Source organism: Ahaetulla prasina, chromosome 12 (assembly GCF_028640845.1).
Source record: "Ahaetulla prasina isolate Xishuangbanna chromosome 12, ASM2864084v1, whole genome shotgun sequence".
Taxonomy (NCBI): domain Eukaryota; kingdom Metazoa; phylum Chordata; class Lepidosauria; order Squamata; family Colubridae; genus Ahaetulla; species Ahaetulla prasina.
This window is the reverse complement of record NC_080550.1, coordinates 13973385-14034332: the sequence shown is the minus strand read 5'-3', so window position 1 is coordinate 14034332 and position 60948 is coordinate 13973385. Positions and strand designations below refer to the sequence as shown.

General features: G+C 43.2%; 2 protein-coding genes across 5 annotated transcripts; both read left to right on the top strand.

Annotated features, from left to right (window-relative positions):
- Nucleotides 1–8137: 8137 nt before the first annotated feature.
- On the top strand, nucleotides 8138–22995 carry CA7 (carbonic anhydrase 7). Its single transcript, XM_058155419.1, has 7 exons — nucleotides 8138–8240; nucleotides 8550–8747; nucleotides 13135–13253; nucleotides 15320–15415; nucleotides 18005–18067; nucleotides 20385–20540; nucleotides 22717–22995. Exons 1-7 carry the CDS (start codon nucleotides 8138–8140, stop codon nucleotides 22837–22839), a joined length of 858 nt encoding a protein of 285 aa, XP_058011402.1. The 3' UTR covers nucleotides 22840–22995.
- Nucleotides 22996–28804: 5809 nt separating this feature from the next.
- On the top strand, nucleotides 28805–50808 carry PDP2 (pyruvate dehydrogenase phosphatase catalytic subunit 2). 4 transcript variants are annotated; one of them, XM_058155217.1, is made up of 3 exons: nucleotides 28805–28878; nucleotides 31708–31773; nucleotides 44785–50808. In XM_058155217.1, the coding sequence occupies exons 2-3, from the start codon at nucleotides 31762–31764 to the stop codon at nucleotides 46438–46440; spliced, it is 1668 nt and encodes a 555-aa protein (XP_058011200.1). In that variant the 5' UTR covers nucleotides 28805–28878; nucleotides 31708–31761; the 3' UTR covers nucleotides 46441–50808. The 4 variants fall into 4 exon arrangements, with proteins under 4 accessions (XP_058011200.1, XP_058011201.1, XP_058011198.1 ...); XM_058155218.1 differs by lacking the exon at nucleotides 28805–28878 and adding an exon at nucleotides 29282–29356; XM_058155215.1 differs by lacking the exon at nucleotides 28805–28878 and adding an exon at nucleotides 29289–29462.
- Nucleotides 50809–60948: the final 10140 nt, after the last annotated feature.

Below are 60948 nucleotides of genomic sequence, written 5' to 3'. Positions count from 1 at the left end.
TAATACCGATGCTGGACAATCCCATGATTATCTAGAAATTGTGTGTGTGTGCATGTATGTGTGTGTATGTATATAACTGTAATAGCAAATGAACTTCAATAATAAGTATTTTCACGAGTGGGCAAAATAGAAGTGGGAGCAGCAGTGACTTCCAATTTCCTGCTGGCGCCTCCATTGACTTTACAAATGGGAAGATGGCAGGGAGCATTGGAAATCATAATGATGTGACTATGGGTATACTGCAACGGCCACAATTTTGCAAATAAAACTGGTCTGAATATTGTGAACATTTCAATTCTGCAGAGTAATGGCTCCTGGATTTTTTAATGCCATATTTAAGATAGTGGTGCAGGAAGCCAACTAGGCCACGCCCACCATGGCCATGCACATCCAGCAACCAGGCAGAGACCCTCTTGCTAAAATTTTTGAAGTCCACCCCTGGGCATGCCCTATGAAGTTCACTGGATTTATTCCTAGATAAATAGACATCGAGAGCCAATTTGTTGCAGTAGTGAAGGCATCAGGCAAGAAATCAGAAACCAGGAGTTCTAGTTCTGCCTTAAGCACAAAACAAGCTGGGTGACCTTGGACTGGTCACACTCTCTTAGGAAAGAGGCAACGGGGCAAAACCACTTCTGAAAAAGCTGCCAAGAAAACTGCAGGGATTTGTCCTGGCAGTCTTGAAGAATTGGACAGGATTGAGCAGAAGAACAAAAACGTATCAGATGATTGGCATAATATTTTATAATCGAGGAAAAAATTGATATTGAGGAATCACTTCTGCTTTCACAGCTCTCTTATCTGATGCCCCCTTTCTCTGCCTTCATGCCTTCTGTTTGCTATGTTCATTCTTCCTCTTTGTGCAGATTTAAATATTTGGCACTCTGCTGAATGAAATCAAAAGGAATACGTCCACGGTAATTTCCCCTGGCCAAATTAATCACAAGTTTATGATTCATGTCCAACTGAATTTGATGCCGGCTCCAGAAGGTAGTCCGAACATCTGCAGAACATCTAGTCAGGGAAGGTAGTTTTGAGTGTTTAGCCATTCTTGTTTTATTTATTTATTTATTTATTTATTTATTTATTTATTTTATAATTTAATTTCTATACCGCCCTTCTCCCGAAGGACTCAGGGCAGTTTACAGCCACATTAAAACATAATAATACAAAATATAAATGACAGATTTAAAATTTAAAACGAAATATTTAATAGGCCAATTCACTAAAATGGTCCTAGACAGATAAAACCCTTTAAAATTTAAAATTATAATAAATAAATTAATTAAAATGCACTAAGGCTAGTCCCGCACGATTGAATAATAAAGTCTTCAATTCCTGCTTGAAGGTTCGGAGGTCGGGGAGTTGGCCTAACCCCGGAGGTAACTCGTTCCAAAGGGCCGGTGCTGCCACAGAGAAGGCTCTCCCCCTGGGGGCCACCAACCGACACACAGGTCGTTGGGAGGCTATCGGTGGCAGAAGGCGGTCTCGTAGATAACCCGGTCCTAAGCCATGGAGCGCTTTGAAGGTGGTCACTAGCACCTTGAATTGCACCCGGAAGGCTACCGGCAGCCAGTGCAGGCCACGCAGGATAGGTGTTATATGGGAGCAACGTGGTGCTCCCTCTATTACCCGCGCAGCCGCATTCTGGACTAGCTGGAGCCTCGTGGTGCTCTTCAAGGGGAGCCCCATGTAGAGAGCATTGCAATAGTCCAGGCGAGAAGTGACGAGGGCGTGAGTGACCGTGCGTAAGGAGTCCCGGTCAAGGAAGGGGCTCAACTGGCAAATCAGGCGAACCTGATAAAATGTTCCCCTGGCGACGGCCATCAAATGTTCTTCTAGGGACAGCCGATCGTCCAGGAGAATTTATTTACAAAACATACATGGCCGCTGATCTCATAATAAGGATTCTAAAAGGCTCATAACAACCAATGAAAAAGAGAAAAGCAACTCCTTTCCACCAGACGCTATACCTTTAGGCAGCCTCCCTGCTCAATCCCCATCCTAGCCCAAAGCTTGATGGAAAATCCAGAACTTTATGACTTTATGATTAACAGACGGCTAAAAAGGTGGGACGTGATTCCAAGGGACTGAGATGATTCCTGAGAAGGAACCAAACTGCCATCTTGCTAAAGCAAAACTACTGTGGCATAGGTAGAGGCAATATGTATCCAGTCTTGGATTCTGATGGAATCAGAATTCAAAACTTTGTTGACAAAGAAAGAAAGCTGGGTCCAAATGCATTTAACGAGGAAAAAAAGAATAACAAGAGTTGGAAGGGACCTTGGAGGTCTTCTAGTCCAACCCCCTGCTTAGGCAGCAAACCCTACACTACTTCAGACCAATGATTGTCCAATTTCTTCTTAAAAACTTCCAGTGTTGGAGCATTTACAACTTCTGCAGGCAAGTTGCTCCACTGATTAATTGTTCTCACTGTCAGGAAATTTCTCCTTAGTTCTTGGTTGCTTCTCGCCTTGATTAGAACCCATTGCTTCTTGTCCTGCCCTCAGGTGCTTTGGAGAATAGCTTGACTCCCTCTTCTTTGTGGCAGCCCCTGAGATATTGGAAGACTGCTATCATGTCTCCCCTAGTCCTTCTTTTCATTAAACTAGACATACCCAGTTCCAGCAACCATTGTTTATATGTTTTAGCCTTCAGTCCCCTAATGATCTTTCTCTTTCTAGAGTTTCACCATCTTTTTTACATTGTGGCGACCAAACCTAGATGCAGTAATCTAAGTGTGGCCTTACTAAGGCATTATAAAGGAAGGGGAAAGTCTGATGCTTCCCAAAGCAAATCAGTTTGGTCAATGTTGTTATACCCCAAATTTTCCTGTCCAAATAGACTTTTGATCAGGCAAATTAATGGACATCAAGACACATATAGGATATGGTAAAGTATAAACAAAAACTCATGACTCTTAACATGTCACCTGAAAAAAAAGCCAGATTAATAAAATACAGATAGCATTATAACAAATTGATTTGTTTCCTGCATCACACAAAGGCCTACTGTGCATTTTGGTTGATTTTGGCTTAGTATGTTGGATGAACCAAACCATATCATGGTTGAAACAAACCATAGCTTATTGGCAAACCCAGCCTTAAGTGTATGCTGCGAATGCTATTTTGAGATTCCAGAATTACTGTGGAATTAAATGAAATAGTTTATAGTTGTAGCTTATAATTATATTTGTAATTGTGGTGTAATTATATCAAATTTTTATAATTATAAATGTTAAAATATTATGCTCCACTTCAAAATATCATTCTTGATAGGGGAAGCAGTATAAACATCAATTAAATAGAACATTTATTGGGGGGGGGTGACATTTGTCTATAATTTCAGATATATAATAAAAAAGCAGCTCATATAACTTTAGAAAGCAACATGAACGAATTTTGCTACAGTAGCTCAGACAGTATCATGAATTTCAGAGTAACCTAAAGAAAGAGACAGAAAACAATTTCAAACATATTCATAGAAAAAAATTCTCAAGCTGAGCATATTTATCACAGCATGGTCAAATTCTTCTATTGACTGTACTCGTGTTGAAAGCAAGGACCTGGGTAACTCTTCATCTGCATGTTAAACCAAACTATGTTTAACATGGTTTATTAAATCAACCACAGCAGCAGGGATTGGACAATTTCATGGGTTCACGTACTATCATCTGCACTTAAAAAAAATAGGATAGCTGCGTATTAATAATTGCTATTAATATTAAAGTTAATAAAACGCTTTTTCATCGTGTATTTTATGTCCCATTAGAAACTGCATTAATAGCTCACTGGCAGCCATGCCAAAGCAGACTCAGATTGGGCATCTCTGAACTAAACCAATCAATTGCTTCACAAACCAGACCACTGTTCCCACACGTATACTTCAGAATTGGCTGTTGAAATCGTGTTTCTCATTAACCAATCCAGTGATAAATTGTTTTATGATACCTTACTCTTCACTAAAAGATAATAACATAGAAGGAACTAAATTCACATTATTGCTTGGTCAAGGACAGTATTATGTGTGTGCTGTGGAAGCTAATTTGTCCTTGAATGGAGTAGTGATGAGGCTTTAGTTCAGTGGTGAAATCCAAACTTTTTAACTATCGGTTCTGTGGGCGTGGCTTGGTGGGCATGGTGTGGCTTAGTGGGCGTGGCAGGGGAAGGATACTTCCAAATTTCCATTCCCACCCCACTCCAAGGGAAGGATACTGCAAAATCTCCATTTCCACACCACTCCAGGGGAAGGATACTGCAAAATCCCCATTCCCTCCCCATTCCTGGGGGAAGGATATTGCAAAATCCCCATTCCCTCCCCACTCCTAGGGGAAGGATATTGCAAAATCCCCATTCCCACCCCACTCCAGGGGATGGATACTGCAAAATTCCCATTCCCACCCCACTCCAGGGGAAGGATATTGCAGAATCTCCATTCCCACTCCACTCTGGGGCCAGCCAGAGATGGTATTTGCCAGTTCTCTGAACTGCTCAAAATTTCCTCTACCGGTTCTCCAGAACCTGTCAGAATCAGCTGGATTTCACCACTGCTTTAGTTCATAAAACGTGTGCATGTGTATACACACACTCACAACACACACAAACATGCTTATACACAAACCTTTGCAGGGTGACCAGCATCTTTGTTTTTAGGAGTTGCTATAAATCAGAAAAGATGCCCTGCAAGATGTAACATCCATTCAGAAGGTCTAAAAGACAATATATAATCTACCTTTGCATTTTGCATTTGATCCGTACTTTGATTACAATTGACTTGATGTACACATAATGCTGACCCATCAAGTCTATTTATTGCACAAGGGAAACTTTAATATTAATGGCTGGCTTACACATTAAAGCAAAACCAAAACCATCCCATTGTAGATTTATACTGGTCTGTTATCCGGCAGTCTTTTGACACTTAAAACAGTTGGTTGTTGTTTTTTTAATTATGCCATCATTCCAGGTGAAATTGTAAAATGGACCGTAGTTCAGAAAGTTTCAGTCTATAATAAATGTATTTATTTGGTGTATGGCAGTCTGTCCTATAATAATAAAATCTATAATAAATGTACAAATGGTACAAAACTTTTCAAATGGTACAAAATATTGGCTTAGGTTTAACAAATTCAAAAAAATGGTTTTCTCAGGCTAATTCATATCCACCAACCTTTCATTCCATAAGCCCAAAGGAATCAGAGATCCCCATTCTGACTCATGTATTTTGCACAATTGTGTGTTGGAATCCCAACAGTGTTTTGAACAATGAAAAAAACCCCTTGCTTCTGCTCTTCAACTGGCTTTAAATGCAGCAGAACTATTAATCACCTTAGGGTGATTATGCCCATCTTCAGAGCAAAAAATATCCCAACCACATACCGAAGTCTCCCCCTGTCCCATGCTCTCCTTGTTGATGGGCCGCTTAACCTGAAGAATGACAATCCGTAATCAAGGAAAAATGCTGTAATTTATTGCTCTCCCCCACCCCCACCCCCGCCTCCACGCGACACATATAAATTCTAAGTTGTGCAAAGTGGATTTAAGAGAAGAATTTGCAGCTGTCTCTTTAAGAGCCGAACACTGTCCTGTAAGTGAGCTGTTATAAGGGCAGGTAAGCTGATGCGCTTGGATTAAATGATCTGGCAGCCAGGCAGAAGGAAGCAACCCACATAATGACAGGCCATAACTGCTGGGGATACAGCCAGAAAGATGGTAGGTGATTTGCACAACCCTTCCCCTTCTCTCTCTCTCTCTCTCTTTTCTGCATCCCATCTTTTCTGCCACTCAATATAGTTATATTGTACTACTGTGGCAAAATGCCACAGGGAACGAAAGGGTTAACTTTTAAGCAGCTTTTTTACATTATCGTTGGGTCAAAATATTATCCGATTTATAATTTTTTTTGTAACGTCTGGGGGACGTTTGGAGTTTTTGTTCAGGTTTTTTTTTTATTATTATTATTATTAGGAAATCAATACTCCGAAGCTGTAGTCCCTTTACTGAACTGGGGTCCTTTTTCTATCGGCTTTTCCAAATACCGAAACCCATTCAAAAGATGCTAGCAAGCAATGCTGATCAAACATTATTCTTGTATGCAAAAGCAAACCGGAGGAAAAAAAGCCGATAGAACAACGGGTACTCCAACGCTGATGAAGGAATAGGTTACATTTTTAAAATAAGGCATCAGCCCCGCAAGCGGTTTGGCCCGGAAGAGGAGTGACCTTAGTCCCTTACCATTAGAAGCGACTACGTATACCATTAGTCTTAAGAATGCAACTACTTCAGGTAGGGGATGGTAGGAGATGGCAAGAGAGTGTTGGAAGAGTAACTATATCTGATGGCTTCGGGGCAGGGGTAAAATGCTACCGGATCGGACCGGATCGCGCGATCCGGTAGCGATCACGGCCGGTAGTTCGGCGATCCGGTAGCGATGGTGGAGTGAAGCTCCACCCACCCGCCCCGGGTGTCATTACTTCCTGGTTTTAACCAGGAAGTAATGTGTTTTTTACCTTCTGTGCATGCGCAGAAGGTTTTGCGCATGAGCAGGTCTGCGTGCGCATTTGACCCACACGGTGTGTGTGCTCCCGAGCCGGTAAGGAAGATATGTAGATTTCACCCCTGCTTCAGGAGTAATTGAGGATACTGATCCAAGGGACTGGCCTGATTTTTAAATTCTAAATTTTAAATTTTAAATTTTTTCAATTGTAATTTTATTGGGTATTTTATATGGTCAATTGGACGGTTTTAATTTTGGCCTTTTATTGAATAAGTTTTTTAATTGTTATTTTAGTGTGTATATAAATTGTTTTAAATGTAGGCTGTATATCGCCCTGAGTCCTTCGGGAGAAGGGTGGTATAAAAGTTTAATTAAATAAATAAAATAAAATAAATAAGGTTGAAGAGAGGTTTCAGTCAGTAACTGAGTTCTGCACATGGATTTGTTCTTTGTGGCTTATCTCAGACCAGTTGAGTGATCAAGGGGGAAAGATCTAGCCTGATGATGTTACCTAGTTTGAGTAATGAAAGCTCTGCAAGAAAACAACCAAGCTCAGAGACCACCACCAAGGACCCCTCAGTCAGTTCATTAACCAACTAGGTAACATCATCAGTGCATAGGTCACCATACGCATTGATGAGTATGACCTAGTTGGTAACAATAGCTATAGCACTTAGACTTATATACCGCTTCACAGTGCTTTACAGCCCCCTTGTAAGCGGTTTATAGAGTCAGCCCATTGCCCCCAACAATCTGGGTCATACTCATGGTCTTACCCACCTCGGAAGGATGGAAGGCTGAGTCAACCTTGAGCCTGGTGAGATTTGAATTGCCCAAATTGCAGGCAGCCGGCAGGCAGCAGAAGTAGCATGCAGTACTGCACTCCAACCACTGCGCCACCATGGCTCAACAACACGTGTGCAAGCAAACAACCAAGCTCAGGAGACACCAAGGACCCCTCATTTCAACCCTGAGCTACAAATATTCTCCTTTATTGGGGGGAAAAGATTGTCAAACTCAGGGGTCCGCAACCTTAAACACTCAGAGAGCCATCTGGACCCATTTCCCACAGAAAACACCGGGAACCACAAAAACCTGAATGGGCGTGGCCAACTCAATGTCACTCCCTTTCACCAGTCACATGACCCCCTAGCCACACCTACCCAGCTGGTCATTAGGGCAGAGAACCGGCTGTTAAAAAACACCGGAAACCACAAAATCCTTTTGACATCTCCATTTTATGACTTTTCTTGCCACATTTAAGTGACACATTGCACTTGTTAAATTAGTAACAGGGTTGTTAAGTGAATCTGGCTTCCCCAGGGTCAGAAAGTCACAAAAGGTTATCAGAGAGCCCGGGGACATTGCAACCATCATAAATACGAATCTCTTATCAAGCATCTGAATATAAATCACGTGACTTTGGGGATGCTGCCCTGGTTGTAAGTGTGAAAAATGGTCGTAAGTCACTTTTTTCAGTGTTGTTGTAACTTTGAACGGTCACTAAATGAACTGTTGTAAGTTGAGGGCTGGCTGTACTGAAACTCATCCCAAACCAGGCAAAAGGAGATAATGATTCTCGTTAATTTAGTGGTTGTTTTAGCAGTGAGCATATTACGTTGATGAATTGCACGGTAGATCTATGTCTCTGCCAAAGATATCACTATCAGCTTTATCAGATGTAATCACAAATAGCTTTATGGTTTGCACTCTTGAACAAGCAGAAGTCCAACTCTGCCTTAAAAGTAGGTGCTGTTTATCACCATCTGACTGCGGCTGATCTCCATAAATCTCTCCCTCCTGACATCTCTTGCCCCAATTCCAAATTTTTTCACAGGAAATGCCAGGAGTTGCGGCTGTAACTTTCCTAAGCTAAGAATCCCCCTCCTGAACTTGCAAATGTTTTGCTAACGTGACCTCCTCAACGAAAGAATTCTCTGCTAATGGGTCAACTTTAAAATGACTAGGAGGACTCCAAACATGTAGGGGAAGAAGAGGAACAAGTTTTGTGATTTTGAAAGGCATTCTTAGCTGTTCTTTCTTTCTCCCCAAAGGACCTTCTCTATGGTATAAGTCTTATCCCATTGCCCAAGGCAGCCGTCAATCTCCAATCGATATCATCTCCACGCAAGCGATCTATGACCCCAGTTTGAAGCCTCTCCATATTTCCTATGAATCGGATTCATCTCTTGGTATCTCCAACAATGGACATTCCGTCATGGTGGATTTCAAGGATGTAGATGACAAAACAGGTGAGCCAGAGTTTATTGATTTTGAAAACTTTCACCCTCACACACACACACACACACAGAGGTGGGTTTCAGGTGGTTTTGACCAGTTCTGGAGAACCGGTAGTGGAAATTTTGAGTAGTTCGGAGAACCGGTAGTAAAAATTCTGACTGCCCCCGCCCCCATCTATTCTCTGCCTTCCAAGTCCCAGCTGATTGGGAGTGTCTTATCCCACTCCTCCGCTGACGGCAGGGTCAGGGAAATCCGAATCAGGCTTGCCTCTGCAGCTCTGCCCAAAGTCCTAGCAAAGTCCTCAGAGCAGGCAGGAGACCAGTAAGTGACTTCAGCAAGATAAGTTCGACTTTGCCTGACTCAGAGACTGCCAGAAAGCAGATCCTTTATATAGGCCATGGGGTGTGGCTCCATGACTCAGCACTCATTAAGGCCTGCCCCTCCCTTCCTTCTGTTGCCTCCGCCTATCCAGTCTTCTGATGCGAGGGTCACTCCAATCAGCAGCTGTTGGAAATAAACTTTCCTCAGGCTCACATGCTGTGGAGGAGGGGGAGGGGGAGGGGTCTAGCTGCTCCGTTTGCATGGAGCCAGGGCTGGGGCTGGGGGGTGCTCCCTCCTCTGCAGCCTGCTTGGGCATGGAGCCAGGGCTGGGGCCGGGAGGACATTCTTCAGCGTTCGGAAGCAGATAAGCAGACCCCGGCTGCGGTGAGAGCGGGCAAGACACAACAGGGAGGAAATGGGGATTTTGAAGTAACCTTCCCCTGGAGTGGGTGGGAATGGAGATTTTACAGTATCCTCCCCCTGTCACGCCCACCAAGCCACACCCACCAAGCCACGTCACGCCCACTAAGCCACACCCACAGAACCGATAGTAAAAAAATTTTGAAACCCACCACTGACAGACAGACACACCCCCTGTAGCTTTTTACACAAGATATAATCTATGACTAGCATGAAATGAACCTAAGAAACAGTGATGGCTCCAAGATTAGTGGGAATTCCAGCGATCATTCAGAAATGTATTCCATCTTTAGGGCCACTCAGATGGAACCGATACGCAGAATTGGAAAGATGCTCAAGCATCTTGAGAATGAGCTAATACATCAAAAGCCTCTTTTGAAAGGGGAAAAACTGCAGATCTCAGCACAGCATTAAGACTTTGGTGCCCTTGAAAGGCACTAAAATAGATGACTTGGCACACATTTCAGCCAGCGCATTTCAGCCCCGGCAGTTAAAATAATTTTGGACTTTGGAATTGGGCACCTGGAAGGCAGGGCTTCTGTGGATGACCCTGGGTGTTATCCAGGGGTGAAATGCTCCCGGTTCGGACCGGAACGCCCGATCTGGTAGCGATGGCAGCGGGTGTTTCAGAGAACCGATAGCAAAAATCCCTGCCCCCACCCATGCACAGCTGAGCCATGCGATCAGCAGAGGTTTTTTTTTTTTAACTTTTAAAAGTATTTTTTTTCTTCGCCCAAAAAAATGCTTTTAAAGTAAAAAAAAAAGCCTCTGATGATCGCGCGGCTCAGCTGGGATCATCAGAGGCTTTTAAAAGCATTTTTTCAGCAGGTAATCCATCCTCACCTGGAGCTTTCCCTAACTTTATTTTTTGTATAACTCCATTAATCTCATCTTGTGTTATATCTTCTTCCATCAATTCTTTATATGTTTGATCAATTTTCACCACATATTTTTCTAAATAACTTTGCAATTTTCCCCGATTAACTGGTTTCTTTGAATATAAATTCTGAAAAAAATTTCTAACCACTTCACATTTCTCTAATTTTTTATAACATCTTATGCCTTTATCATCTATCAAAGCTCCAATTTCTCTCTTCTCTCTTTTATTTTTCGCCATCTTTGCCAATAACTTAGAGTTTCTGTTACTAAATTCAAAAAAATTCCTATTTAAATATCTCAAATTTCTTTTTACCAACTCTGTATCCTCTTCTATCATTTTATTTCTTAACATATTAAGCTCCTCAAGAATTTTTTTCTTTAGTAAGCAAAAATTGATTTTCTAATTCTTTAATCTGATTTTTATCCCTTTCCATTTTAATTTTAAAAGCATTTTTTCTACAACCTTTTCAGCTGAAGAGGTTGTAAAACGATCCCAGCTGAGTTGCCTGATTGTCAGAGGCTTTTTTTCTTTTAAAGGCAAAAAGAATGCTTTTAAAAGAAAAGAAAAGCCTCTGACGATCAGGCAACTCAGCTGGGATTCAGAGGAGTTTTTAAAAGCATTTTTACAACCTCTTGGCGAAGAGGTTGTAGAAAAATGCTTTTAAAGTAAAAAAAAAAGCCTCTGATGATCGCGCGGCTCAGCTGGGATCATCAGAGGCTTTTAAAAGCATTTTTTCAGCAGGTAATCCATCCTCACCTGGAGCTTTCCCTAACTTTATTTTTTGTATAACTCCATTAATCTCATCTTGTGTTATATCTTCTTCCATCAATTCTTTATATGTTTGATCAATTTTCACCACATATTTTTCTAAATAACTTTGCAATTTTCCCCGATTAACTGGTTTCTTTGAATATAAATTCTGAAAAAAATTTCTAACCACTTCACATTTCTCTAATTTTTTATAACATCTTATGCCTTTATCATCTATCAAAGCTCCAATTTCTCTCTTCTCTCTTTTATTTTTCGCCATCTTTGCCAATAACTTAGAGTTTCTGTTACTAAATTCAAAAAAAATCCTATTTAAATATCTCAAATTTCTTTTTACCAACTCTATATCCTCTTCTATCATTTTATTTCTTAACATATTAAGCTCCTCAAGAATTTTTTTTTCTTTAGTAAGCAAAAATTGATTTTCCAATTCTTTAATCTGATTTTTATCCCTTTCCATTTTAATTTTAAAAGCATTTTTTCTACAACCTTTTCAGCTGAAGAGGTTGTAAAACGATCCCAGCTGAGTTGCCTGATTGTCAGAGGCTTTTTTTTTCTTTTAAAGGCAAAAAAAAATGCTTTTAAAAGAAAAGAAAAGCCTCTGACGATCAGGCAACTCAGCTGGGATTTTCAGAGGAGCCTTTTAAAAGCATTTTTTACAACCTCTTCGGGCGAAGAGGTTGTAGAAAAAATGCTTTTAAAAGTAAAAAAAAAAAAAAGCTGGCCACGCCCACCCAGTCACATTACCCCACCACCACCAAGCCACGGCCACTGAACCGGTAGTAACAAATTTTACATTTCACCCCTGGTGTTATCCGCATTTGTTTCAAAGAAGGTAAGACATCATTACAACATTTATGGCTGTGGTGTGAAACCAGACAATTGTTACATACTCAGTAAACTCTGGTTAAGCGAAGTGGCTTAATTTGACATGTGAGCCAGTCAAGGTGTTTTTGGAGCGTAAGACAGAGAAATGCACTTGACTATATGGAACTCTCTGGGGTTTTTTGGGAGGCAAAACCTACCATTTTGAAAAGGGACCGTTTTTGTTTCTCCTTGTAAACTGCTGTGCGTTGTAAATAAAACTGTAAATCTAGAAAGTGTCCATCTGGTCTTCCTTACAGAAACTTTCTTATTGTAATCCCTTTAGTTTTTCACTTTCTGGTTGTTGTTTTTTCCCAAGTCCGTTTTTGACGCCTGGCGACTGCCTGGGCTAGTTCCTGCAATTTTCCTGGCAATTGATTTTGGAAGCGGTTTTCCATTGCCTATTTTGTAGGGCTGAATTAAAAGGACTGGAACTAAGGTCACCCAGCTGATTTTGTGCCTAAGGTGGGACTAGAACCAGGCCTGGGATTCAGCCGGTTTGTACCGGTTCGGGAGAACTGGATGTTAATTTTAATCTGCTTTGCTGAATCGGTTGTTCCAAGAACTGACTGACCCCGCCCATCCCTCCCCTCCCGTCCCAGGAGTCTCCACGCGGCCTGTTTTGGATGCCAGGTAAGTGTAGGGCACGCGCAGAGGCTCTGGGAGAGTGAAAAATGGGCCGACCGGAAGTCTGGAACGGCCCTCTTTCCAGCCACCGGAGGGCCTCCGATGCCCAGGGGAGACCATTTTTGCTCTCCTGGAGGCTCCAGGAAAGCCTCTGGAGCCTGGGGAGGGTGAAAAACAGGCCTACCGGAAGTACCGGAAGTCTGGAAACAGTTCACCCTCCTGGAGGCTCGAAGAAAGCCTCCAGAGCCTGGGGAGGGCGAAAATGCCCTGAGTAAACCACACTCCCATGACCACGCCCAGCCAGCAACTGGGGAGCAAACTGGTTGCTGAAATTTTTCAATCCCACCCCTGACTAGAACTCAGGGTCTCGCAGTTTCTAACCTGATGCCTTAATCACTACAGCCACCTGCCCTTTTGTCGTCTGCCTTTGGCCAGTGAAGATGGGAAGAAAGGAATACATGGTTGTTACTACTCCTAACAGAACATCTATCCATTCCTGCTTTCTTTTTGGGTTCCAGCTATCAGTGGAGGCCCCTTGGAAAACCCTTATAGGCTGAAACAATTCCATTTTCACTGGGGGACAAGCCAAAAGTCTGGATCCGAGCATACCATAAATGGGAAATCTTTCCCTTGCGAGGTGAGTTATTATCAACGTTGACAAGAGCAAAACTGTGCACAAAATAAAGCTTAAAGGAGATGGAGCATCTGTGGACTTTCAGATTAGCCAAAAAGTGCTGAATGGTCTCCAGATTTTTAAAAGCAAAGCTTTGTGCCTGGCATAGATACGCGATTATCTAAAAATAAAGTTATTTAAATAGTTCTGTATAAAAATGGGACCTGGAGGCTTGTCCTTTATCCTACATCATTTAGCAAGAATGTGGAAAACAGCAAATAGCCAATTTAAAAAAAGTTAATTTCACACAAGTAAAATTTCACAGGACACATTATGCTTTGTTTAACCACGGTTTATTGACCATTTGCTGGGTTCACACATGCATATTCATAAATTATGGTTTGGAAAGTATAGTAGTTAGATTCACTTAATATATTAAGCCACATGTAAGCAAACTGCATTTATGTTGTCAGACCTCTCCTTCCTGAATCTGTTTTGGATATTGTTTTTTTTTTAGGACTTAATTTCCCATTAAATGTTAATATCCTGCAAATCTTCTTGTTCCTTTATTTTTCCTCTATGTGAATCCAGTTGCTACAAAAAGATTTAGCGGCAGTCACTGATCTAAGCTCATAATTTTAATTCACATATATGCAGTGGTGGGATTCAGCCGGTTCGCACCTATTCGGGAAAACCGGTTGTTAACTTTCAAAGCAGTTCGGAAGAACGGTTGTTGGAAGAAATCTTATTTTGTTTTTTTCCACTTTACAGGGCTAATCCTGTAAGGAAGGCAGGAAGGAAACATTCTGGTGGTGTTTCTAGCCTAATCTTTATTGCCCTGCTTACAGAAAGCAGAAACTGCCTCTCTGGTTAATCCTTATTACATTGTAACAGCTAAGGCGAAACGCCCATCAATGTAACATTGAGTTGGCCATGCCACATGGTCACATGACCATTGAGCCACGCCTACCCAGCTGGTCATTAGGGGAGAGAACCAGTTGCTAAATCATTTGAATCCCACCACTGCATATATGGATATCTAGAGCAGTGTTTCTCAGCGATGGCGACTTTAAGATGTGTGAACAACTCCCAGAATTCCCCAAGGAGTAGCTGGCTGGGGAAATGGCTGCTCTAGAACACTTTTCTAAAGCTGAAGTTTCCTTAGCATTTTCCCCTGGCTTTCTGGTAAAAATACAACTATCTGCCAATGTTATTGGACCTTCCAAAAATTCGACTTTTTTTTTGGTACAAAGCAATACATTCAGCTCAGTGGTGGGTTTCAAATTTTTTTACTACCGGTTCTGAGGGTGTGGCTTGGTGGGCGTGGCAGGGGAAGGAAACTGTAAAATCTCCATTCCCACCCCACTCCTGGGGGAAGGTTACTGTAAAATCCTCATTCCCTCCCCAATCCAGGGGAAGGTTACTGCAAAATCCCCAATTCCTCCCGATCGGCTGGGACATACTGGCAGCCAGTATGACAATGGCATTAAATAATCTGATCTTGGTTCATGATGGATGTGGTCAGTGGTGGGTTTCAAATTTTTTTACTACCGGTTCTGAGGGTGTGGCTTGGTGGGCGTGGCAGGGGAAGGAAACCGTTAAATCTCCATTCCCACCCCACTCCTGGGGGAAGGTTACTGTAAAATCCCCAATTCCTCCTGATCGGCTGGGACATACTGGCAGCCAGTATGACAATGGCATTAAATAATCTGATCTTGGTTCATTATGGATGTGGTCAGTGGTGGGTTTCAAATTTTTTTACTACCGGTTCTGAGGGTGTGGCTTGGTGGCCGTGGCAGGGAAAGGATACTCCATTCTCATCCCATTCCAGGGGAAGGTTACTGCAAAATCCCCATTTCCTCTGGGACTCGGAAGGCAAAGAATAGATGGGGGCGGGGCCAGTCAGAGGTGATATTTACCAGTTCTCCGAACTACTCAAAATTTCCGCTACTGGTTCTTCAGAACTGGTCAGAACCTGCTGAAACCCACCTCTGATTCAACTCACCTGCTTCATGTGGTCCAGGATAGGAAGAATAAGACCTTGCTCGTTTATGTTTCGGATAACGGCATTGTCTGGTTCTCCTCCCAAGCTCCATTTAGTTCACTGGAATGCCAAGAAATACACGACGTTTGGAGAAGCTGTAGCTGCCCCAGATGGCCTTGCAGTGATTGGGGTTTTCTTAGAGGTGAGAGCCTCTGCATCTTGTATGTGTCATATGCTTATCACCCATCAACACATGCTGTACCGCAAGGGTGTCCAAGACTTGTGGACTTCAACTCCCAGAATTCTGAAACTGAAGTCCATGGAACGTAAAGTTGCCACGATTGGACACCCCAGATATACAGCATTTGAGGTCACATCTTTATTTATTTATTTATTTATTTAAACTTTATTTATTTAAACTTAAATTTATTTAATCTTTCCTTTGCCATCACATGATTGGTTGGTTGGTTGTTATTTTTTCTCAATATGCTAAGTAAGGTCAGTTCTTCTGGTTTGAAAATCCTGGCTTATGGCTTGCATTAAGTAAAAAAAAAAAAGCATAGTGCGCTCTCTTCAGCAAACCATCATAAAGCACATAGTAAAGGTAAAGGTTTCCCTCGCACATACGTGCTAGTCGTTGCCGATTGTAGGGGGCGGTGCTCATCTCCGTTTCAAAGCCGAAGAGCCAGCGCTGTCCAAAGACGTCTCCGTGGTCATGTGGCCGGCATGACTCAACGCCAAAGGCGCACGGAACGCTGTGACCTTCCCACCAAAGGTGGTCCCTATTTTTTCTACTTGCATTTTTACATGCTTTCGAAACTGCTAGGTTGGCAGAAGCTGGGACAAGTATTGGGAGCTCACTCCATTACACAGCAGCACTAGGGATTCGAACCACTGAGCTGCTTACCTTTCGATCGACAAGCTCAACATCCTAGCCCCTGAGCCACCGCGTCCCTATGAAGCACATAGCTTAACACAAAAGGTGAACAGTATCAAGGTGAAAGGATAGACAACCGCAAGGCTGCAAATCCAGAAGAATGCAGATCAGTGGTGGATTTCAAAAAATTTTACTACTGTGGCTTGGTGGGCATGGTGTGGCTTGGTGGGCGTGGCTTGGTGGGGATCGCAGGAGAAGGATACTGTAAAATTTCCATTCCCTCCTGAATCCAAGAGAAAGTTACTGTAAAATCCCCATTTTCTCCCAATCAGCTGGGACTTGGGAGGCAGAGAATAGATGGGGGAGGGGCCAGTCAGAATTTTTATTACCGGTTCTCCGAACTACTCAAAATTTCCGCTACCGGTTCTCCAGAACTGGTCAGAACCTGCTGAAACCCACCTCTGATCCAGATAATAAAATATTTCCAACCTACACATTTTTATTAAAAGGTGCAGTGCAGCTCACAACTGTTCATAAAATCCGTTAGTTGGAAAAGGGGGATGCCAGGCTCCTGCTGAAATTTGTGGTCCTATCAGTTTACATGAGTCTTCTACAGCAGTGGTCACCAACAGGTGGTCCACGAGAAAATTTTGGTGGTCCGCAGAAAAATTATTTGCATTTTTTAATATTGCACTAAATCAGGGGTCCTCAAACTATGACCCCTGGGCCGGATATATGCAATGAACATTTGTGTTGCTGCAGAGAGTCTCCCCCTTTGTGGTCTTTTTGTGTGGGTTGGAGGGGGCCAGAAATTCCCACTTGGGATCTGCTTTGGCTTCCTGGTGTGGGGCTTTGGGCGAAGGCTGGAGGGAAGCGCCGCTGGTGGCGAAGAGCCAGAGGGCCTTGTTCCAGTGAGACTGCATCATGGTCTGGAACTGGCTGACCATCTCAGCCCGCTGAGCCTCCAGGCGCCAGTACCTGGCCTTGCACTCCCACAGGTCTTCCCTCTGTTTGGAAAGCCTATGCTCGTAGTCCTCAGTGAGGTGCTTCTGCTGAGCCTCCTTCTCAGCCAGATCCAATTTGAACTGAGCCAGCTGTTTTGCCAACTCTTAGCTCCCAACAAATGCTTCCTGTTGGGGCACTAAGGAGCCCGAGCGGGGAGACGAGAAGTGGCTGGGAGGGGAGGAGCAAGTAGAGCCTGATGAGGCACCCCTCGACGTGAGTGACATTGAGTTGGCCACGCCCACCCAGCACATGACCACCTAGCCACGCCCATCCAGCCAGTCATTAAGCAGATCATATTAGTGATCTGCGGGATTTAAAATTATGAATTTAGTGGGTCCCTGAAGCCCGAAAGATTGGGGAGCCCTCTTCTACAGTGTCTGCAATGCTATGAGTTTCTCTGTGTGAAGACATGAACAGGCTTTCCATCTTGAAAATGTACACCAGGAGGCAATCAAGTCTGAAAGGATATTTTATTTACTTATTTTATCAAATAATAGGTGTGTTTTGATTGATATTCCACCATTTCGGTAGGGTACAACTCAAAGTGGGGTACCTAATGGTCTCTCCTCCTACTTTTTCCCAGGTAAACAAAACCGGGAAGTGAACTGGGTTAGGAGAGAGTAGTGACAAAACTATGGGTTTGCACAAGAGGAATATGAGTGAATGAGTTAGTGTCATTTTAGGCACACCGCCCTCAGAAAATCATTCCAGGCTCAGGGAAAAGAAAAAGGAAGATGTGATCATATACTCATCCCCTTCTCTTTTATTATAACCTCTTTTTAGTGTTTCTAAAAAAACTGAATGGTTTCAGTAATGGGTAGAGCAGAAGTCTACAAGCCACAGACTGAAGAAATTATGAACTTACTCTGTATTGTAATTGCCTCATATTGTACCTTCTCTGGCCTTTAGGTTGGAGAAGAACATACTACTATGAACCGATTGACTGACGCCTTCTATATGGTCAAATTTAAAGTAAGTTTTCAAAATAGATGGCTCTTGAATGATATGGACATGAACGTTGACAGTATTTCTTATTGGGTTTTTGTCTCTTATGTTCACCCTTCTTTTATGGACATTTTGAGTCAGTGGTTAGATATGCCTGGGCCTGCAACATCACTGGAAGCGATCCAGATAACCTGTTTCTCCCTGTAGACAAACTCCACCCACTTTCTCAATAGCGGTTGGAATCAAATCAGAACTTCTCTAGAACTTCTAGGCTTCAGAAGGAAGAAGACATCTTCAGAAGGATATCTACTGTCTCCTACAAAACATCATGGTTTCATGTAACGGTCAAATTCAAACAGCATGCTGAGCTGAATGGATGGGTTTCCATCAGGAGTGAAATGTTCCCGGTTCGGACCGGATCGCCTGATCTGGTAGCGATGGCAGCGGGTGGTTCGGAGAACTGGTAGCAAAAATCCCTGCCCCCCACCATGCCCAGCTGAGCTGCGTGATCATCAGAGGTTGTTTTGTTTTTTCACTTTTAAAAGCATTTTTTTCTTTGGCTGAAAAAATGCTTTTAAAAGTAAAAAAAAGGCTCTGATGATCGTGCGGCTCAGCTGGGATCGTCAGAGGCTTTTAAAACCTCTTCCGCCGAAGGGGTTGTAGAAAAAATGCTTTTAAAAGGAAAAAAAAAGTTGGCCATGCCCACCCAGTCACATTACCCCACCACCACCAAGCCACGCCCACAGAACCGGTAGTAACGAATTTTACATTTCACCACTAGTTTCCATTATATTTTGAACTACAAACTATCAACCCTATTTTGGCCTAGTTCAAACTCTCCTGAAGCTTAATATCTAACTTTACAACAGAATTTCAGTGAACCTGATATATGATAGGGAAGAAAGGGAGAGACAAATCACATGAACATATAATGACATTCTGAAGTAGTTATTGGAGTTTTCCTTCTACTGTCTTTCCTCCATATTACTTCTAAGGAAGAAGTAGACAGATGCTACGTTTGTGGCCCTGCCTTCTCCAAGTATGTTTACGGAATCAAATCCAACACACTGCACATCTCTTGCGTATCCCAGAAAGATTCAATTTTGTGATAACAAGAGGAAGGGATATTATACTTGGATTCTGCTGGATATTTTAGACTGAATCCAGAATTAATGCCCTTGGAAGTAACCTATGGAAATCAATTGCGCTTAAGTGAATTATGGAAGTTAAATCCAATTAAACTGTGCAAGCTGTAATATTTATAGAAGTGTGCCATTCTATCTATTTATCTTGATGCTCAAGATTTTATGCACCTGCTTCAAATATTCTTTCATATTTGAAGATCAGTTTTGCATGACATCATAATGCAAAACTGACATCTATAGCATTGGTGGGTGTTGGTTTTTTGGGGGGGCGGGATGTGAATTATATTACATTATTCATGCAAAAAAAACCCCAAGTTTTCTAACTTTTATAAAATTCTTTTAAGCTTGCAGTACAAAAAAAAAATTACAGTGGGCTTCTGGTAAGGAATCTGGTTTGTTTTTTTCTTAGTTCGTTCCATATCACAGATCCATTTTGTGTCTCTTTCGTTTTATTCACCAGTTCAGCATGGAAGTAACTTTTTAGTTCTGTTAGTGCTTTGGGGTTTTTGCTTGTCTCGTTTTTGTTTATTTGTAGTTTCCGAGAGTTTTTTTAAAAAATAATTTTTGTTTGCATCTTTAGTCGTCTCTTGATGATGATGATGATGATGATGTTATCCATTCAGTCCAGGGGTGAAATGCTACCGGTTTGCTCCGGTTCAGGCAAACCAGTAGTTAAAAAATGCTTTAAAAAGTAAAAAAAAAAATGGTTCCGATGATCACAGCTGTGCCACGCGATCGTCGGAACCTTTTTTTTTTTTTTACTTTTTTAAAGCATTTTTTTACTACCGGTTCGGGCAAATAGGTAATAAAAAATGCTTTAAAAAGTTAAAAAAAAAAAGTTGGCCACACCCACCCAGTCACATGACACACCCCACCAAGCCACACCCACAGAACCGGTAGCAAAAAAAATTTGCATTTCACCACTGATTCAATCATGTCTGACTCTTGGTGTTTCTGTCAGCCAGATCTCTCCAAGTCCTCCGATCTTGCACTACTCCTTTGAATTCCTCTATGATCTGACTGGTGTCAGCTTTGAGGGTGTACAGCCATTGTGTCCTTTGGCGGCCTGGTTTCCTTTTACAGCTAACTCTTCCGAACCTACAGTAATTGCTTTCTCCCAGTGAAGCTGTCTCTTAATTTTATTTTATTTTTAAATCCCAAATGTCAAATGTTCTCCTTCCTGTTGAAACTTCTCCTAGGGAACAAAAGCTGAATTCAGCTCTTTCAACCCAAGCACTCTGCTTCCTGCTGGCAAAAAGTACTGGACTTATGCCGGATCTTTGACAACGCCACCTCTTCATGAGAGTGTAACCTGGATAGTACTGAAGGAAGCCATCCAAATATCAGAGAAACAGGTAAATCTTGTGGGTGAGTGATGAGAATCCAGTTGTCCGAGGTTTACGGAAAATATTCTTCCTGGTAGTTATGAGGAGAAAATTATATATATGTGTGTGTGTGTGTGTGTGTGTGTGTGTGTGTGTTGGAAGTGTCTTGGCGACGTTTCACGAAGTCTCATTCGTCATCTTCAGGCTTCAACCGTGCTTCTGGGAGCACAAAGAAGCACGAAGCTGAAGCCTGAAGATGACGAATGAGACTTCATCGAAACGTCGCCAAGACACTTCCAATTTTACACGGGAGAAAACCCGAACAACCAAAGACCTACATACAAACACCCATGAAAACCTCAGAAAATATATATATATATATATATTCGTGCTCCCAGAAGCACGAAGCTGAAGCCTGAAGATGACGAATGAGACTTCGTCGAAATGTCGCCAAGACTTCCAATTTTACGCGGGAGAAAACCCGAATAACCAAAGACCTACATATATATGTACAAAAGTTATTCTCCTGGAAATGCACTTTCAGCAACCAAGCTGCAAAAGGTTTAGGTATCCTATCCAGATAAATGGATTTTTTTTTTCCTCCACGATTTTAAAAATTATCATCATTTTGGAGAGGGATTTATAGGTATGTTTATTTACACGTGGAGACAGGTTCCACTGAAAATCAGCAGAGAATTAACATGGTTAATACAGGTACCATCTTCGACTTACGACCACTGTTGTGACCGAGACCCAAACACAATTCAGGCCTGAACAAACTTATTTTATTAAAACAGCTGAGAATTAATCCATTCTCAGCTTAGTACAGAACAAATTCTTCATAAACAGTCCTTCGGCCTTATCACCAACCTTTGCTGTCTTTGGCAACCTGCCAAAGGCTTTTCATGGCAAAACCCCCACAAAGTTCAAGAGATGCTGACAAAAAGCAATGGAATCAACATTGCTTTTCCACAAAGAACCCAACTGCTCGTTGCTGCTCTTTTAAGCCTTATGGGAGTGGCCAATCATCTTCTGGCCTTATTCCCAAGTCATCCTTTTTGCTTCAGTTGCTCTTGCCTTCTGGCAGCTCTTCTCATGCGTGAACTAGGATCAGGCTCCTCCTGTTCCTCTGCCTCTCTGCTGTCCACCTCTGTGGGCTCCAGAGTCCACGCATCGCTCCCAGATGGCCCTGGCCCCATCTCTTCTCCGATGCAGAGCCCTCATCCAAGCCTTCCTCTGACTCCAGGACTGGCCCATTGTCCTCTCCTCACTGTCTGACTCTGCTGCTGGCGGACCACAACAGACACAAGAAGTCGCGATCACATGACTTCAGGACATTGCAACGATCATAAATATGAGTCAGTTGCCAAGCATCTGAATTTCAATCATGTGACCAAGGGGATAAATCACTGTTTTAGTGCTGTTGTAACTTCCAACAGTCACTAACTGAACTGTTATAAGTTGAGGACTACCTGTATTTGATTTTTCTGGCAAATCGTAGTAGTGTGGTCTTAAAGAGCACTGTGAGATTAAGAAAAGGAGTTGCCCAGTTTTGCATATTTAAAATGTTCTTTATAAAGACCGAAAACCAAAACATTGCAAAGGAGACAGCAGGATATTAAGGTTGCCCACCTACCATTAGCATCCGTAGAATGAACCATTAACATCTGTAGAATGAACTGTACGGAGATGAGCTTCACTCGGCCACAGAACTGTGGCTGAGATGGATTCTATATCTGTTAAATTATTCTCATTATTTCTAAATGTAATCTTTCAGGGAAAAAAGTCCTTTAAACATCAGGTAAGGACTTAAGTTTCGATTGCCATTAAGCTGGGTTACATTGTGTTTCCATTGTAATTGTTTTCCCCTTTACTACAGTACTTAGGCGTTATATACATTTCTTTTTGTGTGTGTTGCTGTATTTCAGATTTAAAAGCATTGTGTGTACATTGTACCAACATGTAGACTTTTTTTTGTATTTCTTTGGTTGCTAGGATGCTTTAATTGTTTAAAATCAAATTTTGCAAATCTGTTGCAAACCCCACTCCCCTCAAATAACACTGGATGGAATAGCCTAGCTATGAAGATGACTGGATGAACAGAACGAAATAAAAAAATGAGGAAAGTGCTCAGTTTTCTTTAGTATGATTTGCTTGTTAGCATAGTTACAGATTGTGTTTCTATCCGTCTTGTGTGCGTTTACAGATGGAGAAATTCAGAAGTCTTCTTTTTACGACAGAGGAAGATGAAAAAATCCCAATGGTGAATAATTTTCGTCCCCCCCAGCCTCTTAAGGGAAGGGTCGTTCGTGCATCCTTCAGGGTATAAAAAGGAGAAGGAAGAACATGAAGAGCGTTTCTAAAATCAGCGGACTTAAAGACTGATTTTCATCCAAGGCTGCAAAATGCAAGATGGTTACAGGACATCTATTGACTTTGACATGATTTCAAGATATCTTGAAAAGCATCCATACCACTCCAGACCTCCACAGAAGAGGCTTAAAAGTACCTGAACCTGCCTGCCTGCCTGCCTGCCTGCCTCCCTCCCTCCCTTCCTTCCTCCCTTCCCTCCTTACCTTCCTTCCTATCTCCCTTCCTTCCTACCTTCCTTCCTTCCTCCCTCCCTTCCTTACCTTCCTTCCTTCCTTCCTTCCTTCCTTCCTTCCTTCCTTCCTTCCTTCCTTCCTTCCTACCTCCCTCCCTCCCTTCTTACCTTCCTTCCTACCTTCCTTCCTACCTTCCTTCTTACCTTCCTTCCTTCCTTCCTTCCTACCTTCCTTCTTCATCTTCCTTACTTTCCTTCCTTCCTTACCTTCCTTCCTACCTTCCTTTCTACCTTCCTTCCTTCCTACCTACCTTACCTTCCTTCTTTACCTTCCTTCCTACCTTCCTTACCCTTCCTTCCTTCCTTCCCTTCCTACCTACCTACCTACCTTCCCTTCCTTCCTACCTTCCTATCTACCTACCTTCCCTTCCTTCCCTCCTTCCTTCCTACCTACCTACCTTCCTTCCTACCTTCCTTCCTCCCCACCCCCGAACTATTGAAAAGTGCAAGTGGTCACCAAGCCTCCCAGCTTGTCTGTGAGGTTCCTTGGATTATGGAAGGACCAGCCTTTTGGAGAACTGAAATCATTTTCTGTTCACATTACCTGTCATCCACTGTAAAAAAAAAATAGTTGGATAATTTAGGAAATCAGAATGAAAAGTCCTTCAATGTTTCTACCTGAAAATTAATGGGTGTTAAAGGGCAATATATTTTTCACAGCCATCACTATTAGCTGCCCTCTGATATGCTTTTATAGCTGCAAAGCCTAAAATAAGCAGTAGAAATTTGTGCTTGACTAAAGCCGTCAATACTTCAATGCTTTGCTCGAACTTCATTGCCCTTCATGCTCTATTTTTCTGCTTCAGACAATCCTTTTTGAAGATGTTCGCCAAGGATAGAGAACCATAGTCCTTCAAAAATGCTGCTTATCTAAAACTCTCAACTTGGTCCTAACCAGCAGGGATAATAGAGAGGGATGCTGTCCGTTTGAAAACCACCCATTCATTCATTCCAGGCCTTTGCAGACCTAGATAGCAATAGCTAACAAAGCTGGAAGGCACCTTGGAGGTCTTCTAGTCCAGGGGTCTCCAACCTTGGTCCCTTTAAGACTTGCGGACTTCAACTCCCAGAGTCCCTCAGCCTTGCTGGCTGAGGGACTCTGGGAGTTGAAGTCCGCAAGTCTTAAAGGGACCAAGGTTGGAGACCCCGACCTATACTATTTCCGATAGATGGCTGTCAAGTCTTTTCTTAAAAGCCTCCAGTATTGGGGCATCCACAAGTTTCAAAGATAATTTGTTCCAGTGGTTAATTGTTCTCACTGTTAGATATGTTCTCCTTACCGTGTTTCCCCAAAAATAAGCCCTCCCCAGAAAATAAGCCCTCCCCAGAAAATAAGCCCTCCCCAAAAATATTTAAACGCATGCGCAGCCAGTCCCCGCCATTTCTTCTGGTTAGGATTAGAGAGACAGAGCTGGAAATCAGGTAAGACGGCAAGAGGAGCCCCGTCTTGCTCCATTTGCCCCAAAATAATAAGACCTCCTCGAAAATAAAGCCAAGCGCTTATTTCGGGGTTCAGAAAAATATAAGACAGGGTCTTATTTTCGGGGAAACACGGTAGTTCTGAGTTGGTTCTCCCTTGGCTAGTTTCCATCCATTGTTTCTTGTCCTACCTAGAGTGCTTGGGTAAGTAAGTTGCCCCCCCCCTTCCTTGTGGCAGCCATGTTTTCTTGAATAAACTTCAAAAATGCCAAGTTTACACATTTCACTGATCAAACCACTAATGATGGTTCTTCAAAATTGACACAGAAACCCATTTTCTTTCTTTCATGTAATGCTCGTGATTTAGTCTAAGCCTTTCCAAACAGTACATGTCATTTATCATTAAATAGCTGAGTTTCTAGAGACCACAAGAGTCGGTTTAGACTCAAACAGTATCTTGAGTTTCCCATTTGCTTAGGTATTGGGGTATTCTCTGTTTATTTTTACAAGACTGGAGAATATCCCAAATTTTCACACCTTTGTTGTAAAGTCACCCTCTGTTGTGACCCAGGCCCAAACAGACTTTATTAGAACAGCGAGAATTAACTCATTCTCAGTGTCGTCCAAACTAAATCAAAGCAAACTCTTCCTAACACAACTCTTCAGTCTTATCACCAGCCTTGCTCTAATTAGGCAAACTGCCAAAGGCCTTTCTTGGCAAAAGTTCAAAAGTAGAAGATGCAGCAAGACAAGGAGCAATTCTATCAACGTTGTTTTCCGGCAAAGAGCCCAAACGCCGTTGCTGGTCTTTTAAGCCTTATGGGAGGAGCCAATCATCTCTTGGCCCTACTCCCAAGTCATCCTCTTTGCTTTAGCAACTCTTGCCTTCTGGCAGCTCTTCTCATGCGTGCATTAGGAACAGGCTCCTCCTGTTCCTCTGCCTCTGGAGGCTCTAGAGTCCACACATCACTCCCAGATGGCCCTGGCCCCATCTCTGCCTCCGACGCAGAGCCCTCATCCGGGCCTTTCCCAGCCTCCAGGACTGGCCCATGTTCTTCTTCAACCTCATCGTTGTCCGACTCCGTTGCCAGCTCTGCAGGCTGCTAGCGGACCACAACATCCTCCCCCAAATCATTTGATAATGCAAATTTTAAATTATAATGCTCGTCACACAGTCAGGGAGAGGTTTGGACTGGATTTGGCACATATGTCCACCTACCAAGTGCTACTCAAGGACCTGTGATAAAGGTTCTTATTTAATAATATTAAAGGTATCATGGTGAGATGTAAGCTGTTCCAAGTAAAGCTGCCTTTTGCGGTTGACTGACGATGATTGTGTCAATACTGACAGCATTCAAGTGCAGCTCCAGATTGTTTTGGCTGCAAAGCACCTATTGGTGCTATTTTTGCTTTCTTTTGCCATAGTCATTCTATTTCAATTGACAGTTTCCTGGTAAAATACATACAAAAATCTTATGGGGGGGGGCAATCCACTTAGGATTAAGGTAAGGTCTCCATGAATTTGGACAGCAAAATGGACATTGCCGATGGATTCCTAGCACATCAGTAGGCTTAGGAGGGTGCAGAGGTTTTGATGCCACCCTATTTATGTTTCCAGGGGAAATACATGGGAAAATCCCATTGGATGGCCAAATCCACTTAGGGTTAGGGTTATGTCTCCATGAATTTGGACAGCAAAATGGACTTCGCCAATGGATTCCTAGCACATTGGTATGCTTAGGAGGGTCCCGAATATACAAGTCCACCCAATCTACATTTCCTAGTAAAATACATGGGAAAATCCCATTGGGGGGCAAATCCACTTAGGGTTAGGGCTTTATGAATTCAGAGAGCAAAATGGACATTGCCAATGGATTTGGAGCCCATGGGTGTGGTTAGGAGAGTGCATGCTTTTAAAGCCTGCCTTATGTAGGTTTCCTGGAAAAATACATGGAAAAATCCCATTGGAGTAAAACCCACTTAGGGTTAGGGTAAGGGCTCCATAGAGGTGGCTCAGTGGTTAAGATACTGAGCTTGTCGATCAAAAGGTCAGAAGTGCAGTGGTTTGAATCCCTAGTGCCATGTAACGGGGTGAGCTCTCATTCCTTGTCCCAGCTTCTGCCAACCTAGCAGTTCGAAAGCACGTAAAAAATGCAAGTAGAAAAATAGGGACCACCTGTGGTGGGAAGGGAACAGCGTTCCGTTCACCTTTGACATTTAGTCATGCCGGCCACATGACCACGGAGACATCTTTGGACAGCGCTGGATCTTTAGCTTTGAAACGGAGATGAGCACAGCCCCCTAGAGTCAGGAACGACTAGCACATATGTGCGAGGGGAACCTTTACCTTTACCTTAAGGGCTCCATGAATTAGGAGAGCAAAATGGAACATTGCCAACGGTTTCTTAGCAAATCAATATGCTTAGGAGGAGTTTTGTATATTGTGATCGTTATCATTCACAGTAGTAGCTGGACTCTTGTAATGACTGAGATTAAATCAAACGTGTCTTGACCTCTTGGAGATCCTTTTCCAAGTATGGTCCAAAATCCACACTGTAGACCTACTCACTCTTTACTACAGACGTTACAACAGCAAGTAGGGCTTTTTAAACCAAATGGCTCTCTGGAGGTTTATAGTCCATCAGCTTTTTAACAGATTATAACCAGTGGTAGGTTTCAAATTTTTTTACTACCGGTTCTGTGGGTTTGGCTTGGTGGGTGTGGCATTGCTTGGTGGGTATAGCAGGGGAAGGATACTGCAAAATCCCCATTTTTTTTTAATTTTTATTTACATTTATATCCCGCCCTTCTCCGAAGACTCAGGGCGGCTTACAGTGTATAAGGCAATAGTCTCATTCTATTTGTATATTTACAAAGTCAACTTATTGCCCCCCCCAACAATCCGGGTCCATTTCCTCCCGATCAGCTGGACTTGGGAGGCAGAGAATAGATTGGGGTGGGGCCAATCAGAATTTTTACTACCCGTTCTCCAGAACTGGTCAGAACCTGCTGAAACTCACCTCTGATTATAACTGAAGGTATCCAGGGGGTGTCATTCAACATCTTTTTTAAAAAAGGGGGTTTGGTCCTCAAGTTTTTTTTTTTAATTTTTGATTCTTAAGATGCATTTTGTCATTTGGCATTTCCCCTAAATATAAATCGGGAACTACACAGAAAGGGTGGCCAAAATGACCAACTCACTGACATTTATAACAGTCCAGAGGAGTAGATCAAGTACCTGATTTCAGATGGAAAAAAACCCAAGCTCTTTTAATTTGGAAAGACTTGCAACAGAAAGCCTGACAAACGTCAACCTGGGTTTTTCCATCCCCACTATCAACCTCCTGATTTCTTCTGTCCACGTTGGTTTTTTTTTTAAACAAAAAACCCAAAACGATTTTCTGGTTTGGGGGCCTCTGTAAAATCCTAACCCAAAGCTCTTTAAAATGACCTTCAAAGGCGAGAGAGTTTATTCATGGATTAGTCTTAACGACCATATCCAAAATCCCTTTAAAGACGTAGAGCCTTGGCCAGGTCATTCGCAAGGAGCAAGGGCTGGAAAAAGCCGGCTTTTGCAGCGCTTTGCAAGGGCGGTGAAAACGTCTCTGCGCGACCCCGGTGGAAGTAAGTTTAGCTTGCGTGTTCTTCTTCTCTGTCTCTGTCTCTGATTCCGTGCAACGTCGGAATCTGCCTGCAGGTCAGCGGGCCACCAAGCTTCGCCCTTCCAACCCGCGGGCTCGCCTTCAACCGAGGGCTTATGATCGCAGGGGTGGCTAGCAGTCCGTGAGGCCATCCGAGGACAAGCGACGCTGGCAAAGGGCGGGTTCGTCTGATCCAAGCGTGGCACAAGCTGCTCTTTTGCCGGCTTTTCCCTTCTCCAACGCAAAAAAGACCAGCCGCGAGGGCCAAACGGGTCGACACGCAACTGGGGAGAACGTGGGTACTTGCGCGCACGTGGCGCTTTCCGTGTTTGCAGGTTCTGTGGGTCCTGGGGATTTTTTTTTTAAAATATTTTTTTACTGGGGTGGCTGGGTGGGTCTGATGGCTGGGCGTGGGGGTTAGGGTTGTGCCAGAGTGCAAACCGAGTTCATCCAGGCTTGTTAAGGAAACGCTGGCTACACCGGCGTGGGGGGAATCTCCCAGCTGGGAAGGCTCCCGGGTCGAGCACCTCCCCACGCGAAACGACGCGGGAAGGGTGGATTCTGTCTAGAAGAAGCGAGATTGGGGTTGGGCTGGCTGTCATTTCCCGTAGAGGAGGGGAGGAGCGCTTGGCCTCGCCTCTCGAGTAATTCACACGGCTCCCGGTTGCTTAGCAGGCAGGCAGGCTGGCTCACCAGACACGAGGTACGTCTCTTTTCTTCCCCTAAGGTGGTTCGGGCTTGGATGCTTCGCCCTGAGAACATAACGGCTTCACGCTTTCTTTCCCGGCGATGCCCGCGTGCAAAAGAACCCGAAAACGTCCTATAGTGCCCGTTCACACGTTCTAAGAAACCCGGTTCTGGGCGGAACCCGTCGCGTTCGGAATTCTCCGCGGCTTGCGAAACTCCGAACGGCCGCTAGGGGTCGCAGCAGCAGCAGCAGAACCCAGCTGGGAAAAGCCCCACGCGCGTTAGCCAGTGGCGCGGGAGGGGGCGTGGCTTTGCCATCCCCGCCCGCCATTCAGCTCCCTGAACACCCTCTCACGCCTCCCGCGGCAGCCAATGGCTGGGCGTTCCAGGGGCGGAGTCGAACTTCTATTGCAGCCTGGCTTTGCCTTGCCATACTGGGAGTCCAGCTGCTGCTGCTGTTTAAACGCCCCATACTGGAATGTGGAGAGAAGCAGGTTTTTTTTTATTTTATTTCTCTTTTCGCGGAGGAAAGTTTTGAGTCTGCAGGAAGTCAGCAAGTGAACCTCTTCATCGCCTTGGAGGGGGAAAAAAAATTACAGGGTTGGTTGGCTTGTTTTGGTTTTTAAGCGTGGGTTATTATTTCTTTTATCTATGGGATTTATCAAGGGAGTGTCGTGTAAACGGGATCAGCCGTTAATTGGTGCAGAATGCAGATCGGATCGGCGCTGGTTCAGAAACGCGGAACCTGGTGTCAGGAGTAGCCTTCGGAGTTTGGAAGCTCTCAAGTGGAAGGCGTGGTTCCCAGCTTGTCAATTCGGTTGCTATTAAATTTTATTAGTATTGCTTTTATTGCTCTTAAAGGTGCAATAAACAGCAAATTGGGTGAGGCAGAGAAAGTTGTTTTTTTAAAAAAGGAGGCGCTGCATTCTGTTTTCCTTTTTAAAATCATTTTTTTTTAATTTGGCGTGTTAAAGCAGAATTACAATGGGTGCAAATTTGGAGTTAAGGAAGAAGCAGAAGTGGGAAAGAAATGTAGATAAAGTAATAGATCTATCTACAGTAATAGATAGTAATAGATAGTAAGTAATAGATTATCTACAGTTATATATTATATTTAAATATTATTATATAATAATAATATCCCAACGTTTTCCAAAGTTGCAAAATTTGAAGGCAATTGGTTGCATTTGCTAAAGTTTTTCCCACCCTCTCGTGCATACGTTGGGAATGAATTTACAAAATGATTGATCTTAGGGTATAAGTTCAGTAGAGGAATAGTTTGTCTACGTATGGGCTAACTTGTCACAGAGTAAGGAGCTGTGCATTCATCCTATAAGATTTGAAATGTTTTGGAACCTGTGTGAATGCAGCTAACTTCCTGTTCATTAAAACAGGAAGGTCTGCATGGGAAGACTCTGAAATAAGATGCCGCTGCTTTAATAACCTGGATCATTGAAGTAGCAATAGCAATAACACTTACATACAGCTTTATAGCCCTCTCTAAGCAGTTTTACAGAGTCAGCCTATTGCCCCCAACAATCTGGAAGGCTGAGTCAACCTTGAGCCTGGTGAGATTTGAACTGCCAAATTGCAGGCAGCCGGCAGGCAGCAGAAATAGCCTGCAGTACTGCACTCCAACCACTGCGCTGCTGAGGCTCATCTTTAATGTGATTCTAATGGCAGCTTGCAATATAATTTTTGGAAGCTTGTGGGAAAAGATCAACCTCCTGATATGTCCCCAGTTATCAGTGTTGCGTTCTCTTGGTGTTCTGTTTTTGCTGGCTGACTTTTTTGCCCATGCAAACATGGGTCCGTGCACTTTCTAACAACGTCACAAAAAGCAAAGTCAACCAACAGCAAACCTCAGCCGCAAACATTGGTTTGTGGTTTTTTATCAGGAGCTAAAATAGCATTCCTTCTGCTGACCTGTTATTCAAACAGCCTAAAGTTTAGTTTGATGTGTAACAAAACGTGACTATTAAAAACTTGGGTACATTTTAAGTTGTTTGGCTCAGCTGGCCTGATCACCCAAGGTGTGTTTAGCTGCACATTATATTTTGCACTGAGCTTGTGAAGCAATTATGTGAAGGGAATACCAGGGGTGTAGTTATAGAGTGGGAAATTGCTGTTTTAAACCACGTTCGTGGTGTGATAAAAGAGAAGGCTGTAATATTCAGATTCCAAACAAGTTTGTATTTGTGTTTCTGAAAGTGATCTGAGTCGAGGGAAAGGAAATTCAGCATAATATGGAAAATCAACCCTAAAAAGTTACTTAACTTTTGTCACAGCTATTTTTCATTGTGTGGCATGCACCGTCTTACAAAATTTTCAGGCATTGTGGTGGGATCTGTTTTCTGTGCAAGGAAAAGAAATATTTACCTGTGGATAAGAATAGAATAACAGAGTTGGGAGGGACCTTGGAGGTCTTCTAGTCCAACCCTTTGCTTAGGCAGGAAACCCTACACCACTTCAGACAAATGGTTATCCAACCTCTTAAAAACTTCCAGTGTTGGAGCATTCACAACTTTTGGAGGCAAGTTGTTCCACTGATTAATTGTACTGTCAGGAAATTTCTCTTTAGTTCTAGGTTGCTTCTCTCCTTGATTAGTTTCCACCCGTTGCTTCTTGTCCTGCCCTCAGGGGCTTTGGAGAATAGCTTGACTCCCTCTTCTTTGTGGCAGCCCCAGAGATACTAAAATTATAACAAACTGTTATTTAATGGTCAGGTATAGATTGTGAATGCATTTAAATTTATAGTTAAGGAGGAATAATGGCACTGTTTTGCAAATCCTTACAATTGACATGTTTCTATCTTTTTAAAAATCTCACATTGATTTTTCAACAGGTCTTGGTGAAGGACCATCTGCCTTGCTAATACCTGGAAAAAGAAAAAACATGAATGATTAACAAGGTAAATATCTTTGAAATGTTTCCTAATTCTTCCTGTTTTTTTTTTTTTCTTAGTATCTGTAAGTCGAAAAAATTGTTATTGATTATAATTTATGAGAATGAAGGCCAAGAAGAAACTCTGAAAAAGAAAGCAATAAAAAACAGGTGAGATTTGAAAAATCTGGTAAAGCAAAGATAATAGGGGACGCCAGATTTGCTTAACCATGATTAATTTAACTTCAGTTATTCAATTAACAACTGCCTTGTTTAGCAATAGAAAATTTGGTCCAATTGTGGTTGTAAACCAAGGATTACCTATATATAACTCAGGCAAGATCTAGTATTTTCTTTCTTATTAAAAACAGAAATTGTGAAGTTTCCTTTCGACAAATACAACATTTCCATTTGTTCTTCCATTTCTTTGCACAGAAGAAAAAGTGGCAATGTTGTATTTGTCAAAAGGAAACTACAAAACAACTTCTGTTTTTAATGAGAAAGCAGACAATGGATCTTACCCGAATTATATACAGGTAGTCCTTGATTTACGAACCCAGTTGGGACCAGATTTTCTACTGCTAAATAAGGCAGTTGTTAAGCGAATCACTGAAGTTAAATTAATCACAGTGAAGCAAATCCGGCTTCCCCTATTATCTTTGCTTTGTCAGTTACTAACTACCTGAATTTTCATTACATGACTACAGGGTCTGTTGCAACTTCCAATGGATGTAAATTGAGGACTACTGTATAGATTAAATGTATAATTACTAAGAAAACAATGGACTTGCAAGTCAAACTAGTCTGCCCAGAACAGTTTTTGATTAGCAGACATAAATTTGCATACTTTTGACACGTAGTGCAAGTGGATGAGTAGAAAAAAAAATCTATACATCATAAGTTTTATCCACATAACAAAAGGGGAAGACAAGAGTGGACAGATATGCACCAAGACAAATTCCTTGTGTGTCCAATCACACTTGGCCAATAAAAATTCTATTCTATTCTATTCTATAGCAAATATTTATCCATGCAATGACCAGGAATTGTGTCCAGCTCAGTATTAATTAAAATCTAGATTAAATTTACAGGCACAGACACGGCCAGGAATAGGATGCCATGTAATGTGATAGTTTTTGCTTTTAAATCAATAGGGTCTCCCAATTTTAACTTGTGAACTGTGGTTTGTGGCTTAGCAAGGTCTTAACAGCCAATTATGGTTTATTATACAAAAATGGATTAGGAGACTGTGTTGATGCAGCTGTAGTTTTGGGGTAAATAAAAACTTTAATGGTATGTCAAAATGACCTTGGAAGGGAAGTTAAAAAATGCTGCCTAGAGAGTAATCAGCCTGAAGCCGAACAATGAGCAGAGAAATTTTTTACACAATGTCTCTGGAAATATCCATGTATCCTATTTTTGCCATACCATAAGAGAGCGTGCCAACCTAGTTGCAGATCATATCCTTCCAAAGTCAATAGTCTTTGTATTTCTCAATAAAATCCATTCTTTAACTCAGGTTAACATCGCCGCTCGGTGATAAAGTTCCCAGTTTGGAAGACCAAATCCTCCTCTAATCTTAGAGTCTTGAAGCAGTTTGATGTTAATTCTTGCTAATTTTTCCTTGCCATATATGTTTCCACATCATTTTATGCAATTAAAATGTTTTATTTTTATGCTTTCTTTAGAGAGAATATTTATGGTTATCTATGAATAAGAAAATGTACATTTACAATATGTGTATAAGAAAAGAAAAAAGAAAAAAGTTTTTATTGGGGGAAAAAAAGAGCAGAGAAATTTAGAAAAGAACCACCCTAGCTTATCCAGCAGTAAAAAGAAATGGTGGCAGGAGATTTATTCTTTCAGACTTGCAAGGTTCTGTTATTGTTGCCTTATCATAAAGTAGAATTAGCTCACCTGATCGTATTTCCAGTCTGGTCTGCTTGGGAGGCTGATAGAAACAGCTATGGAGACAGTAACTCCACAACGCATCATGCAAAAGAGCAAAAACAGGTGCTGCTAAAAGGATAAAACGATCCAGGACTTCTGTGGGAGTGTTATCTGGGTTCGTTCACTGCCTTTCTTCCTCCACATGTCTCAAGCAGACGTGGTCTCATGATCAGGTGACCTCAATTGTGAAATGAGCAGGGGCTCTTCATTTGAAGATGGAGGGGGCCAGAAAACGACAGATGACATATTAGAACCAGAGGTGGTATTCAGCTGGTTTTGAGTTGTTCTGAAGAACCGGAGCTGGACATTTTGAGTAGTTCAGAGAACTGGTAAATACCACCTCCGGCTAGCCCCGCCCCCGATCTATTCTCTGTCTCCCGAGTCCCAGATGATTGGAGTCCCAGCTAATTGGCTGGTTGTTGTGTCTTGCCCGCTCTCACAGCAGCCGGGGCCTTCTTATCTGCTCCCGAACACGGAGGAATGTATGCCTCCCGGCCCCAGTCCTGGCTCCATGCCCAGACAAACTGAAGAGGAGGGGGCACCTCCCGGTCCCAGCCCTGGCTCCATGCCCAAGCAGGCTGCAGAGGAGGGAGCATCCCCCGGCCCCAGCCCTGGCTCCATGCCCAGGCAAATGGAGCAGCTAGACCCCTCCCCCTCCTCCACAGCATGTGAGCCTGAGGAAAGTTTATTTCCAACAGCTGCTGATTGGAGTGACCCTCGCATCAGAAGACTGGATAGGCGGAGGCAACAGAAGGAAGGGAGGGGCAGGCCTTAATGAGTGCTGAGTCATGGAGCCACACCCCATGGCCTATATAAAGGATCTGCTTTCTGGCAGTCTCTGAGTCAGGCAAAGTCGAACTTATCTTGCTGAAGTCACTTTCTGGTCTCCTGCCTGCTCTGAGGACTTTGCTAGGACTTTGGGCAGAGCTGCAGAGGCAAGCCTGATTCGGATTTCCCTGACCCGGCCGTCAGCGGAGGAGTGGGACACGACACTGGTTCTTTTTTTGTTACCCTGTACAGGAGAACAGAGTTGAAAAACAGGTTAGTGGGGAAGGGTGGAAACAGAGATTTTATAGTATCCTTCCCCTGCCACACCCACCAAGCCACACCACGCCCACCAAGCCACGCCCACAGAACCAGTAGTAAAAAAATTTGAATCCCACCACTGATTAGAACATAGAACAATAGAGTTGGAAAAGGCCTTGTGGGTCTTCTAGTCCAATCCCCCCCCCACCCATTGCAGGAGGTCCTATGTCATGCTGGACTTCCTTTGGGCTTGATGGGATGGATACAGAAAGAATAATAGGATAAGAGAACAGAATAACAGAGTTGGAAGGGGACCTTGGAGGTCTTCTAGTCCAACCCACTGCTCAGGCAAAAAACCCTACGCCAGAGAAGGCGAACCTTTTCTGCACCGAGTGCCTAAAAGGTGGCACAGAAACGTTGCACATGTGTGCGCGCACCCTCGTGGACACTGTGCTCCAGAAAAGCCTAACTTTCAAGTTCTGGCATGCATAAAAACCCGACAATCAGCTGGTTGGCGCGCATGTGCACACCGTTTTTCAGCACCGTTGCACTGAAAACCGGACAGCTGATGGTTGTGTGCGCATGTACGCCAGAAACCCAGAAGACAAACAGGCAAGGCCACATGGCTTCGCGTGTCACTCTGGGCACGCGTGCCATAGGTTCGCCATCATGGCCCTATACCATTTCAGACAAATGGTTTTCCCAAATTCATCTTAAGACCTTCCGGTGTTGGAGCATTCACAACTTCTGAAGGCAAGCTGATGAATTTTTCTAACTGTCGGGAAATTTCTCCTGAGTTCTAGGTTGCTTCTCTCTCTTGACTAGTTTCCACCCGTTGCTTCTTGTTCTGCTTTCAGGTGCTTTGGAAAATAGATTGAATGCTCTTGTTTTTTTGTGGCAGCCCCTTAGATGTTGAAACGCTGCTATTGGCCCTAGTCTTCCTTTTCATCAGATTAGACGTGCGCAATTCCTGCAATTGTTCTTCGTATGTTATAGTATGTGATAGCTTCTATCTGCCTAGTCACCTTGGTTGTTATCTTTGTTGTTAGCTATCTTATATCCTGCCATTTAAATACCTATCCTCTCAAAGCAGTTTGCAAGCAGTTTAAATAAGGGTCAATAAAACCCACAATTTCGAAAGAGCAACCTACAAACAACAGCATCTTTTGTTACTTGGATAGTTGGTGACTGTTGTGATTATGGGGGAGAGCCAGGAGAAAGAAGAATCTGGTTGAGCCAGTTTATTGCCTTCCCGCCTCTCTCTTCTGGGATCCTTCTCAAGGGCAGATAATGGGTGGAGGTGAAGGAAGCTGCCTGCCTTTTTCCTCCTATTTTGCATCAAGTTTAGGCAAAGCTACCTTGAGTTGCAGAATTAAAATTGGGGATGACTTCTACATCTCATGACTCGGGTATTTTGTTGTTGTTGTTGTTAGTTGCAAAGTCATGTCTGACCCATTGCAGCCCCATGGACAACGTTCCTTCAGGCCTTCCTGTCCTCTACCATCCTCTGGAGTCCATTTAAGCTCATGCCTACTGCTTCAGTGACTCCATCCATCCACCACGTTCTCTGCCATCCCCTTCTTCTTTTGCCCTCCATCATTCCCAGCATTAGGCTCTTCTCCAGTGAGTCCTTCCTTTTCATTAGGTAGCCAAAGTATTTGAGTTTCCTCTTCAGGATCTGGCTTCTAAACAGCAGTCAGGATTGATCTTCTCTAGGACTGACCGGTTTGATCGCCTTGCAGTCCAAGGGACTCGCAGGAGTCTTCTCCAGCACCAGAATTCAAAGGCCTCAATTCTTCGGCGCTTAGCCTTTCTTATGGTCCAACTTTCATAGCCATACATTGCAACTGGGAAAATCATACCCTTCACTATACACACTTTTGGGGATGCGGTGGCTCAGGGGCTAGGATGTTGAGCTTGTCGATTGAAAGGTCGGCAGCTCAGCGGTTCGAATCCCTAGTGCTGCCGTGTAACAGGGTGAGCTCCTGTTACTTGTCCCAGCTTCTGCCAACCTAGTAGTTTCGAAAGCACGTAAAAATGCTAGTAGAAAAAATAGGGACCACCTTTGGTGGGAAGGTAACAGCGTTCCGTGCGCCTTTGGCGTTGAGTCATGCCAGCCACATGACCATGGAGATGTCTTCGGACAGTGCTGGTTCTTTGGCTTTGAAACGGAGATGAGCACCGCCCCCTAGAGTCGGGAACGACTAGCACATATGTTGCGAGGGAAACCTTTATCTTTACCTTTATACACACTTTTGTTTTCAGGGTGATGTCTCTGCTCTCGGGTATTTACCAGTCTGGATTTGCACATCGTGAGCTGCTAGAAAGGCATGGGACTTGAAGTCTGGAATTGGAAGCAGCCTTGAATTTATCTGAAATCTTGATTCCTCCAGCCTAAGCCTATGGGTTGAATTTACAAATGGAGCTAACTAACCCATGTCTGACGTCAAATTCCCCTGAAATGACAGGAAGTGGTTAAAGGAATTTACTTCTGACCTTGAAGGGGGGGGGAAAGGGAAGACAATTAGTCAGCCCTGGGAAAATAGAAAGTATGAGAAAGAGGCTGTATGGCCCTTCAGAAGGGATGGTGAAAGTTCAGAACAAGCTTTCAATACAGCTGTAAAATATTCCTGGGTTTCTTTGCCATGTCTGTTCCTTGATCCTACCCATCTTGAAGGGCTGGCAGAACTGGGCAATATACTCCCAGTGGACCAGCACAGTGTAGGGATTCTTGCTTTCAGGAAAGGAAGACACACACACTGAGCAAAGTGAGAGATGGTATAGGACAGGGATCTCCAAACTTGGCAACTTTAAGACTTGTGGACTTCAATTCACAGGATTCCTCAGCCAGCCATGTTGGCTGGGGAAATCTGGGAGTTGAAATCCACAAGTCTGAAAGTTTGGAGACCTCTGGTATAGAACATTATATAGCTTTTCCTGCTTCAAAGCTTCACGCTCCTTGGTCTCTCTTTTCCCACGCTCCCTTGAATGGCTGCTGAAAATGACATTCTCTGCTGCACATTGACATTCTCTGCATTCCAGCTCTTAGCATCTTCCTTAGAAGCCCCAGCTTATTATCGGTGTAATTCTTCCACTTCTTTTCTTTTTTGGCCATCACAGTCAACTATTCAGTATGGAGAAAGAATCTACTAATTTAACTCCGTACTCTTCATACAAGGCAGTAAAGTTATCAATCTGTCCTGTCACTCTAAACCCTGAACCAGGGGTGAAATAAATGCTACTAGGCGAAATACTGGGCAAATCGTTATTTCCAACGATCAGCTGTGTCGCGCGATTTATATTCACTAGAAAGCAGGAAATCTAAATCACGCGGCACAGCTGTTCTCCCCCCCCCGTTCTATTTACCTTTAAAGACTCAGAAAAGGCTTCTTAATCCTCCTTTTTCAATGCTCTGCGGTAGCGCCTGTGGTGCGTCTGCGCACAAAGTGCACATTTGGCACGCATGCGCGCGCAAAGCAAACTGGTAGCAAAGTGAACCAGTAGCAGACTTCAGAGCATTTCACTGCTATCCTGAACTCTATTTTATATGGCGTTGTAGGAGATGACGAGGCTGAGCCTGAGGGTGGGGTCAAACGCATCATTAGTTTGGAGTCTCTGCGCCCCTGTAAGAAATAATTCCAGGTCCACTTGAAATCTGTTGACCGTTATCTGGAGCCAATTTGCATTGACTGTTAGTAAATCAGATTCCTGTGTATAGGTATCAAGAAATAAACTTGCAGGGCTTTGAACTTTATCCTGGCTCCTGATTCCTTGCACCTGAAAGGTGTTTCCTGCATAAGTCCTAGAAAGGTCTTAGTCATGCTTGTTGAGGAAAACTCACTTGGTTTGGCTCCCATATTATACTAAACTCTAATCTGTTCTTTACCAATGATAATTCACAGAACTAACTGAAATAGAACCCATCAAAATACAAGGTAATGTGTGAATTAGCCCCCGATAAGAAAAGGCTGTCCAAAGTTTTGGGAAACAATTCTCCAGCTTTGGATGAAGATTTAACTTTGAAACCTTCTGGTTAGGAAGCCAGTGTTCTTCCACTGAGATAGGACATTTCCCAATGTTTTAAGTTAACAAATCACTTGGAAGTTTGATAAAAGGAGAACAACCACAAGTAAACAGAGTGTAGGCTCGTGTATCTCCAGAGATTAATTTCTTTGGAAATGCTCCTATGCTTTGTTTTCATTTCTCCTTATGGTTCTCAATAACAGATCAAAGGCCAGGCTCAGCTGTTACTCAAGAGTTGCCTCTAATTAAACTGTTGGAGCATATTGGGGTGGGAGAGGAATAACACTTTTCCCTGGAGAACATCTGTAGATGTGGGCTTGTTTTAACTCAGTGGTAAAAAGGTGAAGGTAAAAGTTCCCCTCGCACATACATGCTAGTTGTTCCTGATTCTAGGGGGCGGTGCTCATCTCCGTTTCAAAGGCAAAGAGCCAGCGCTGGCCGAAGACATCTTCGTGGTCATGTGGCCGGCGTGACTCAATGCCAAAGACGCACGGAACGCTGTTACTTTCCCACTAGAGGTAGTCCCTATTTTTCTACTTGCATTTTTTATGTGCTTTCGAACTTTTTTGTTTGTTTGTTTACATTTATATCCCGCCCTTCTCCGAAGACTCAGGGCGGCTTACAGTGTGTAAGGCAATAGTCTCATTCTATTTGTATATTTACAAAGTCAACTTATTGCCCCCCCAACAATCTGGGTCCTCATTTTACCTACTTTATAAAGGATGGAAGGCTGAGTCAACCTTGGACCTGGTGGGACTAGAACCTGCAGTAATTGCAGACAGCTGTGTTTTAATAACAGGCTTCTTACAGCCTGAGCCACACCGCGGAACTTCTAGGTTGGCAGAAGCTGGGACAAGTAACGGGACTCACCCTGTTACGCGGCCCTAGGGATTTGAACCGCTGAACTGCCAACCTTTTGATCGACAAATTCAGCTTCTTAGCCACAGTCAAATGTTTCATTGTGTATGTATGCAATAATAGAAGGGGAGATGCGATGGCTCAGCGGTTAAAGATACTGAGTTTCTCAGCTGGAGAGCTGGCAGCCTGGGTTCGAGACCCAAGCTCTGCGCAATGGGATGAACTCTCGTTCCTTGTTCCACCTAGCAGTTCAAAGACATGTAAATGCAAGTAGATCAATAGGTACCACTTTGGTGGGAAGGTAATGTGTTCCATGCGTGTTTGACTTATAGTCATAGAAATTGTCTTCAGGCAATGTTGGCTTCCTTGACCATGAAAATCAAATGAAAGATGTGCCCTGCAGTCAGACACAACTGGACAGGGAAACCTTTACGTTTGTTGTGTCTCGTCCGCTTTCACCGCAGCCGGGGCCTTCTTATCTGCTTCCGAACGCTGAGGAATGTCCTAGTATGCCTCCCAGCCCCGGCCCTGGCTACATGCCCAGACAGGCTGAGGAGGAAGAAGTACCTCCAGCCCCCAGCTCTGGCTCCATGCCCAGGCAAACGGAGCAACTAGACTCCTCCCCCTCCCCCACAGCATGTGAGCCTGAGGGAGGTCAATTACCAACAGCTGCAGACTGGAGTGACCCTCGCTTCAGGAGAATTGATAGGCGGCCGGTGACAGAAGGAAGGGAGGGGCAGGCCTGGATAAGTGCTGTCATGGAGCCACACCCCATGGCCTATATAAAGGATCTGCTTTCTGGCATTCTCTGAGTCAGGCAAAGTCTAACATATCTTGCTGAAGTCACTTTCTGGTCTCCTGCCTGCCTTGAGAACTTTGCTAGGACTTTGGCAGAGCTGCAGAGGCACGCCTGATTCGGATTTCCCTGACCCGGCCGTCAGTGGAGGAGTGGGACACGACAACGTTTTACAATAGCACTCTTTGTTGGGTTAATGTTTATCAAGATAAGGATGGTCCCAGACCTTGCAAGTTGTTGTTGTTTTTGCTCACTCCTGAGCATATTTACTCAGAAACAAGTACTCTGGTATCAGTAAGCCTGATTTCCTCGCAAAACGATGTGCGTTAAATTGCAACCAAGGAGAAATGGGCAGCCAATGTACGATGCTACCTTATTAATTGGGTTTCTTCTATGCCAGCCATGAGGCTCAAACCCAATTTTTAGATCCTCATGTGGAATGTTACAAAATATATATATTTAAAGAGTTTTGCAAGATGTGACTGTGGGAAGTGGTTAACTTATTCATTTATAGCTATTTTACGAGAAGCGGGTCAGAAGTCTTTCATTGGGAAGAAAAAACACCTCTGCAAAGCATTAGGTAATAAAGTTTCCTTAATTGTAAAAAAGTGCATTCTGATAAACTAAAGTAGGCGTCTCTATGGATTTTACTCCGCTAGTTGTTGCTGACTATAGGGGCCAGAGTTCATCTCCGTTTCAAGGCCATTGAGCAAAGACATTTCCATGATCATATGGCCACCATGATGTCACGGAGCACTGTTTACCTTCCCATTGAAGTGGTACCTATTTATCTACTCGCATTTGCATGCTTTCAAACTGCTAGGTTGGGAGGAGCTGAGGCGAGGAAGGGAGCTCACCCCATCACATGGTGCTCAGGTCTCAAACTTTGGGCTGCCAGTTTTCTAGCTGATAAACCCAGCCTCTTAATCGCTAAGCCACCGCATCAGGGATGAAATGTTCCCGGAACAGAACAGATTGCGCGATCCGGTAGCGATTATGGCCGGTCGTTCGGCAATCCGGTAGCTATGGTGGAACAAAGCTCCGTCCACCTGCCCGGGTGTCATTACTTCCTTATTTTAGCCAGGAAATAATGTGTTTTTTACCTTCTGCACATTGCCTTATTCTGATGACATAAACTTACAAAATGTAACCCTTAAGAGCAAATCACATGTTCTGCAAAAAGAGATGAAGACTAGGTAAATGGTTTTTGTTATCTTGGTGTCTACACCAGTGGTGGGTTTCAAGAATTTTTACTACCAGTTCTCTGAATGTGGCTTGGTGGGCGTGGCAGGGAAAAGATACTGTAAAATCTCCATTCCCACCCCACTCCAGGGGAAGGTTACTGCAAAATCCCCATTTCCTCCCGATTAGCTGGGACTCAGGAGGCAGAGAATAGATGGGGGTGGGGCCAGTCAGAATTTTTACTACCGGTTCTCCGAATTGCTCAAAATTTCCACTACCGGTTCTCCAGAACTGGTCAGAACCTGCTGAAGCCCACCTCTGATCTACACATATTCCAGCAGTGCCTAGAGTTGGCAGTTTTGAAATCTACCTATGTTGTGGGCGGTCTAGAAATCAGCAGACCTTTCAGGCAATAGGCATCCACAATGTATGATGAGTTGCTTTATCTCCTACATGAAGTACAATTTTCTACTTCAAGAACATTGAAAGCTCTCAAGATCATTGTATGTCATAATGTTCCACCTATTGTGTTCCTGAAATAGCAATATCACTTAGACTTATATACCACTTCACGGTGCTGTACAGCCCTCTCTAAGCTGTTTACAGAGTCAGCATATTGCTCACAACAATCTGGCTCCTGGTTTTAGCGACCTCAGAAGGATGGAAGGCTGAGTCAAGTCTGAAAGCATTTTCACCCTCCTTTACTTTTAGTTTCCAGAAAAGTAGGGTAGGTAGGTCCCTTCTGAGATCCTTCTCACATCCCTTTGTTTTCTGTGGACTGAGATAGCTTTTGATTGTCTAGGCCAGGAGTGTCAAACTCGATTTCATTGAGGACCACATCAGGGTTGTGTTTGACCTTTGGGGGGGGGGCGTAGCCAAGGGAGGCGTGGCAAGCTCGATGTCACTCGTGTCAGGGGTGCCTGTGGTGGTGGTGTGACCCAGGCCCAAGTAGGTAGTAGGAAACTCAGTCCATGAAAAAACAAACAAACTTTATTCGAACAGCTGAGAATGACTTCATTCCCAGCGTCGTTCAACTAAATTAAAACAAATTCCTCCTAGCACAAATTCTTCAGTCCTATCGCAAACCTTGGTCCAATTAGGCACACTGCCAAAGGCCTTTCTGGGCAAACGTTCAGAAATCACAAAAATAAATGCAAGACGTAGACGAAGCAGAAGACGCAGCTACCAATGTTGTTTTCTGGCAAAGCCCAAATGCCGTTGCTGGTCTTTTTTAAGCCCTATGGGAAGGGCCGATCATCTCTTGGCCCTACTCCAGAGTTGTCCTCTCTGCTTGAGCTGCTCTTGCCTTCTGGCAGCTCTTCTCATGTCTGCATTAGGAACAGGCTCCTCCTGTTCCTCTGCTTCACTACTATCAGTCTCTGGAGGCTCTGGAGTCCTCACCTCACTTCCCGATGGCCCTGGCCTCACCTCAGCCTCATCGCTGTCCAACTTGTTGCCAGCTCTGCAAGCTGCTGATGGACCACAACAGGTGGCCTGAGCGCTCTGCTAGCAAAAACAGGCTCCCGAGGTCTGTTTTCAGCTGCGATGGCTTCCTGCAACCCTCTGCCAGTGAAAATGGAGCTCAGGAGGGATGCACACAGCCCTCCTGAGCTCTGTTTTCACTGGCAGAGGCACTGCGGGCCAGTCCATTGCTATTTCCAGGTCAGCCCCGCGGGTCAGATCTAAGTACCCTGTGGGCCAGATCCGGCCCTTGGGCTTTGAATTTGACACCCCTGGTCTAGACTGTGGCTCTTCCTCTTTTCTTCAAATTCATTCCAACATATCATTACCAGAAATTATGTAAGAAAAACCCAAAGCTTCAGAAGATTTAGCAATCCATCTCAAAAGATTTCTACCATTAGAATTTTTGAAAAATTCTAAAAATATTGAATTTTGTAAGGATGTCTGTCTAGGCTATTTCGAGATGCTGCCGTTATGAAATCTTGGAGATTACAAATTTTATTAATCATAACATAAAATGCAGAAATACAAAGAAAAAATGAAAATAATGTGAAAACGGGAGGAGAAGGGGAAGAGGAAAATGTGTAGGGTGAAAGGGAAAAGAAAAAGAAAACATTGATTTTTGACTCTCTTTGGCACAATAGAATAAGTTAATAACATAGAACGTCAACTTTTTACTTTTAATAATATGTAATAGCCATTTCTATGATGGCAATTCTATCTGATTGGGAAAACCTAAAATCAAAGTTTCATTTTATTCCACCTCAAGCACAAAGTTCAGAAGTGGTTTCCAAGTAGAAGGGATACTGCAATTATGAAAATGTCCTACTGTTGACCCCTGTTAAGAATCCAGACATATTGTTTAATTTCTTCCATGTGAATGTTGCCAGATTGTTGACTATAAGTTGCCTATGCAAACAAAATTAGAATCGAATCAAATCGAATAGAATAGAATTCTTTATTGGCCAAGTGTGATTGGACACAAGGAATTTGTCTTGGTGCATGTGCTCTCAGAGTACATAAAAAAAGATACATTCGTCAATCATAAGCTACAACACTTAATGATAGTCATAGGGAACAAATAAGCAATCAAATCATATTAGGAAACAGTCAATATAAATCTTAAGGATACCAGCAGCAAGGTTACAGTCATACAGTCATAAGTGAAAAGAGATGAGTGATGGGAATGATGAGAAGATTAATAATAGTCCAGGCATAGTAACTAGTTTGACAGTGGTTGAGGGAATTATATGTTTAGCAGAGTGATGGGGTTCAGGAAAAAACTCTCCTTGTGTCTAGTTGTTCTGATGTGCAGTGCTCTATAGCGTCATTTTGAGGGTAGGAATTGAAAGAGTTTATGTCCAGGATGCGAGGGGTCTATAAATATTTTCACAGCCCTCTTTTTGACTCGTGCAGTATAGAGGTCCTCAATGGAAGGCAGATTGGTAGCCATTGTTTTTTGTGCAGTTCTAATGATCCTCTGAAATCTGTGTCTGTCTTGTTGGGTTGCAGAGCCAAACCAGGCAGTTAATAGAGGTGCAGATGACAGACTCAATAATTTCTCTATAGAACTGTTATCAGCAGCTCTTTGGGCAGTTTGAGCTTTCTTATTGCTGAGAACAATTATAAGCGATTATGTCTTCGGGAGCCTCTTGATAGAAAGTAATTTGGTCAACCCTTTGCTGTAGAAATTGTGCCATCTTCCTGTTTCTTCCTTTAATTATGTTTTCGTTTTACCTGTAGGCTTTCCAGAACGTGCTGATTGGAAGTCCAAGGAATCGTACAATAGGCATTATGCCTGGCTGGGTTATTATTTCAAGGTCTGCTGTTGCCGCTTTGCCTGGAAGAGGACGCCTCTATTCCACATACGTTCTCTCCCATAATCAAGCATGGAAAAGTTTGTTTGCCAAAGGCCGTTCAGGCTGGTCCCCAGCAAGCTGCAGTTGCAAAGTCAATCACACTTCCTCCCTGGGAAAAGCCTTCCGACATACCTCCACGGAGGAAGAAGACTTCTCTTTCCATTTGACGCCATCGCAGATCAATGAGCTCTTAAGGGCGAGCGAGTTGTCCTACACCGTCCCGGAATTTGACGGGAAAAATCCCAGCTCAGTGTTGAAATTCGAGTCCAACCAGCTGGGAGCCAACGTGCCAATAGAAGACCGCCGAAGCGCGGCAACCTGTTTGCAGACGAGGGGAATGATGTTCGGAATCTTTGACGGCCATGCTGGCTATTCCTGTGCTCAGTCGGTTAGCGAGAGGCTATTTTCTTACCTTGCCATTTCTCTCCTGTCTCGGCAAACGCTGGAAGAGATTGAGTTGGCCATGGAATCCATGAAGCCGATCCTGCCTATTCTTCAGTGGCACAAACACCCCAACGACGGCTTTTTCCACGAGGTTGCCTCCCTGTACTTGGAACAGCTCAGAGTTTATTGGCAAGACTTACTGAACTCGGACACAGACCTTGGACTGACAATGGAAGAAGCTTTGATCGGTGCTTTTAAAAGGCTGGATTCGGACATATCGTTGGAAGTTCAGGCACCTTCCCAGAATGAACTTCTGAAAAATATCGCTCTACAGGTGGCTTTCTCGGGGGCAACGGCTTGCTTAGCTCATGTTGATCGGGCTCACTTGCACGTTGCAAATGCTGGGGACTGCAGGGTGATCCTGGGAGTTCAGAACCCCAATGGCTCGTGGTCTGCTTTACCCCTTACCCGAGATCACAATGCTTTCAATGAGTCAGAAATCTCCCGGTTGAAAAGCGAGCACCCAACTTCTGAAGGGAACACTCTCATTATGAACGACAGGTTGCTGGGCGTCCTTATGCCTTCCAGAGCTTTTGGCGACGTCATGTTCAAGTGGAGTCAGGATCTGCAGCAGAGTATCCTTAAAAACCACTGCAACTTGGAGGATTTAAACATCTATGAGTATGTCCCTCCGTGTTATCACACACCCCCTTACTTAACAGCTGAACCGGAGGTCACTTACCACAAAATCAGGCGGCAGGATAAGTTCTTGGTTCTTGCTTCTGATGGCCTGTGGGACATGTTGAGCAACCAAGAGGTGGTCCAGCTCGTTGCAAACCATACAGTTGAAGAGGATGTCCAGAAAACTCAGCTTACTTTTAAGAAACCAACCAGTCTGGGGTATGTGCAAGACCTGCTACTTCGGAGAAAGGCCCGGGCTGCCCAGCCCTGTGACCAGAATGTGGCAACCCACCTTATCAGACATGCCGTTGGTGCCAATGAATATGGAGAGATAGACCAGGAAAAGCTTATGGCAATGTTGACTCTTCCTGATGACTTGGCACGCATGTATAGGGATGATATCACTGTTACAGTGGTCTATTTTAATTCAGATGTAATTGATAGATACTATCAAGAGGGTGAAGAAAGATCCTGAGTTACACAAATTCCGAAGGTCAGGAGCGTTCGCTTCAAATTCCCTGAAACATTTTTGCACGAGAGCCCCACCCATAAAATCCATTTCCTTCTTTCAGGAGACCCAAGTTCAGTTCACTGTATGCCTTGAATAATCCTATTAAAATTCATTCATTTTTGGCTTGTAAAATAATTTTGGGGCAATCATTTGATTTTAGTGGAACACCTGGGCTTTGTAGTCAATGGGGTGCCAGGGTGAAGCTGGTAATAGTTGTGAGAAAACTATTCTCACAACTTGTGCTTGTGAGGTTCAAAATTTCTAAAGTAGATTGGAACGGCAGATAGTATGAGCTCTCCAAAATGGCCATCATTGAAAAGATTGCATGGAGGGGAAGAGATGCGTTATCTTTCTGAGGACACAGTTTGGGGTGCAGTGGGGTTCGGGGCTCCAATCCATACAAAACTGACTTGTGCAGAGATGCTACTCCAATGGGAGCTTACTCTGAGCCTGTCAAAGAATTATATCCAACAATGCCCCTTTGTCACTGCACATCCATTTCTGCCAGGTCAAAATCCCCTGCCACTAGAACTCTTTAAAGATACAGCTATTTTGATAGGTTTGTGGCGGGTGAATGAAACACTTCCCTGAAGGCAAATTCATCCCTGCAGTGCTGAATTTTATCTTCTGCTCGCAAGACATTTGCATGAGATTCCTGATGGCGTCATCGTGTTACATTAATACGGAAAGTGTCTTCCAGCTATTTAAGCAGCGTCCGCTATGATCAGTTTTCCTCCTTATCCTTTTGTTTGAAGGCTGGTTGCCACCCCTTTTCTTTCCTCATCTGAAAGACTACTGTTCCATAGGCCGCATCAATTACTACTTGAATACTCATAGAAACCACTTCAGGGATTTCAAGCTCCTGTTGATTGCTTCTGCTACCATAGCAGTCTTACATGAGTGTCTCTTGTTGTCTTTTTTTTTTTTAAAGCTTCAAAAAGGATTACTCTTTGTAGCTGTGCTGCATTCTTGAAAGGCAATTGGAAGACATTTTATAGTGCAAGGAGATAAGGATATATTTGCACCCTTGGATCAGCGCACAATGTTGTCAACGAATGGCTTTAATTTCCTAAGAACAGACAAATATTGTGCTTTGTATTTACGTTCGATCTTTTAAAACACCTGTTGACTAACATTCTGTTTGAATACCACTCATGTATGAGTAATACGCTAAGCTGATGACTGTTCTCTGAAAAAAAGCAGGGTTTTATTATAGTACATATTACTCACTGCCTGAATTATAATTTTAGGGAAGTCTACAACGCTGCATCTCATTTCCACTGAATGGTTTGCCGAGTTACTCTTTGGCTTCTTCAACTTGCATTCCAATTCAACATAAAAACCGAACAGACCTTTATTTATTTTTTTAATGGACAAACAGTAGATTTTTCTTTTAGGAAAATTTCAGAGCTTTTTGAATGACACAGCCGATATTTTCAAACTAAGCCCAGGGAGAATTTAAAAAGTCTTCAAATGACACAAAGGGAGGAGTGGCTCAAGTGAAGCAATCGAACGAAGCTACAGAATGATTGGTTAAATTGGATGTAGATAAGAGAAGCGGTTCCTATCCTCGGTTCTAAGAATGACCTGTGGTTTACACAAAAAGGGAAACAAGTTGATTAAGAAGAATTGAGAAGTAGGAAGGAAAAACACAAACCCTGTAATATATTGTGCTTAAAAATTCAGAAAGGGGGAAAAAAGGACCTTAATGTTGGCATTAGAAAAACATAAAGGGCTAATTGTTCTGCTAGCAGTTTGAACCCCCCCCCCAAAATTGCATGCTTAGGACCACAAGTCCACAAATTTTAATCATAAAATATTGCTTAAAACAAGAACACCTCAAGATTGTGCATTTTATAAGTAATGTTGCTAAGTATTATTGGGCTACGTCAAATTTACAGAATCATTTCTTTTAGCACAGGGAAAATCCAATGCGGTGCTGGAACAGTCTATGCCTTGTCCCTAAACAAAGTTTGGTTTTTTTTGGATCATCAATTGTCTATCATCCGCTAACAGATGGGATGACTGGATGTCATTTTTCTAGCAAGTGGAACTTAACCAGTAATAAAGGTAGCAGGAGTTTTCTTTAACGACTTGTTGGCAATTGCTGCTCTAAAACTCATGCTTATTTTCTTATTATTATTATTGCTAATGGTAAAAAAAAACTCTTTCCAGTTTTTGAACAGATTGGCAAATAATATTTTGGATTATGTCCATTCTTCTTTTAGCTATTTTGCTAGTTGCTACTTTCATATCTGGTAGGAGTTGATTACTTTGGATCTTAAGCACTAGAATTCTATCTCCAGTATTCTCAGTTTATCCTAGTCTCTAAGGATTGAATATTTTGTTTAGACCCTTATCTATTAAATTTTCCACCTTTTCTGCTGTATCAGATCCCCTTGTTCAGAGCCTTTTTGTTTAATGCACTTTTCACTGTGATTATTTCAATCTTGCCCCATTCGTTTTGCAGATCTCCTTTTCTGGCCCCATTCATTTGGCAGGTTTTTTTTCTATGCAGCTGAATTTTCTCTCTCCTCCCAGGTTCTGTTATTTCCACTTGACAATCGTCCACCTGGTCTTTTTATCCAGAGAACTTTTCTCAAATCTGCCTTTTAGCAAAACAGTTCCCAAAATGAGAGAATTCTCTTTGATCTGTCCTGCCCAAAATTATTGAGGCTGGAAGCAACAACAACCACAGAAAGATAACCTCCTGCCCAGGGGTGAAATCTATTTACCTTTCTTACCGGCTCGGAAGTGCATGCGCCACGCATCACATGCTTATGCAGACCTGCGCATGTGCAAAACCTGCGCACGCGCAGAAGGTAAAAAACTCATTACTTCCTGGTTAAAACCAGGAAGTAATGACACCCGGCAGGTGGGCAGCGCTTCGTTCTGCCATCGCTACCGGATCACCAAACTACCAGCCGCAATCGTTACCGGATCGTGCGATCTGGTCCAATCCGGTAGCATTTCACCCCTGCTCCTCCCCCTTGCAAATACTTATTGGATAGATTCTCCACTCGAGAAATACCAAGACTGAACCTGAGCCATATGATCTAAACCTTCCAAATGTCAACTCAGTTTAGGTGCTCCATGTTACCTTACTGTTTCTTAAACCATTTCCCTCTCTACTTTTGCAGTTTCTACATTCCTGTTCTGCATAGATTATAGTGCATTCAATTATTTAGAATATTTTCTCTAGATTAAGGCTATTATTTCTGGGCTATATTTAATATTGCTGGAGAAAATATCCTAGAATAGGAGGTCTCTAACCCTCTGGTCCGTGAGCTGGGCCGTGACATGCCAGAAACTGGACCACACAAACAAGCAAATGTCCCATCCACAGGATGCAGGCAGCACACAAAGTCACACCAGGGGTGAAATGTTATCGGTTCAAACCAGTTCAGGTGAACCGATAGTAAAAACAAAATGCTACCGGTTCAGTCAAACCGGTATTTCCAACAATCAGCTGTGATGGGCAATTTATATTAGCTAGAATCGTCAGATTTCCTGCTCTCTAGCTAATATAAATTGCATGGCACAGCGGATTCCCCCGTCCTTCACTGTTCTACTTACCTTTGCAGACTCGGAAGGCTTCAAAATGTTCCTTTTTTAGCGCTGCACGGGCACACCTCAAGCATGCATAAGCACAAAGTGTGCGCTTGCTAGCAGACTCACAGAACCAGTAGCAGACTTCAGAGGATTTCACTGCTGAACCACACCTCCTCCGGACTGTGGAAAACTTCTCCACAGAACCCGTCCCTGGTGCCCAAAAGGTTGGGGGGCCACCGTCCTAGAATATTAAAATTCAGTAATGTGTGTAGGTCCTTATTGTGTTTAGAACAGACCAACATATCCTTGAATATTGAAATATCAACGATTACAAAGCAGATGGGGTGATCTTCTAAAACCAATCTCCAGGACAATGCAGGGTCTCAGCAAGATGTCTGTACTGTACAGTTAATTTCAGAGGAATTTGAATTGGAGACATTTTCCAGAATTTTCTCTAGTTTGAAGCTGGCCTGTGCCCAAGTTAAGTACAGTTCGTCAAGTTATGTAAAAAAAATAGGGTCAGTAATGTCGAGAAATTACTAATCTTTATAGAATGTGGTTACAAAGATAACAGATGTTTCTGCTTCAAGAGGAAGCGTATTTATGTATAATGTTAATTTAACATAGTATTCAAGCATTTTTAAATATTAACAAGTTAAAATGAGCTAGCATTGGAATGAAGACAGCATTTATTACATGTACGTACTTTAAAAATACGTTAAACACCTTTGTTATTTTTAAAGCTTATTCTGTTCGGGAATAAAAGTATGTTAAGATGAATGAAAAAGTCAGTTTTGTTGTTTTTCTTCTGTGCAAAATATGGTTTCAGGCCCAATATTGTATTTATTTTTAGATTTATCTCTTGCTTTTACGCAATAGCATGACAAAATCAACCCAACAACACAATAAAAAAAATTAAACCAAATAAACACATAGAAGCAACGGGAGCTTTCAACACTCTTGAACTGTAATATTCACATACCTTTTCTAGCATCATGTATTTTTCCCAATTTTCTCAACAGAGACGAGGCACAATCAGAAAGCATATTAAAGTATGACGCCCATCCAATCCAGGATAAAAAAATATATAAACTGGAATCAATTGTATTGCCCTCTGCTGATCCCCATTCTGCCTCACGAGTGGTTCTGTCTTTACTGGTTTAATGTGGGCCAATGAAGAACGGTGATGGATATATTTCCCCCACTTCTGTTTCTCTCCCAACTGAGGGTTACTTTGCTCTAAATGGGTTGAGATGGATAAGTGAAGAAAAGAAAAGCTGGTTTAGCTCCCGTCAAGTTGTTCAATGAACAAGTGACAACGTAGTCATGTTCTGTGCTTGTTACTCTCTCCAAATATAGGTTTAGCACTGTTCTGAAATAGTTCTGAAATAGTTGCCTGGTCAAGGACTGAAATGGTTGCCTGGTCAAGGACTCAGAGGAAGGAGCCAAACAATAAGTTGCAATTTTCATTAGTTCCACCTGGACCTAACACTGTTGAATGTGGCTGGCAGCACTCAGTCCATGTGGTGAAGGAAAAACGACACCTTTCCACCAAAGGAGGGGTGAAATGCTCCCGGTTCGGACTCCCGGTTAGGAATGTCTTCGGTTTGCCGTGCCCTTTGTAGCTGAATCCTCAATTCAGAAGCCTTTTCAAAGCTGACTTTATCGGTCACTGAATAGACGATAATGTAAGCATCGCCCATCTTCATACAATGGTTCTGAAGCCACTGGCTTTCAACCTAAGATTTAAAAAAAATAGAAACATCAACGTCAGTATTGCATCAGGGGTAAAATGCTCCCGGTTCGGACCGGATCGCCCGATCTGGTAGCGATGGCGGCGGGTGGTTCGGAGAACCGGTAGCAAAAATCCCTGGCCCTGCCCCCTGCCCCAGCTGAGACGCGCAATCATCTGAGATGCGCAATCATCAGAGATATTTTTTTCAACTTTTAAAAACATTTTTTTCTTCCGCCAAAAAAATGCTTTTAAAAGTAAAAAAAAAAGGCACTGATGATCGCGTGGCTCAGCAGGGGTCATCAGAGGCTTTTAAAAGCATTTTTTCTACAACCTCTTTGGCCAAAGAGGTAGAAAATGCTTTTAAAAGTTAAAAAAAAAAAAGTTGGCCATGCCCACCCGGTCACTTTACCCCGCCACCAAGCCACACCCATAGAACCGGTAGTAACAAATTTTATATTTCACCACTGCACCAAAGTAATAATAATAGTGGAAAAAAAGAGAGAAAGAAAAAGAAAGGAAGGAAGGAAGGAAGGAAGGAAGGAAGGAAGGAAGGAAGGAAGGAAGGAAGAAAGAAAGAAAGAAAGAAAGAAAGAAAGAAAGAAAGAAAGAAAGAAAGAAAGAAAGAAAGAAAGATCCCTTGCCAGAAAAAGAGGCAGAAAATGTGTAATGTAGCGACAGAATCGACAATATAAAACTGGCAGTACCCAGCTCTATTTCAAGGTTCAAGCAGACTCTCTAACACAGGAATGTCAAACTTGACTTAATTGAGGGCCGCATCATAGTTGTGTTTGACCTGGGAAAGGTGGCCGGGATGGGTGTGGCCAGCTCGATGTCACTCATTGAGGCTCCATTTTTAGCTGCAATGGCCTCCTGCAGCCCTTTGCAAGCAAAAATGGAGCTCAGGAACGCCACACGCAGTCCACCCAGGTTCTGTGTTTTTTACCTTTTAAAAGCATTTTTTAAAAGAAGCGGGCAAGCGGGCGAGTGGGCGAGTGGGTGGGCATGGGTGGTGGGGGCAGGGATTTTTGCTACTGGTTCTCCAAACCACCCGCCGCCATCGCTACTGGATCGGCTGATCTGGTCCAAACCAGGAGCATTTCACCCCTGATCCCGAGCCATCCTGCTTCTACATAGACAAGGGTTCAACCCCAAACCCTGACAAAATCTGCTCTTTGAGCTGAGTTGAAAAGGGCATAGCAAGGATCTGCCACAAGATGTCAGTCTTGACTTTGTCATGGTAAAATCTCAGGCAACTGTAGGTTTCGTTGGGACCGATTTATTTTTCTCCTCCAATTCTAAACCAAAAGTTTGCAAATTAAATGGTGAGAAGTTCATTCTACTGTACCTTCCAGGTTCTGGATGTGCTAAAACTCCAAGAAAACCAGATCTCACTTGTATTGGCTCTCTTCAATACAGCTAACCAAATATTTGGAGCAACAAGCAGCCTAGAGATGGAGCTCTTGCCTCACAATCAGGAGGTTGTGAGTTCGATCCTAGGTAGTGGCAGATGTAGGGTCTCCTGCTTGCTCAGGGGGTTGGACTAGGTGACCTGCAAGGTCCCTTCCAACTCTTAATCTGTCAAAGAAGAAGAAGAAGAAGCAAAGCTATGTTATGGAATGCTAGTAAGCATAGACCATAGACCTTTGTTTTGGCAGTTCAACCAATAAGCTCAGTTTATGAATGTTTCATCATATGTAACCTTTTTTTTTTTTTTTTGCTTGAGTAAACTCTGATTGTAAACAGTACCAATTGACCAACCATGTTTATTTTTCACTCTTAGCTTGACCAATTTTAAAATAACCGGTGCCTAAAATAACATTCGCTCCTCTTCTGCTTTTGCAAAAGAACTCTTTATACAACTGGGATAGCTGCAACCCTTGGAAAGTTTTTATTTTTCCCCCCACTTCCTCCCATGGGGATCAGCCAAGATTGCAAAAAGTCCAAGATTTTCCTTAAAAAGGTAACATCTCCTTCAGGTTATGCTCAGCCTCCAATGATCAGGTAGTAAGCAGCAACAAGGTAGAAATTATTAGCCATTAGCCATTCTTCAAAGATCTTTTTTTTTTCAACTTCTTAATTCTGTGTTTCTCAATCTTGGCAATTTGAAAATGTGTAGACTTCTGCTGTGTAGACCCAGCAGAAACAATGCTGGTTGGGGAATTCTGGGTGTTGAAGTCCACACATCATCTAGTTCCCAAGGTAGAGAAACACTGGTCTAATCTAATCTACATTCCTAGTATTTTCTGCTATCTTCCATCCAAATATTAACCACTCCTGATTCTACTGAACTTAGACAAGATCTACCAATGCTACTGTGCCTTGAGGGCAGTGGTGTAATCTGAACTGGTTTCCTACTGGTTCACTGGCTGCACATGCGCACTGCGCGCATGTGCAGTGCATGGCAAAAGGAGGCATGGGGTAAATAGAACAGTGCATGGGGGGATGATCAGCTGTGGTGCAGGATTTTTTTTTTACTTTTAAAAGCATTTTTTTAATAACCTATTCGGCCGAATTTTTGCTACTGGTTCTCCGAACCACCAGCCGCCATTGCTACCGGATGGGCCGAACCGGTCCAAACCGGAAGCATTTCACCCCTGCTTGAGGGCTACTCATTACCTGCAAACTTATGTCTTTCACCTGGCAGAATCCCACATAACAATGTGGCTCCCACTAATTAAGAACTATAGATCATTGATGTGGCAACCGAGCATGCATCTTTTGTGATCAAAAGGCAAACGAGATGGAGAAACAAGAAGATGCAAAACAGGGAGAACCCATAATCTGAATAGAATAGAGCTGGAAGGGACCTTGGAGGTCTTCTAATCCAACCCCCTGCTCAAGCTGAAGAACCTATAGTATTTCCGACAAGTGATTGTCCAGTCTCTTCTTAAAAATCTCCAGTGATGGAGCATCCACGATTTCTGGAGGCAAACTGTTCCACTGGTTCATTGTTAGGAAGTTTCTCCTTAATTTCAGGTTGCTTCTCTCTTTGGTTAATTTCCATCCATTGTTTCTTGTCCTGCCCTCCGGTGTTATGGAGAATAGATTGACCTCCCCCTCTCTTCTTTGTGGCAGCTCACATAATTAACTTCAAATAGTTTGGGGTTATCATTTAAGACAAAATTCTGAGAAAAATTGTGGTTGCAAACAAGGCAGTGATGAAACTACTGTGGCTTTGCCTCCAAACTCATAACTGATTCATAACATTTTCTTCACCCCAAACTCTGTGCCCAGTTACAAACTGTATTTTGAGGTTGGAACCTGAGATAACAAAAAGGCATTGAAGACAGTTGGGACAAAATGAATATATACTAGATCAGGGGCCTCCAACCTTGGCAGCTTTAAGATGACGGACTTCAACTCCCAGAATTCCCCAGAATTCTGGGAGCTAAAGTCTGCCAGGCTTAAAGCTGCCAAGGTTGGAGACCCCTGTACTAAATAACCCTGTGACCTATGAATATGAATGAATATTTTAATTTTAATTTGGTCATTGTCTGAAAAAAAGAAAGTGCCGTTTGATGTTACCAAAATAAATGTTAAATTCTTCTTTGTGGCAGCCCCTCAAATACTGGAATACTGCTATCATGTCACCCCAGTCTTTTCTTTGTCACTAGCCAAACCCAAAACCTGCAGCCATTCTTCAATCTGCAGCTGATTACCACAGTCACTGAAGGAGGAGGGAGACTGTAGCCTTAAGTAGGGCATTGGATAAACACATTAGTCACACAACGTTGCTAAGCTTTATTAGATCTTGCTGGAGTTTGGCTTAGCAAGCTAATGTGGTTTGTAAGGCATCGCTCATTATTCAGCATGCTGTGTGTAAATCCAGGCAATTCCGTCTTAATCCTGGATCAAGCTACAGTATGGCTTGCTGTAGGCAGTGATGACGAACTTTTTTGGCACACCGGGAGCCACAAAATCTGGGTGGGCGTGGCCAACTCGATGTCACTGACTTCCACCAGTCACATGACCCCCTAGCCACACCTACCCAGCCAGTCATTGGGGCAGAGAACCAGTTGTTAAAAAACACCGGGAACCACAAAATCCTTTTGACCCATCTCTCTCTACCCCCCTCCCTCCCTCTCCCTCCCCCTGTCTCTCCCCCCTCTCTCTATATCTCTCTGTCTCTGCCCTGGCCACTTCTTTATCCCCCCGCCGTTGCCCTTAATGAAGAGAACAATAGGACAGGAACGGTAGGCACTTTTGTGCTCTTATGCATGCCCCTCTTAGAAATGGGGTGAGGTCAATAGTAGACAGTTTTTGGTTGAAGATTTTGGGATTTTGAGTAGAGACTATGGAGTCAGGTAATGAGTTCCAAGCATTAACAACTCTATTACAGAAGTCATATTTTCTGCAATCAAATTTGAAGCGGTTGACATTTAGCTTGAATCTATTTTTTGCTCTTGTAATATTGCGATTGAAGCTGAAGTAGTCTTTTATAGGAAGGATATTGCAATAGATGATTTTGTGTGTTAAACACAGGTCATGTCGAAGTCGACGGAGTTGTAAGTTTTCTAATCCCAGGATTTCAAGTCTGTTGGTATAAGGTATTTTGTTGTTTTCGGAGGAGTGAAGAACTCTTCTAGTAAAATATTTCTGAACTCATTCTATTGTATTTATGTCAGAGATGTGGTATGGGTTCCAGACGGATGAGCTGTATTCAAGAATAGGTCTGGCAAATGTTTTGTATGCTCTAGTTAGTAGTGTAGAGTTTTTAGAAAAGAAGCTGCGTAAAATTAGGTTTACAACTCTTAGGGCCTTTTTTGCTATGTAGTTGCAATGGGCTTTGGCATTAAGGTCATTTGATATGAGAACTCCAAGATCTTTAACAGGGTGGGGGTCGTCAGTTAGGTAATGTCCATCAAGTTTGTACTTGATGTTAGGGTTCTTTTTTCCAATATGTAAGACTGAGCATTTGCTGGTTGAGATTTGGAGTTGCCAAGTTTTAGACCAATCAGAAATTAAGTCGAGGTCTTCTTGAAGGGTAGAAGTATTATTAGTGGTATTAAATAGTTTGACATCGTCAGCAAAGAGAACACAATAACTTGAGATGAGGTCACAGAGATCATTTATGTATAGTATGAAGAGTGTTGGTCCAAGAACGCTACCTTGGGGAACGCCACTTTTGACAGGAACAGGATTTGATATAGCATTGCCAATTTTGACTACTTGTTGTCTGTTTGACAGGAAGGCTTTTATCCAATTTATCCTTACCTTCTCAGGCCAGGCGAGGAGTGACTGGTAGGGGAAGGCGAGGGGTGTGGCCAGCCAGTGGTGGGATTGCCTGACAGGGAGCCACAGCACAGGGCCCAAAAAGCTGCACGCGGCTCCGGAGCCACAGGTTGCTGACCCCTGATGTAGATCATCTAATCCAACCCCCCGCCCAAGCAGACCCTACACCCTTTCTGACAAATGGCAGTCCAGTCTATTCTGGAAAGCCTCTAGTGATGAAGCTCCCACAACTTCCAAAGGCAACTTCTGTTCCATTGCTTTACTACTCTGTCAGAAAATTTCTCCTTATTTCCAGGTTGAAACTCTCCTTGTTCAGTTTCCATCCATTATTCCTTGTCTGGCCTTCAGGTACTTTGGAAAATAGCTTGACCCCCTTCCTCCTCTCTGTGGCAGCCCTTCAAATATTGAAACACTGCTATCATGTCTTCCTTGTCCTTCTCTTCAACTAGACTAGCCATGCCCAGTCCCCTGATAACTTTGGTTGCTCTTCTCTGCACTCTTCCTAGAGTCTCAACATCTTTTTTTATAGTGTGGTGCCCAAAACTGGATGCAGTATTCTAGGTGTGATCTCACTAAGGGTTTATAACAGGGGTGAAATCCAGCAGGTTCTGAAAGGTTCTGGAGAACCGGTAGCGGAAATTGTTTGAGTAGTTTGGAGAACTGGCAAATACCACCTCTGGCTGGCCCCAGAATGGGATGGGAATGGAGATTTTGCAATATCCTTCCCCTACCACGCCCACCAAGCCACGCCCACCAAGCCACACCATGCCCACCCACAGAACCGGTAGCAAAAAAAAAATTGGATTTCACCACTGGTTAATAGAGTGGTATTAGTACCTCCCTTGATCTTGATCGTATCCCTCTGTTAATGCAGCTTAGGATCATAAATCTGAGTTCGTTGCCAAGTATCTGAATTTTGACCATAGGAATGCTGCAACAGTCATAAGTGTTAAAAAACAGCTTAAAATCACTTTTTTTCAGTGCTATTGTAACTATCAACAGTCACTAAATGAACTGTTGTAAGTCAAGGGCTATTGTTGTGACCCAGGCCCAAGTAGGTAGTAGGAAACTCAGTCCGTGAAAAAACAAACTTTATTCGAACAGCTGAAAATTATTTCATTCCCAGCGTAGTTCAACTAAATTAAAACAAATTCCTCCCAACACAAATTTCTCAGTCCTATCGCAAACCTTGGTCCAATTAGGCAGACTGCCAAAGGCCTTTCTTGGCAAACATTCAGAAATCACAAAAATAACTGCAAGACATAGACGAAGCAGAAGACGAAGCTACCAACGTTGTTTTCCGGCAAAGCCCAAACGCCGTTGCTGGTCTTTTGTAAGCCTTATGGGAGGGGCCAATCATCTCTTGGCCCTATTCCTGAGTTGTCCTCTCTGCTCGAGCTGCTCTTGCCTTCTGGCAGCTCTTCTCATGCGTGCATTAGGAACAGGCTCCTCCTGTTCCTCTGCCTCACTTCTGTCAGCCTCTGGAGGCTCTGGAGTCCGCACATCACTTTCGGATGGCCCTGGCCCCATTTCAGCCTCATCGCTGTCCGACTCCGTTGCCAGCTCCGCCGGCAGACCACAACAGCTACCTGTAACGTGTTTCCCTTCCACGGCTGCCAATGCCAGCTGCTGAGATGCCTTTTGCAAAACTCCATATTTGTCCAAAAGAAAACACACGATTGACTTCGTGGATAGCAAAGGAGATTGTCGGTTAGCACGACTTCTTAGCATCAACTCAGTCCGGTGCCTTAGAATTTCGTATCTCCTTCCCAGGGCTTGGTGAACTGCTAGGATGAAGAATCTGCAGAGAGAAAGAAAAAGGGGAGAGACAGCATAAGGTCAACATGCAAAACAAAATGTTCCCCGCACGCCGAGTTTAAAAATATTTTGTTTTATTTTGGGGCACAGCTTTCACTACAGATTTCGTTTGACTTTTTCAGTTGGTGAGAAGACACACTGTATTTCAAAAATGGAATAAATTACACAAAGGAGAAATTAAAGCAGAGCAGTCAGATTACCCAGAGAGTTGAACTAAGATGTTGTAAGTTATTTAAGTTATTATAATCTTGCCTACTTGGACTTTGAAAATATGCCGCCAGCTGCATCTCAAAGAATGTTCTCTGCTTGTCTACCCCACTCCCATCACCCCAAAAGAAGTGCCTAACAGACCAGGGACAAGACAGTTAAGGGAAGTGGAGGATGGATTTATGAATCCAGAGGAGAGGGTAAATGTGAGAAAGAGAGGTAGAGTAACTCTGCCTTACTTACACTAAGTGTAAGCCACAGTATAGTCAAGGCTATTGTTGTGACCCAGGCCCAAGTAGGTAGTAGGAAACTCAGTCCGTGAAAAACAAACTTTATTCGAACAGCTGAAAATTATTTCATTCCCAGCGTAGTTCAACTAAATTAAAACAAATTCCTCCCAACACAAATTTCTCAGTCCTATCGCAAACCTTGGTCCAATTAGGCAGACTGCCAAAGGCCTTTCTTGGCAAACATTCAGAAATCACAAAAATAACTGCAAGACATAGACGAAGCAGAAGACGAAGCTACCAACGTTGTTTTCCGGCAAAGCCCAAACGCTTGCTGGTCTTTGTAAGCCTTATGGGAGGGGCCAATCATCTCTTGGCCCTATTCCTGAGTTGTCCTCTCTGCTCGAGCTGCTCTTGCCTTCTGGCAGCTCTTCTCATGCGTGCATTAGGAACAGGCTCCTCCTGTTCCTCTGCCTCACTTCTGTCAGCCTCTGGAGGCTCTGGAGTCCGCACATCACTTTCGGATGGCCCTGGCCCCATTTCAGCCTCATCGCTGTCCGACTCCGTTGCCAGCTCCGCCGGCAGACCACAACAGCTACCTGTAACGTGTTTCCCTTCCACGGCTGCCAATGCCAGCTGCTGAGATGCCTTTTGCAAAACTCCATATTTGTCCAAAAGAAAACACACGATTGACTTCGTGGATAGCAAAGGAGATTGTCGGTTAGCACGACTTCTTAGCATCAACTCAGTCCGGTGCCTTAGAATTTCGTATCTCCTTCCCAGGGCTTGGTGAACTGCTAGGATGAAGAATCTGCAGAGAGAAAGAAAAAGGGGAGAGACAGCATAAGGTCAACATGCAAAACAAAATGTTCCCCGCACGCCGAGTTTAAAAATATTTTGTTTTATTTTGGGGCACAGCTTTCACTACAGATTTCGTTTGACTTTTTCAGTTGGTGAGAAGACACACTGTATTTCAAAAATGGAATAAATTACACAAAGGAGAAATTAAAGCAGAGCAGTCAGATTACCCAGAGAGTTGAACTAAGATGTTGTAAGTTATTTAAGTTATTATAATCTTGCCTACTTGGACTTTGAAAATATGCCGCCAGCTGCATCTCAAAGAATGTTCTCTGCTTGTCTACCCCACTCCCATCACCCCCAAAAAGAAATGCCTAACAGACCAGGGACAAGACAGTTAAGGGAAGTGGAGGATGGATTTATGAATCCAGAGGAGAGGGTAAATGTGAGAAAGAGAGGTAGAGTAACTCTGCCTTACTTACACTAAGTGTAAGCCACAGTATAGTCAAGGCTATGGTTTTCCCAGTTGCAATGTATGGCTGTGAAAGTTGGACCATAAGAAAGGCTGAGCGCCAAAGAATTGAGGCCTTTGAAGTCTGGTGCTGGAGAAGACTCCTGCGAGTCCCTTGGACTGCAAGGCGATCCAACCGGTCAGTCCTAGAGGAGATCAATCCTGGCTGCTCTTTAGAAGGCCAGATCCTGAAGAGGAAACTCAAATACATTGGCCAACTAATGAGAAAGAAGGACTCACTGGAGAAGAGCTTAATGCTGGGAACGATTGAGGGCAAAAGAAGAACAGGATGGCAGAGAACGAGGTGGCCGGATGGAGTCAGTGAAGCAGTTGGCATGAGCTTAAATGGACTCCAGACGATGGTAGAGGACAGAAAGGCCTGGAGGAATGTT

Coding starts and splice junctions, on each gene's coding strand:
- CA7 (XM_058155419.1), top strand. CDS start 8,138: ATGTCTCTGCCAAAGATATCACTATCAGCTTTATCAGATGTAATCACA. Junction 18,068..20,384: donor TCTATATGGTCAAATTTAAA/GTAAGTTTTCAA, acceptor AACTTCTCCTAG/GGAACAAAAGCTGAATTCAG. Junction 20,541..22,716: donor TCCAAATATCAGAGAAACAG/GTAAATCTTGTG, acceptor GTGCGTTTACAG/ATGGAGAAATTCAGAAGTCT.